The sequence below is a fragment of the Salvelinus namaycush genome, chromosome 20, assembly GCF_016432855.1.
Source record: "Salvelinus namaycush isolate Seneca chromosome 20, SaNama_1.0, whole genome shotgun sequence".
NCBI classification, from domain to species: Eukaryota; Metazoa; Chordata; class Actinopteri; order Salmoniformes; family Salmonidae; genus Salvelinus; species Salvelinus namaycush.
In genome coordinates this window covers 36,536,408-36,604,401 of record NC_052326.1, presented here as the reverse complement: position 1 = coordinate 36,604,401, position 67,994 = coordinate 36,536,408, and the positions used below count along the sequence as shown (strand labels likewise).

The 67,994-nt window shown below is 41.5% G+C and overlaps 1 protein-coding gene across 1 annotated transcript; it reads left to right on the top strand.

Annotated features, from left to right (window-relative positions):
* The first annotated feature begins 25,440 nt into the window (after positions 1-25,440).
* Positions 25,441-52,263, top strand: LOC120064602 (sodium- and chloride-dependent GABA transporter 2-like). The gene is made up of 14 exons (XM_039015203.1): positions 25,441-25,579; positions 28,183-28,317; positions 43,504-43,644; positions 44,626-44,716; positions 44,937-45,069; positions 45,311-45,445; positions 45,706-45,809; positions 46,301-46,425; positions 46,848-46,960; positions 47,057-47,194; positions 49,596-49,698; positions 51,445-51,545; positions 51,698-51,868; positions 52,134-52,263. The coding sequence occupies exons 1-14, from the start codon at positions 25,441-25,443 to the stop codon at positions 52,251-52,253; spliced, it is 1,749 nt and encodes a 582-aa protein (XP_038871131.1). The 3' UTR covers positions 52,254-52,263.
* The last annotated feature ends 15,731 nt before the right edge of the window (positions 52,264-67,994 follow it).

The window sequence follows — 67,994 nt, the reverse complement described above, 5'->3', positions numbered from 1 at the left end:
GCAGGAATTGAGCATCCAAGGTAGTAGACTGTTTCTGGGCATCTGAAGGAAACATTGGCAGTATTCTCCTCAGATGTGTCAAGTCAGTATTTAACAGGACAGTCCTTCTGGTGGTAATTTTGCAGGAATTCACCAAAGGCATAAAAGCAGCATATCATCCCTCAAAGACAAGGTCTTATGGAACTCTATGTATGGAAATCCACATCTTATGGAACTCCAGAAGCACATTAAGTGAAGTTCAATTCCCTGCAGGACACAAATAAATTATCCAACCATTAGCACCTTGGATTTGACAGATAAAGATAATTGTCCGAATAACGCCCCAATTATTTAGTTAGTATATTAAATGACAGACATGATATGATGTGGAAAGGTGCGAAATTATGTCGTTTAACTGTCAATTGCAATTATCGTGAAACTGATCTGATTAAGGTATTTTGTAATACTCTTTTGTAACTCTGTTATGATGTAACAGTACTCTGCTTGCGTTGTGTACAATCAATCATCGACACGAACTCCAACTTTTGGCACCAGTCAAGGAGTTTTATTCTGATAGGAACAGCACAAAATTGCACGTCATGCAATGCACGGCTCACCATCCAACTTTGCACTCACGCACTGTACAAAATATACGAACCCCCCCACCAGACACAGTAAGTTGCTAGCTAGTATTAGCTGGAATTCTCTACAACAAAATGCACAACAAATATTCACCAAAAAACGCTGCATCTTATGTGTGATGTTCGAATAACATTTACAAACAAATTGATATAAATGATACATTTAAATCATCACTTGGGAGTATAAAAATCACTTTTGACGTACAGTGCTTTGCAACCAACAACTTACCGCTGGTTTGGTGCTTGTTCACTGGGACGATTCTAACTGAAACATCCTCCCTCGTAAGCAAGCTACGCAAACCAGCCAATAAGATGCCATGTAGAGTAGGTGAAGGCAAGACAAAACTAAAACCAAAAACCAATTGGCTTAACAATAAAGTGGCAAGGGGAATCACCAATATAACCCTGTTACAATGATACATTACAAAATTATTTTATAAAACAGTTTTATAACATTAGCCTTTGAATCAGTTATTTTCATTCTAAATATTGTTGATGATATCATCATTGACAATCGGCCTTTAAACTTTTAACAATTTTATAGTGCAGTAATAACAGCTTTCTCCATTATTTATGGCTGCACTCATCCTGACAGTGTGTCACAACTTACATGTTCACACATGAGTCCATATCAGACGATATTCTGGGTACATGCAAATTTGAGCAATTCTGGATGAACAAATGTTAGGCAAGGGAATCTTTTTTGTACTGGCTCAAGGTCTTTGTTTCAGTGTGTTATCACACCAGAGGCATAACAATAGTTGTATCTATGAATGCAATATCCTGAGATTTTCTAATATAATACAAAAGAAAACACATACGCTTTTCCCCTCAGGTTGCCATACTGATAATTTTTCACATCTGTTAAAGTTTCAAGTTTTAATGTCACATGCACAAGAACAGTGAAATGCCTTTCTTGCAAACTCAAAATACAACAATGCTATAATCAATAATAATGTAATACTAAAATAAAATAAAATATAAACGAGAAATGTGAATAACACAATAAGTAAGTAAGCATACTATATACAGGGTCAGTTCCAATACCATATTTACAAAGTGCACGGATACTGGAGTGATGGAGGTAGATATGTATAGGGGTAAGGTGACTAGGCATCAGGATATAAGATAAACAGAGTAGCAGCAGCTTGTATGTGAGTGGGTGTGCGTGTAATGGCTTTCCTCCTCTTCAGACGAGGAGTATGAAATATCGGACCAATGTGCAGCGTGGTACGTATCCATAATATTATTTAATCGAGAATGAATACAAAAGAACAAGAGAATAAATGAAAACCGAAACAGTACCGTATGGTGCAAACACGAACACAGGAAACAATCACCCACAAAACACAATAGAAAACAGGCTACCGAAATATGGCTCCCAATCAGAGACAACGACTGACACCTGCCTCTGATTGAGAACCATACTAGGCCAAACACATAGAAATATAACAACAGAACAAAACATAAAAAAACAACATAGAATGCCCACCCCAACTCACGCCCTGACCAACTAAAATAAAGACATAAAAAAGGAACTAAGGTCAGAACGTGACAGTACCCCCCCCCCCCCCCAAAGGTGCGGACTCCGGCCGCAAAACCTGAACCTATAGGGGAGGGTCTGGGTGGGCATTTCACCGCGGTGGCGGCTCTGGTGCGGGACGTGGACCCCACTCCACCATAGTCTTGGCCCACTTATGTGGCGCCTTTGGAGCGGCGACCCTCGCCGCCGACCTCGGACTGGGGACCCTTTCAGCGGACCCCGAATAGACGGGAGACTTCGGCGGCGCTGGACAGGCGGGAGACTCCGGCAGCACCGGAGTGAAAGGCGGCTCCGGCAGCGCCGGAGTGACGGGCAGCTCCTGACTGACGGGTGGCTCAGGCAGCTCCTGACTGACGGGCGACTCAGGCAGCTCCTGACTGACGGGCGACTCTGGCTGCTCCGGACAGGAGGGAGACTCTGGCTGCTCCGGACAGGAGGGAGACTCTGGCGGCTCCGGACAGGAGGGAGACTCTGGCTGCCTCGGACAGGAGGGAGACTCTGGCTGCTCCGGACAGGAGGGAGACTCTGGAGACTCCGGACTAGAGGGCGACGCTGGAGGCTCCGGACTAGAGGGCGACGCTGGAGGCTCCGGACTAGAGGGCAACGCTGGAGGCTCCGGACTAGAGGGCGTCGCTGGAGGCTCCGGACTAGAAGGCGTCGCTGGAGGCTCTGGACTGACGTCCTTCGTTGGAGGCCTCATGCCATGGATCCTCACCGGAGGCTTCGTGCCATGGATCCTCACCGGAGGCTTCGTGCCATGGATCCTCACCGGAGGCTTCGTGCCATGGATCCTCACCGGAGGCTTCGTGCCATGGATCCTCACCGGAGGCTTCGTGCCATGGATCATCACCGGAGGCTTCGTGCCATGGATCATCACTGGAGGCTTCTTGCCGTGGATCATCACTGGAGGCTTCGTGCCATGGATCATCACTGGAGGCTTCGTGCCATGGATTATCACTGGAGGCTTCGTGCCATGGATCATCACTGGAGGCTTCGTGCCATGGATTATCACTGGAGGCTTCTTGCCATGGATTATCACTGGAGGCTTCTTGCCATGGATCACCACTGGAGGCTTCGTGCCATGGATCATCACTGGAGGCTTCGTGCCATGGATCATCACTGGAGGCTTCGTGCCATGGATCACCACTGGAGTGGAGAGACACACAGGAGGCCTGGCTCTGGGAGAAGGCACAGGACTCACCAGGCTGGGGAGACATGCAGGAGGGTTAGTGCTTAGCACAGACACAGACCTCACCAGGCTAGGGAGACATGCAGGAGGCCTTGTCCTTGGCCGAGGCACCGGATGCACTGGACCGTGGAGGCGCACTGGCGGTCTCGAGCGCAGAGCTAGCACCACTCGTCCTGGCTGGATCCCCCCTGTAGCCCGGCAAGTGCGGGGAGTTGGAACAGGCCGCACTGGGCTGTGCTGGCGAACTGGAGACACCGTGCGTAGGGCTGGTGCAGTGTACCCCGGGCCGAGGAGACGCACTGGAGACCAGATGCGCTGAGCCGGCATCAACCCTCCTGGCTCGATGCCCACTCTAGCCCGGCCGATTCGAGGAGCTGTGATGTAGCGCACCGGGCTATGCGTGCACACTGGGGACACCTAGCACGGGGAGTTGGCTCAGGTCTCCTACCTGAGTCCGCCAATCTACCCGTGTGCCGCCCCCCCAAAAAATCTGGGGCTGCCTCTCGTGCCCGTTACCTCGCGCCAATTCCTCGTAGTGGTCGCCGCACCGCTCTAGCTGCCTCCAGCTCCTCTTTCGGACGGCGATACTCCCCCGGCTGTGCCCAGGGTCCTTTGCCGTCCAAAATTTCCTCCCAAGTCCAGAACCCTCTGCTCCTGGTTACCACGCTGCTTGGTCCTTTTTTGGTGGGTGATTCTGTAACGGCTTTCCTCCTCTTCAGACGAGGAGTATGAAATATCGGACCAATGTGCAGCGTGGTACGTATCCATAATATTATTTAATCGAGAATGAATACAAAATACAAAAGAACAAGAGAATAAATGAAAACCGAAACAGTACCGTATGGTGCAAACACGAACACAGGAAACAATCACCCACAAAACACAATAGAAAACAGGCTACCTAAATATGGCTCCCAATCAGAGACAACGACTGACACCTGCCTCTGATTGAGAACCATACTAGGCCAAACACATAGAAATATAACAACAGAACAAAACATAGAAAAACAACATAGAATGCCCACCCCAACTCACGCCCTGACCAACTAAAATAAAGACATAAAAAAAGGAACTAAGGTCAGAACGTGACAGTGCGTGTGTGTGCGTGTGCGTGTAGGGCCCTGTGAGTGTGCATACAGTACAAAAATCAAAAGGTAAATAAGGATGCAAGGTTAACTCAGATAGTCCATGTAGCTATTTTGTTAGTCATTTGTCTGTCTTATTGCTTGGGGATAGAAGCTGTTCAATAGCCAGTTGGTGCCAGACTTGATCCACCAGTACCGCTTGCCGTGCGGAAGCAGAGAGAATAGCCTATGGCTTGGGTGGTTGGAGTCTTTAACGATTGTCTGGGCCTTTTGGATATAGATGTCCTGGATGGCAGGGAGCTCGGCCCCATTGATGTACTGGGCTGTCCACACCACCCTCTGTAGCGCCATGCGATCGAAGTCTGCGCTATTTCCATAAGGCAGTGATGCAGCCAGTCAAAATGCTCTCAATGGTACAGCTGTAGAACCTTTTGAGGATTTGAGGGCTAATACCAAACTTTTTTAAGTTGTCGCAACTTCTTCGCGACTGTCCGCGTGTTTGGACCATTTTAAGTCTTTAGTGATTTGGACATCGAGGAAGTGTTAGTCATTGTTTCAGGCAGCCGCTGTAGTCCACAAGGTCATGTGTGTTCACACCTCTTACAGTACAGGACCTTAATACCATGTCATTCACAAGCACAGACATTGATTTGAAGCAAGGATTTATACATGACTTTAATCCAGCCAATCATTAAGTGAAAAACAACTAACTATGTGCATGCCATCCAGCCAATGTACTACCACTGCTCTTAAAACACACCTTTTTATCTTTGCTTTTCCTTAGGGTGCTTTTTAGTTGTTCAGTTTGTATTGTTATTCTTTAGTTTTTTATCCTCTCATGTTTGTTGTGTAGTAAATATTTCAGTTTTTATTTAAATAGTTTAAAAAAGTTTTTTCCTGTGAAGCACATTGTGTTGCATTCCATGTTTGAAATGTGCTGTATAGCTTTATTTGATTTGATTATACAATACAACCTTGTCCCCCCAAGCGTTAGGAAGCAGGGGCTTAGCAACACAGTTGCTTCAATCACTTTAGTCTGGCAGGCTTCAAGTACCCTGTGGGTCCAGTAAACATTATCTAAGCATTTCCAAGAACCATCATAAGAAGACATTAATGGAATGAGAGTCATGGCACTGTGGGAAAATAGTCTTTATGTATTTTTTCTGATGTCTAAGTTTCATAATGCCGTCTCATCTTGCTGTCGCCAGGATTTAATACCCAGATTGCATCCCAAATGGCACCTATTCACTATAGCATGCACTACTTTTGACCAGAGCCATCTGTGCCCTGGTCAAAAGTAGTGCACTAAATAGGAAATAGAGTGCTGTTAAGGACGTAACCCCAGTTACTTTGATGCAACATAAGCCGCTGGCTGCACAGTAGGGGTCCACGGTCCAACCAGTCATCTTGTGATGACAACCCTAAAAATGACGTGGCCAAAATGATTTGTGTTACTTAATTTATAATGCTATATGGGTCACTTTTGACAACTATATATGTTTTTTTGTATTATTTTATTTTCAATCGAACGTACATTTGAAATTGATGCCAAATTGAAATGTATCAGATGATCAATTATGGTCTAGTTTTTACTTTATAAAACTTCTTTGTCATGTTTGTGTGTGTGAGTATATATATGTGCATGTGTGTGTGTGTGTGTTCACCATGTCATATAGTATGAAAATGCATAGCATAGCCCACCTTCCTCAAGTGTAAAGACTCAATCATTCTGTAAATTGAAATTCAAGGTGGAGGAAAACATGTTTACTCCATCCAGGCTTTACATGCTGTACATACATGCCAGTATTTCAACACATTGATGCAATTACTACTACCATTCATTACTACCATTCATTGACTCCATCCACCAACCAACCAACACTTTCCCATTGCAGTGCCCTTGATTTACCTCAACACTTCAAGGTTTTGTAATAATAAACCTACAGCACTTAATTTATGAAATCTGTTTCTCTTTATTTGGATACTCCCCTATAGATGGTCTACAGATTCTTAAGCTATCAACAAACTATTAACTGCTACTTTTTTGATACAACAACTAGCTGGGTTACAGTTTGGGTTAGAGTAAGATTAGGGTAAGAGTTAAGGTTAGGGTTGCATTTAGGATAAGGGTTAGGGTAAGTGGATAGTTGGAAACCATCTATTTGGGTCTATCAAAGTAAAGTGTTACCATTTAGTCTATAGTATATGGTATAACCCTGGTATAACCCTGCTGCTGTTCAAGGTCTAATTAAACAAGGCAAGCAGCTCTCTTCAATCACACTGGTCACATTACATGATTCATTCAGATATTTAGGAAGACCGACATGAGGCAGGAAACAGTTGATGAATAAGTACTTCTATTTACAAACAAGCACAAATGATCTAGCTGGAATTTGTGAATTCTTAGGCATTTCTGCTGAAGCTGTATATAAAGTATGTAGAAGGCTCTCCTTCCAAGAAAACAAAAAAATGTAAGCCGTGTTCATGTTAGCATAAGGTTTTCAGAACTGGGCTCTGATCATTATTGTACCTTAGAGAGATTAAAGTAGATGTCACGCGTCAAAATTTTGATTGATGACCCTATGTGAACCTATGTGACCGCTATGTGAACCCTATGTCCTGATGACGTGTGCATGTCCCAAGGGCTGCCAGTCAGGCAAGCCTGGTGGTTAGGTGGGGGCTGGGTGGTTGAGTAAGGGTCCAGTTGTCAGGTCAACCGGTAATGATTTATGACCCAAGCCTGATTGGGGGCTGGGTGGTTGAGTAAGGGTCCAGTTGTCAGGTCAACCGGTAATGATTTATGACCCAAGCCTGATTTATGACCCTATGTAATGATTTATGACCCTATGTCCTGTAGAAGGGTGCATGCCAATATTTGGGTTTCAGGTCAGGACATCGTGGTGGTTAGGGGGGTAGGGTTGGGGGGTTGAGTAAGTGACCAGGTGTCAGGTCAACCTGTTACTGTTTCTCACGGTTTGGGGTGGTTAATGCCCCTTATAAAGCGCCTGAACAATACCTGTTTAAGACTGTACATGATAACCCCCCTGAATATTAAACAAAAATGACACCTATGCCAATTTTAGGGATGTTATGCTCGGCTTGTCATGAACCCAGTGACCAAAGCCTTGAAAAAGTTCTGTGTGAAGCTCCAGAATGTTTTAAAGGATTTTTGGGTACGAGTGAGGGCCACATGTCTTACATATTCCACCCGGAGGATTCTACGGTAAAGATATTCACAGACAGTGGACCCAAACCCCTTTATCCGGCAAAACCTGGGAGTTTTCCCCCGGCTCTGGGGATGAGAGAATGGCTAAACATCAGGCTGGCGCTTTGTAAAATTGAACAGGTCCTGAGTGGTACAAATGTGCCAGGATATGCGTTGGAAGAACAGGTCTGCGGCCGCAGTGATCTCAAGGCTCTAAGAATTGCTTCAATGGACTATAGCCCTGACAACAAAGTGACAATTTTAGCCTGTGACCTTTATGATAAGTCTAATGCTACAAAGTCTGTCAATTCTCCTGTAGCTTCCAGAGCACGCAAACATGTAAACTTTTTTATTCCTGTGTTTAGTTTTAAATGGGTGGATTATCCAATTTTCATAACCCTTATGAATAAGCTGGACATTCTCTTCCAAAATGGTGAACAGTTACAGCGCTGGGCGAGGCTTTCCTTGAGACAGAGTCAAGACCAAAAGGCCCGACGTCGGATCTACCCCTGGAGTGAAAACTTACCAAGTGTTGATGAACCTTGCAAGAGATCCCGGCATTTTGATGGCCAACTGGACACTGATAATGGGGGATGGTTGCATCAGATCCCTGGATCTGTAAGAAAGGCCGCGTAAAAGACCTTAATAATGTAAGGCTATAAAATGTATGTACTAAATATTTTGAATGAAATAAATGGTTTTAAAAGCAGAATCTCACCACGTCATGAACTCGTTAGTTTGTTCACTCTTAGCGCAGTCTGTCCCTGAGAAAAAAACTTGCGGAAAAAAGCCATGTGCGCGCGTATGTGCGTGAGGGAGTTTTCTGTAGTGGCTGTGTGTGTGTGTGTGTTTCAAAAACAGAAAAAGGGGGCGGGGTGTTTGTTAAAAAAATACCCTTGCATCTGCGCTCAAGGCTCTCTCTCTCTCTCTCTCTCTCTCTCTATGCCTGGTGGGTCGTTTGAAACCATGGTTTACACTATCCTGCAAAACAGATGCCTACCCCCTCAACAATAATATTGTGTCTTAAGCCTCCTAAACACAAAGTCCTTTCAAAAACTATTTTTTAGGTGGGCTAAAAAATCATTCATCCCAGCGATGTCGAGACCACCCCACCCCTGCATCTAGGTGCTAGCACCCCGGAGATTTTAGAATATCCAAAAGGATCCTAATGTTTAGACACCCCCAATACCATGTGTTTGAAATGTGTCAAATATATCTTGGGAGGGGTATAGCCCGAAAAAACGACAAACCCCAAATGCTCTGTAAAAAGCATTCAATGCTTTCTCTAGGTCGTGGGGTACAAAAGCTAGGCAAAACAGGTCCCCTGTTAGACCCGTTTTAGCGCCGCTACAAATTTACCCTACAGCATCCCCCAGGAATAGTTAACGGACTGAAGCGTTAAAAAGATAATCTGGGAAAACAGTCTAATGGATCTATCGGAAGGTGAGTTCTTGAAATAAATATATATTTATATTAGATTTGGTTGTTGTGGGGAATTGTTTGAAAAGCGTGGTATGTTATAGAAATATTAAACAATCATTAGGACCAGTATGCTTACCGTATAACAAGGCAATATTAGCTAAAGTGATTATAGCTTTAATATTGTCGAATGTTTTATAGATTCTGAAGCATTCACGCAGATACTCCGAGGTATAACTGAGCTCGAACCATCCATAGGGTCTCCGGAACAAATTGCAGACATCCAAACGCCGACCCTGAATTGTAAACGTAAGTAAGCTCCAAGAATTCCGTAAAAATATTTATACCTTAAAAACAAAAAGTGTCGGCATCTTATATTAAAAGTTATTTTATGTGTTTACAGCGGACATACAGCCTAGAAGGTTAAACGAGGCCCTATGGAGCCTGAACGGTTTCTGCGAAGCATATGACTACGAGACAATTCTGCCCTACTCCCAGGATGTATTTACACACAAGCCGCGAACAGAGACTTTAAACGGCAGGTCAACTCCCCAGGGCCAGGACCCCGGTGCGCCCCATATTTCTAAACACCAACGGACAATCAGTGCCCAGATCTACAGTTCCGCTTCACCCGAACAATTCTACTTGGCCAGTATTCACGAGACAGCGTTCCAAGGACAAGGTATGAATCAATTATATATTATTATTTATATCGATATATTATTATTTTAATATTTATATATTTTTTTATTTTTATGCCTGAATATGTTAAAACAAGGCCTTATATTGTTTTTTTTTTCAGGCTCACCATCTACCGAACCTGCAGATGCTGTAATACAGGTTGACCAAAGACATCAGCCCCTGGTTTCAGAGCTTCTTCAGAACAGCCCTCGTCAAAAAAGCTGAGGTATTTAATTAATGTATTGTTAATATATAGGCTTATATCTGAAATGTATTTGACATTTTTAGCTAACATATTTTAGGGTTAATAACCTATTTTTGTATGTATTATTTTTATTTCAGACTCCTCCCCGGCTTATAAAGACAACGAAGAAGCTACCCATAGAGAACCCGAGGAGGCGCCAAAGACACCAGTCAAGAAAACAGGGAAACCTGATGATTTCAAAGATTTAAATGAAATTTCTGAGGTAGACGATTTGATGTTCTGTGAAGCTGCCAACCTTCTTGAATCGGCCAATTCTGTGGGGGCAACAGCCGATTCTGAAATAGACCAAGCCCTTTTTTTCAAAGCTTTTACCCTGGGTTTAAAATCACGAAAGGCTCTACTACAGAGGCGCATGTGTATTCTACTAGAGCATCAATACAATCAGGATGTGTCATTCTGGCGTAGCGAGCTACCCCGTATGTTAAAAAACATTAGGGTTAAAACAAGCAAATACCGCCGTTAAAAAACACACATGTAAACACCCACACATCCTTAATTAGACAAATGGCGCCCCCTATAGACCTAAGCGAGACAATTGAAAGCCTCTTAGCCCTGATCCCTACAGAGCTCCAAGATATAATTAACCATATGAATGATTCGGGGGTAATTGACATAATGACTATAGATGAAAATCTATTATCACAGATTCCCGCCGAACTCATAGACCTTATTACCCGTATGAATGAGTCTGGGCCTTCCGATGAAAACATGTTATCACAGATTCCCGAAACAATCATATCTCTAATTACCCAGCTGAACGCGAACCCTAGGTTTAATTCGGCCCCACAGACACCTCTAAGACAGCCTTTAACACCCTTGTCCGAAGAGTCTGAAACCCAATACGATGTTTTTGAACAGTTGGACAATTGTCTAGCAAATCTGGAGGGGGAAGGTCTTGATCCAAGTGTACATGTTTTGCGCCAAAATAAATTCAACAATATTGAGGTTCGACAGTTTTTCAATTTCGCATGGGGGGGTCAGATTCGGGAATATGCTGTGTTTTACGTAATGCTTATGGACACTTTGAATGAACTGTTAGATAGGGTTAGAGATTATAGCGAACCTAGGGATCTCTTACAGTTGGAAATTTGTGGAGACAGTCTGCAGAGCCGTGTATCGCTTATTTTACAGAATGGTGAAGCAGATCTTGAACAATTTGTTAAACTGCTAGAACGCCTTGTTCAGTCAAATTTAAACGTGCTAGCAGATAGGACCCTCGAACTTGTAGTACAATTAGTACGTCAACCACAAGGGGGCGGTGGTCAGAGAAGGAAGCTCGATAGCCTAATGCAGTCAGAAATCATAAGCAATAAAAGGGCCTACCTCATAATCGTTCCCAATCCTGGTAATAAGCTATGCTTTGCCCTAGGGCTGGCCCACTTACTCAGCCCAGGATGTACAGATCTAGCCGCGTTACAAAAAGCTCGAGAGCTACAAACTGCTGTGGGTCTCGGTATACAGGATGCTGTGGCTTTCTCAGACATAGTCAAATTTGAAAACTTTCTGAACATCAAGATTGTGGTTTTGTACCACAGTAGGGCTAATGACGCTCTCTTAAAGTTCCAAAATATACACGAACCACACCCTAAGACTATGTATTTTTATGTGCAAAATGAGCATTACTATGCCGTAACTAACATCACAGCCTTTTTAGGCGCCCCATATGTCTGTCCAGCCTGTCATACCGGCTACACACGCATGGGGGGGCACTCGTGCCGTTACAACTGTTCAGTATGTCTGGATAAACATTGCCCTATGCAGCCGCTAAACTTGACCCCCTGTGCGGATTGTCACCGCACATGTCGTTCGGCCTACTGTTACGAAAAACACAAAACTGAAACATGGCACCCCAAGGCATGTAAATCTGTAAGCAGTTGTGACATTAACAAGAAATGTCCAAAATGTCATTGCAATTACAACCTTAAAATAGATAGCCCTAAACCTCATGTTTGTGGAATTCTACACTGCCCAATCTGTAAAGGGCCTTTGAAAAGCAGAGACGCGGAAGTGGTTCAAGAAGTACCACATGAGTGTTACATTCAGCCCTTGGCTGAAGATGAACATACAGAGAAATATGTGTTTTATGATTTTGAGACAAATCAGCAATCAGGGGTTCATTTGCCTATTTTTGTGTCAACCATGACTTTCAAGGGTGAAAAGTGGTCGGCCGAGGGACCCAATTGTGCACAGCTCTTTCTAAAACATTTTAGAAAAGCCCAGTACAGAAACTTCACGTTTATAGCTCACAATGCTAGAGCCTATGACTCCTATCTGCTTCTGAACCCTTTGATACAGCAAGGCGTGGCCCCCAGTGTCATAGCTCAAGGGAGTAAAATATTATGCTTTGTTGACCCCGCCTTCAAACAGAGATACATTGACAGCTTAAGCTTCTTACCCATGAGATTGGCTCAAATGCCAGAGGCCTTGGGTTTTGAAAACTCTGTCAAAGGCTATTTCCCTCATTTCTTCACAGCTGAGGAGAATCTACATTATATAGGATCTTATCCATCCCCCGAAATGTACGGGTGTGATCAAATGTCTCCCAAAGAGCGTGAGAGATTCATGACATGGTACGAGACCGTAAGACATGGCACTTTTGATTTCCATAAAGAGATGGAATCATACTGTGACAATGACGTTGTTATACTTCGTGAAGGATGCCTCAGATTCAGAGAAGAGGTAATCAAAGATGCGGGCATTGACCCCTGGAGCTGTACAACTATTGCATCAGCGTGCATGAAAACCTATCGTACACACTATCTAACTCCTGCATCTATAGCTATCCCATCGCCAGACAACTACCGACGCCAATTCAAGGCCTACTCTAGTGGTTCCATTCAATGGTTGGAGTACTTGGCCCAGGATAAAGATATTTTTATCCAACATGCTTTGAATCGGGGGGAGAAGGCGTTTGGGCCTTACCATGTAGATGGATACACACAGATTGACGGGGTTGAGACAGTGTATGAGTACAACGGTTGTTTCTTCCACGGTTGTAAATTATGCTTTGTCCCCCAGGCCATGTGTGTCCTAACCCAAAAGACTTTTGGGGAAATGTACCAAGAGTTTCAAGACAAACTGAATTCTTTAAAGGCTACTTACGGGTTAAAAGTTGTGGTTTTGTGGGAGCACGAATGGACAGCCCTCAAAAAGGCGGATCCTAGTGTTAAGGCCTTCCTTACCCATTATGACCCTCCAGAGCCCCTGGAACCGCGACAGGCCTTGTTTGGAGGCCGGACCAATGCTTTGACATTGCGTTATGTAGCTCAACCCGACGAGACAATAGGCTATGTAGATTTTACATCCCTATATCCTCATGTAATGAGTTCCTCATTCTATCCTATAGGGCATCCTGAAATTATTCACAGCGACTTTGACGAACCCCAAAATTATTTTGGTTTAATCAAAGCGACTGTCTACCCTCCTAGGGGGCTGTTTATACCTGTGTTGCCGTACAAGGGTCCTAAAGGAAAACTTTTCTTCCCCCTTTGTCGCACATGCTGTGAAAACAACAACCAGGAAAACCCATGTGATCACGCAGATCAACAAAGAGCCCTGACCGGTGTATGGGTCACCGTAGAATTCTCTAAGGCTTTAGAGAAGGGGTATCGTGTGGCCAAAATCTTTGAAGTGTGGAACTTTTCCAGGAAATCAGACACACTTTTTAAAGAGTACATCAAGACCTTCTTGAGATGCAAGCAGATGGCTTCAGGCTATCCTGCATCGGTCACAGATCAAGAAAGTAAAGACAAATACATTCAAGACTACCATGACAGAGAAGGCATACTTCTTGACCCTGACAGAATAGAGGTCAACAAAACCAAAAGAAATGTGTCGAAATTGTACTTGAACTCCCTTTGGGGGAAATTAGCGCAGAGATGCAATATGCTAACAACTTCGATCATTAAAGACCCCGAAGAATTTTTGGAATTTGTTTTTTCGGACCAATACGAAATTTCACATTTTTCCTTCTTGAGTCAAGACATTGCATTGGTGCAATGGAGGCGCCACCAAAAGTGGGTTCTACCCCCTGGTAATGTAAATGTGTTTCTTGCAGCATTTACCACAGCCTATGGCCGACTTGAACTGTACACCCTCATGGAACAGCTTCAGAGGCGGGTTCTTTACCACGACACAGACTCTGTGGTCTATGTAAGCAAACCGGGGGATTGGAACCCCCCACTTAGCAACTATCTTGGGGGTTTAACTAGTGAACTCGAAGAGGGTGACCATATTACAGAATGGTCCTCATGTGGTCCAAAAAGCTATGCTTTTAGGACTAAAGCCAATCACGTGGTGTTGAAAGCCAAAGGCGTGACTCAAAACTACGAAAATGCCCCGCGTGTAAACTTGGAATCAATCACGCGCTTGGTCGAGGGGTTCGTAAAGGACAGGAATAGTGACTTGGAGATTTTGAGCTCCTACAACAAAATAGTGAGGGATAAAAAGGGGTTCCATCTAAGAAACGCACCACTCACTAAAAGATTCAGGGTAGTCTATGACAAGAGACAGCTATTGCCTGACGGTACCACATTGCCCTTTGGCTACTGACTTATGCTACAAGCCCCCCCAGTGTGTCTTAAAGCTTAAGATATTATGACTGCTGTCGAGGGTTTTGACCCCCGTCTACAATTGCCTTTTTCAGCATTAATTGCAGGCCCTTCAAACAGTGGTAAAACTTTTTTTTGTAAAAAGTATTTTAGAGAATTCTGAACATGTGTTATCTCAAAAGCCTGACAATATTGTATGGTGTTATTCATGTTACCAACCTCTGTATGATGAATTATTGAAGACATTAAAAATCAAGTTTGTTGAAGGAATACCCGAATCTCTGTCTGATGATGAACTTCTCCCCCCACATAAATATAATCTGCTGGTTTTGGACGATATGCTATTTGCTGGTAGCGAACACCCCGAAATTGCACGAGCTTTTACCCAATATACTCATCATAGAAACCTGTCCGTGCTTTACTTGGTCCAGAATGTGTTTCACCAAGGTAAAAATAGTCGGACCATTAGCTTGAATGCCAACTACATGGTATTGTTTAAAAATCCTAGAGACAAACTGCAAATTAGCACTCTAGCTCAGCAGATGTACCCTGGACGGAAATCATACTTTATGGAGAGCTATGAGGACGCTACCAAAGAGCCATTTTCTTATTTAATCGTGGATTTAAAAGCAAATACTCCAGAACACCTTAGGCTACGTACAGGGCTGTTTCCGGGGGAGAGGCCTGCTGCATACCTTCCTAAAAAGTAAACGCTATGTCTCTGCGTTTAAAAAGAAACCTGCCCCTCTTGAGAAGGCTAGTTGGGTCTACAGCTAAAGAACGGAAGGCCATCTTGGGTCGTTGTTCTTCAGATCTCATATTAGCCCTATGTGAGATTGCTTTGAATCTTCTCAAAGGACGCATTCCACTCACCCTGAACCAATTGAAAAAATTAAAGAGACAAAAGACAGCGATCAAACTCTTTGCCAATAAAAGTCTTCAAAAGAAAAGACATAGTATACAACAGTCTGGGGGTTTTCTTCTACCTTTACTCAGTATAGCCGTGCCCTTCATCACCAGCCTTATTGCGGCCAGACGTGGGGGTTGAACACGTGGTGTGATGGCCACTAAAATGTACTTGGTGCCTCAACAAGAGTTGGATAGACTTAAAAAACAAATGCAGGGTCCTGAAGATATCAGACAAACAGCGGAAAATGATTTGGATACGGCCATGAAGGATGTTTTGAACCGAAAAGGATTGAACCCCTATGATAAGATTCAAAAATACACAAACCTAATGCAAAGGTATTTGACTCGGGTAAAGCAAGGGGAGAGAGAGACTAACCATTTAACCCTTTCCCTACCGGACCCTTTAACAGATGTCGAACCTAACGATAGACATGCCCCTGTAAGGCCTGTACCGGCGATCTTACCTAGTGGAGATAATATGTCTGGTGAAGCTCAAATGCCATTTGAAGATAAAGTTATGCATGACCTACTGACACATGTGCCTTTACGTAACAGGAAGAATGTTAAATACATTATGAACAAGATAAAAGACTCAAAGGGGATAGCTGCTTGGAACGACTCTGGAGAGTTTATCCTTCAGGGCTCTGTGGTCAGGGGGTCACATATGCTGGACTTGCTTAAAAGTACCACGGCTGCCCACAAGGTTGCTGATGACCGAAGGCCTCCCGGCAGGCGTCAGTTTCTTAAGGCCCTGGCAATCCTCAACATCCCCCTCTCCGGTGTACCCAACCATAAGCTTCGTCAACAGATTCAAGCTTTAAAACAAAAGCCTTCAACGAGATACAGCACCCCTAAAGATGCCCCAACGACACCTCCCCCCTATGAAAACGATGATGATAACTCATTTACTCCCATGAACGTCTCAGGACCTTTTCCTAATCCCGATCTCTCAGGGTGGTTAGCCTTTTGAAAATGACTTTTGAATGACTATGATTAAATTCAATAAATTTTTTATTTGAAAAATAAGCAAGTTAACATTTGTGGCATTCTTGAAACATATGACGTGAGCATACGCCTTGATTACGCGTTCTTAAAGGACACACATTTGAACACTTTTGATATTTTCTAACAAAACAAGATACAAGGTTATCATTACTTCTTAAATCATCCTTATAAAGAGACATAACATCTTCAAAAGAAACTCCCCGGGCTCTTTGGCACAGGTAAAATACACAGTGGTGACCGCATGTAGTGGAAAGGTTATCTTGCACTTGTTTGATGCTGTAGTAGATCTTTGTACCGTTTAGGGTCAAAAAATCTTTAATAGATTTAGGGAAATGTGAAAAACCGGGGGGAAAGCCATAGGAATCAAAAAAAGTTGAGATTTTTCGTCCACCTTCCTGTTCTAATGTCATAGCTAGCCAATGTTCACCAGGCATGTGTTTAGGATGGGTATTGACAATAAACATTGCAGGCCTCTCAGGCCATATCTCAATAGGTAATTCATCACAAGCCAACACTCCACAAAATTGTTTTCCAATCAAGCGGCTCATGAGCCCGTCCAACTCTTGGGTATTCATGTCTTTGCTCAAAGGTTCTTAATAATAATCCACTAAGACCTGTCTTCGGGCATTCACTTCCAAGATTGAATCAGAGCATGCGTAAACAATCATGCTAACTGTACAGGCTAAAGGTGTACGGAAACGCATTTCCAGCCTGAGGTTACCTTGGGACACCACAGACAGATTTCCTGAGGTGTCATCATCAGGGGATAAATTGAAAGCATACAACGTGTAACCCTCTGCAAAATCATTTCTGTCAATAGGTAAAGAGAGATCTTTTAGATGTCGCCCTGTAGCCAGGAATAGATTGTAAAATTCTCGCACAGATATGTTGTTATTAAATTGGGGTTGGAAAGCCTTCGCCGGAACCTGACGTCCGTCCTGACAGAGAGCTACATACTCTGCATTGAAGTGTTGAAAATTAAAGTTTTTTTTATCTAAACTCCACGTATTAGAGGCGTGATCAACCAGACCTATAACCACATATCTAGGTAAAGGGCCTAGAAATAGGTTTTCTTGACTGCAGATTCTACTGCCCACAGGTATGCTAAAGGTTTTCATGGTAATTCTTTGGAGAGGGTAAAGGGCATTTCCTTTCATCAAAGCATGTGAGTGACCCAGGCGTACGGCCGGAGATACAGACACTTTTTTAATAAAAAGGGTGGCCCCCAACACTTTCAAACTAAAATCCCCGTCTTGGGGAGACATAAGGCAAAAATCATCCTTGGCCCTGGTTAATTTTAATCTTAAATCAACCGAATTTAAGAGTAACCGTTCTTGAAAGAAAATGTCAGAGTGTATAGGGCCTAGCAAATGAAACTCTCGAGATTCGGCGCAGTAGCGAGCTCGTGCCGCTAGTCCTTTGTTTGCACCGGTGGAAGGGTCTGTCGATTCCATAGAGGCTCCTGCAGTATCCTTGCTAAACAGCCCGGCGCTAAATTGTGTTTTGAGAGTGTCTTCGGAGTAGTTTAGTAAACACTCCATGATGGCTCTATATGGGTATGTGGCGCTGCTTTGACTGATTAGGCGTTCACCCAAAGTCACATCAACTTGGGAGAAAATGGTGGCCAAGGGGTAATTAATGAGACTCACTTTGGCATCGCCTGCAATATTAGACCCATCTCTTTTGGTCACTTTTAGACGTAAATGCACCAAGGTGTTGTTGAGGTCCAGATAGTTGTCACCGTGGCCTGTATTGAAAAATTCGATAGGCCCGTTATCGGTAATAGCAGAGAGAGGGGCTATCTCCACATAACTGGATCTATCTATTGAATGCTGCGTTAACGGGGCCGTGAAAAGATCGAGTTCTGTCTTTATAGCTTCAGAGGACATTCGATGTAAAAGAGCCATGTCACTTATTCTTTTAGAAAATACTTCCTAGTATTCTTTTAGCCTGTTTTGGTTCAGACCTCCTCACTTTACCACGTCTTTGACTTACTGAGGTTCTTTTAACAGTTAACCGCCGCTTTTTAGGTGCCGGCCTGCGTCTTAAACCTGGGGGTCTCTTTTTTGGTCTTCGAGACAATATCATAAGCCCCGAGCCTTCTTGATGCTCCACATCTGGTGACGCCCTTCGGGTCATAGCATTGGCTACAACCTCACTTACTATATTTTTAGCCGCGGATTTTAAATGTGGTTTGGCTATGCTGAAGCCCCTCTTCATAAACGGTAAAACCATCCTAAAGAGGTTACGGAATATACCGCCTATCCCCGCACCATACATTGTCGGTGCTCCATGATATCCTGGTAGTCCATTACCAACTTGATCCACATAGTATGAAACATAACGGTTAGGGTCGAGCTGATGGTGCTCCATAACTCTTTTATTTGTATTATGTTTATAAATATAATACAGATATTATATATGTAGAGAGGTTTTGGTGGGTCTAAAGTGGAGTTTTACAATCGTTTTACCATAAGTAAATTCAATGTTTTCGTTCTGATCCGTTTTAAGCTCAACCAGAATGTTTTCAATATAGTTCTTGCTGACATGTACGTAGTGCGGCTTGTCATAATTGACAGTGACGATGTCCCCATCCTTTCCGTCTATATGAACTGTTCGCAGGAGGGGCACACAGGTGTCTCCGACCCTTTGATAGGTTATGATGTCGGTATACACAAATATGTTGTAAAATCCTGCATGTATATCCGCAGGGAATGGGAATAATTTATCGTTCACATACGTCCATTTATTGGGACCCATCCCCAACATGTAGGCTAAATTACCGCTGGTCTTTATACCTCCGTTAGCAGGCCCTGAGATTTGTATCCTTTTATGGATTGGATTGTAGAATAGGAATATTTCCATCTTGTTCAGGATTAGGTGTTCATTCAACTCTGAGACGATCCTGTCGACGGTTCTATAGAAACCTTTTTTAAGCTTAATAAGTTTTGCAGGTTCCGATAACCTTTTGCAATAAAAATCACAGTCCTTAGCTTTGATATTATACCAACTATGGGGGTATGTAATCTCGCTGAGACCTACTTCCCAAGCCTCTGATAACTCTATAGGCTTTGGAAAATTGGTTGTATAATTCGAACTCTGATTATTACGATATATCTGTGCCAACGCATTACTGGGGAGAGTCAGGTAGAAGCCGCTGTGTTCCATGATGCCCAACTGTGTACACGCGACTGATGCGCTAGTTATCATGACTAGGGGTTTAAATTAATCCCCGTTGCCTCCACCACATCATGCTCCAATACCCAACTGTTGAACTTTTGAGGCCAGTTTTTCCAGCGGACCAGCAACCATTTTTTACCCTTTTCTCTCTTCTGATCTAGAATCTCCTCCACGTGAAAGACTTTGTCTTTACCCAACTGGACCTTCTGTAATTCCTTTTCATAAAAAGATCCCTCTATAAGATCCCCGTCATAATCTTTTAATTTGTAGACCGGGGGAATGCGTGGCAGACATTCTGTAACGGTAAACAACTCCGAGCTAAAGCCTTGTTCGTATTTTTTGTCGAAAACACCCCTCAACTTTGATATACGCACCAAGTCACCCACTAGGAATTTAAAAGTCATTTTTTTCTTACGGCGAAGTGGGAACAAACCATACATATTTTTAAAGACTTGAAAAGAGTTTTCCGAAGAGACCTCAGAGGGCTTCATACGTATACTCTTATGGTAGCTGTGGTTGTACCCGTTTACTAAATCCTGAACTATGTCTGTATATCTGTGGGTGTTGTGAGCTGTAAAATATCGCCACATCCGCTCTTTCAAAGTCCTATTAAAGCGTTCCACAACCGAAGCTTTCAAATCAGAGCCTGTAGCAAAATGTACTATATTATACTTATTCATTAGCTTCTGAAATGTTTTATTAAAAAATTATTTTCCGCCATCCGTCTGCACTTTCTTGGGTGCGCCTCCTGCCTTCAAGATCGATTCAAAGGCCCTGGTCACCTCTGCCCCGCTCTTATTTTTTAACACCCTTACATAGGCTAATTTAGAGAAAATATCTATAACCGTTAGCATGTAGCGCTTTCCATCATTTTTATCGGCAAGGGACTGCATGTCACATAGATCCGCCTGAAATTGGGATAAGGGGTGCGTAGAAAAAACTCTATTTCTTGGAAATTGTTTTCTTACAGGTTTATGTAGAGTGTAGGCATCTTGCTCGGATAACCATTCATTCACTTTAGCATCGCTTAACAGACTACCTGTTTCTTCGACTATAGCTCTCTGTAAACGCTCTTTACCCCCATAAGACCCGGGGTTAGCGGGATTATAATATATGTTTTTCAACAGCTGCTCAGCCATCCTTCTTGCCTCTCTGAGGTACAATAACGTTAATGAGCCACTTTCATATAACGACAACATTTCAGTTTGTGAATTTTTATTTTAAGAATGCAACAAGTATTACGTATACAGACAATTCAGGATTTGTTGCAAGATACAAGTCCCAGTTTTCTCAACAATCACAGCATGCAACACCCTGTATATATGGTTTAGATTTACAGTTTTGTGTCGCTGAATTTTTAAAACACACACGTCTGATATATAAGTATATAAACAACAAATATGATACACATTCACATTAAAGGGTGGTTCAAACAAATAATGTAAAATCTTAGCCAAAGTTATTTCTAGTTCTTCAGAATCCTCAACAAGCCTTGATACCATATGTGTCCATTGTAAACTCTCGCCCGTATGTCGGACCTGTTTCATGATTTGCTCCATTTTCAGCAAACGCTCTACATTAGCCCAGGTATTGTGTGTCGTGTAGAACGATCCCTTGTTCACTTTATTTTCAATAATCTGATGCATAACATATGTAAGGTCTCTCAAAAGAAAAAAGGTATTTATTCGCTCAAACATCGTAGACACATAGTTACCCATAGCTCTAAATAACAAAATGTCACTCGGTCTCTTGGGATTTATTGAGCCAGAAAAGCATCACATCAGCCACCACAGCTTCCCGGTATTTGTTGTCGTCCACCAGGGTGTGTCGGATTTCTTTGAGTTTCTCGTGGATGAAGATGGCCTCCTTCAGTTCATGTAGGAAGGCTTCGGTTACCCCGTAAACTCTAGGGATAGACGGCACAAGACCCATAGACTCCAGGGCGAGGACCAGCGCTGGTATAAAACGGCAGGACCACAGTCTTTTCACCAGCTCCTCAAAATGATTGAAAAAGTAGTATCTAGGCGGGTCGTAGAGGCAAGGATGACGACGCTGGCTGGGATGATTGATCTCACAGCCGATGCATTTTTCTCGTATATATTCGCCAATCACCACGTCTAAAAGTGTAGCTACAGAGGCCTTGATGGTATCCACAAAAATAGTACTGGCCACCCCATCAAACACATCCTCAGGCTGTGTAAATGTCGGGGGTGTCACGGGTCTTGCCAGGGGTGCGTAGAGTGTAGGGCTTCGTGGCATAGAGTCCTTAGTGTCGGGCCCCCATGACGTAGATGCGTCCACGTAGATGGTCTGGAGATCCATGGTGTATGCTGAAATGAAGAACTGGCTGCTTCTTTCTTTTTATTGTAGAACAAGGCCATTGGGTATCTGGGGGGGCGTGGTTAAAGCATCCGCTTACTTAGTTTTCTTCTGACGCTGTATCTTCTTGAGGCTCTTTTGCATCGTAATCTTTACGATTCGTATATATTATGCACTTCTTTAAATGAACAAGGCTCTGCCGCTGTTGGCTCTGTACAAAGAGAGCATCCAACGGTTGCAACATTTTCAATTCCATTACATCCCAACTTTTAAAAGGAATAAGCAGACGCAGTCGGGTATCCCCAGTCAGGCCACCACCCCTAATGTTGTGGTTTCGGATTGCCTCGGTGCCGATATAGAACTCCACGCAGCCGCACGGTCGTCCATTCTGTCTTTGTATTTTCACCCTGTGAAATATTTGTCCTGAGGAGTCAGGGGTACCTTCCCAACGGGTCTCGTGGCCCGTGAACACACTATACCCCTTGGTGATAAGGCTCAGTTCAGGACACACAACCTTGCGAAAAACCGACCAGTCTTCAACACCATATTCCAAGCCTACAGTCTGGTCTGTATATTCTTTTCCTTCATCTACCGTATAGAGGGTCACTCTACAGGCCAGGTAATCAAACCGATACCCCCACTGCTGACCATTAGACATCAACACTTGATCTGTCAGAGCATTTGCTGGAGGTATTTGGGTTCTATACACATTTAAAAAACGTTTTTTTGGCGCATCATATATTGCGGGTTGATACTTTGCCCTTGCTCTATGGGCAACCCGAGGGCCTGCTTCAGTTGTTACAGTCATCACTTCTTTGTCACCGATCCCAAAATCCATGGTTATTCTTAAGATCTTGTGCACTCTTAAACAGGAATTGTTCTGGGGCTTTATAAGGGGCATTAACCACCCCCAAACCGTGAGAAACAGTAACAGGTTGACCTGACAACTGGACCCTTACTCACCCACCCAGCCCCCACCTAACCACCACGTTGTCCTGACCTGAAACCCAAATATTGGCATGCACCCTTCTACATGACATAGGGTCATAAATCATTACATAGGGTCATAAATCAGGCTTGGGTCATAAATCATTACCGGTTGACCTGACAACTGGACCCTTACTCACCCAACCAGCCCCCACCTAACCACCAGGCTGGCCTGACCGGCAGCCCTTGGGACATGCACACGTCATCAGGACATAGGGTTCACATAGCGGTCACATAGGTTCACATAGGGTCATCAATCAAAATTTTGACGCGTGACATCTACTTTAATCTCTCTTACCTTGTTTTGAGGAGATGACCCTAAAAAAAACATACTTATGGATTCACCTGCTGCTCATGATCATGTCATCTCCATCTTTTCATTCAGATTTCATGTATCATTATCATAATAATAATCATAAGCATTATCACCACCATTATCATCATCATCATCATCATCATCACAATGAAGCTTACTCAACCACTGAATAATTCAACAAATTCAAAACTTTCCGTAGTCTAGCCTGTCAAGATCCTTTTGCCACAGTTCACTTGTTGACCTGTTTGAAAGAACTCATGTACACTAAATTGAAAAGGAGGACAAGTACTTTTATTGACTGGGTGCTCATTCACTCTCTTCAGGCTCATTAGTTACTAATGGGGCCCTAGCTGAGGCTCCCTGTGCCGAGGTTAAAGGTGCAGCTAGGACTTATTGCTCCAAGGGTGAAAGTCTGTGATCTTAACCCTTCAGCACATCAGTAATACTGTACACACCCAAAGAACATGAGACAAACACGACACATGAGACAGACAGCACACGAAACAGGCACAGCACATGAGACACACAATAAAGACCCTGGTTCAACCAGACTTTGGTTCAAATACATGTGTACTTGAGTATCTAGTATTTAAAATACTTTTTCTGTGTATTTGAGTATTTTCAAATACACAGCCCAAAACAACTACTTTTATTTGAGTATGTATATGGTTATTTGTTTTTAAAAATGAATAGTCTGCCAAATTGTATTTGACAGTATATTCAAATACTTATTTCAAATACTATTTTCTACCCATCTCAACCCATCCTTCCAATGTTTTTTTCATCTGCATACTGTAAAAGAGTATCAATTTATTTCTGAGAACACTGTACTCTATGTAATACAAGGAATACAAAGGCTCCTGGTTAAGGCTCATTTAAGCCTGGTGCCCTAACCCCTGTCTGTCTTCTCTGTCTGCACCTAAGGTGGTCTCAATATCCAGCCTGCTACTCACAGAGCTGAGGTCAGCTGCAGTTTCACAGCCCACCCCTACATACATAAATACCAATGGTATTTCAGGCTGGCCTCCCCATGGTGCTGGTATCTGGAACCTCAAGATGTAGGCCCTTGATGAACTCAAACCCTAGAAGGCATTGGCATGATAATGGACTTGAGGCCCAACCAAGGTCAGGACTTCAGGAATTATGTGTTTTCAATTTTCAGTTCCATGTTTTCCCATCACTAGGACTGACATAGAGAAGTGGACTTCGCTCTATGTTTCGCTAGTTTCTAATGTAATGGGCCCCAGCTCCCCAGGGGGCCCCCACTGACTGATTCTGAATGCAAACGTGATGATTAAAAGCTTTATAGGGCATACACATTGCACAATTGCCTGAAATGAAATACATATGAAATTGGGGGGGGATGTCCCTTTTGAAGATAGAGGGACCTTATACAAAGAACTAATTATGTCTGCATGTGCATAAATATAAAACACATAGTCTTTGTGATGTCTACACGGGACTTTGTGATGTCTGCAGAGCACAGGACTTTGTACAGTAGTAGGATAAGCCCAATGCCTTGTTATTATAGTCTGGTTGTCCAAGGCTAAGATATAAGCACCCTCTTCTGAATGTACGCCAGACCAGAATCTGTTAAAATGATTCCTTCTATACAGAGAAGGAATATCAAAGACATATCTATATCTATATCAAAGACACTAACTGTAATACAAAATATCAGTATTATCTGTAATTCCTTTAATGTCACTGAGAGTTGTAAACCGTATAAATTAGGAAATTAACCTGTTTCAACAAGAATTGAAAGTCAGTTATCTTATATTGGAATTGTACAATGTGTTATTCTGTGTAGCTCTGCTGAAACATCACTCTCCCAACCCAGCTGAGAGGATCACAGTCCTGCAGGCATTCTTTTGGACACTAAAAGTGCAGCTCTCATTCAAATATCTGGATCTCGTGCTAGCTAATGAATGACTTGTCAGCCCTCATGTCTTTGCATCCCCCTTCAGGCAGAAGCAGCTGGAATCTTGACAGTGCTGTTATCCATAAAAGCTCCAGCAGCAGCAGACAATTGCACCAACCACTGACCTCCAGGCAGGAATTCAACAGACTCGACCAGCAGTACTCGCCTTCGGACCCTCTCTCTCTCACTCACTGCAGGATGGCAGGTCCTCTCTTGGCAGGCAGGCATGAGACTCTCCCCAGACCGATGCAGGATGCCCAACAGAGGGTCAATGAACGAGGCCAGTGGGAGAACAAATTTGAGTTTATTCTAACTGTGGCTGGCGCTATTGTTGGACTTGGAAATATATGGAGATTTCCCTATCTTTGTTACAAGAACGGTGGGGGTGAGTCAACATAGTCCTATTTTTGTCTTTTGGTTAAATACAGAGAGCTCCAAAAGTATTGGGACAATGGTTTGGCTCTGTACTCCAGAACTTTGGATTTGAAATGATACAATGACAATGAGGTTAAAGTGCAAACTGTCAGCTTTAATTTGAGAGTATTTCCATTCATATTGGGTAAACCGGTTAGAAATTATAGCACTTTTTGTTCATAGTCCCACCATTTTAGGGGACCAAATGTTACTTATATGTGAATTAAAGTAGTCAAAAGTGTAGTATTTTCCTAGCACGCAATGATTACGTCAAGCTTGTGACTCTACAAACTTATTGGATGCATTTTCTGTTTGTTTTGGTTTTGTTTCAGATTATTTTGTGCCCAATAGAAATTCATGGTAAATAATGTATTTGTATCATTTTGGAGTCATTTTTATTGTAAATAAGAATAGAACATGTTTCAAAACACTTCTATAGTAATGTGGATGCTACCATGATTACGGATAATACTGAATGGATCGTGAATAATGATGAATGAGAAAGTTACAGACGCACAAATATCATGCTCCCTCTCCCCCCGAAAGGTGCTAACCTCTCTTGTTATTGTAATGGTGAGAGGTTAGCATGTCTTGTGTATGATATTTGTGCATATGTAACTTTCTCACTCATCATTATTCATGATTAATTCAGGATCATCCGTAATCATGGTAGCATCCATATTAATGTAGAAGTGTTTAGTGTTTAGGGGGATAGGTCCCTTTAAAAATGTTCTTTAGAACTTCCAAAATGTTCTTTAGAACTTCCAAAATACTTCTCATAGTTATGGGTCAGTAATAAAAATAATAAGTAATAATATGAAATAGGTACAGTCTGTGAGGTATGTGGCTGTTGATCTAATGTCTCATAACAGCTATTCTTACATTGAGCCAGTTGGCTAGCTCGCGAGTTGGTTCTGGCTCGCGAGAATACTGTTATTAAGGTCACCAGCTCTGTCTTCATTTTAGATTCCCATGATTAAGCAATAGTTTTTTTTTTTTAATTCCTGCAAAATTTCTTGCCGTTTTGTACCTAAACACCATTCAGTGTTACATCAGAGAACATGAAATTAACCAAAAACATTTTTGATCTTATTTAATATTGTTCACTTATTTGCATCTTGCATATATTTTGTGTATATTATTACAGTTTACAATATACACTGAGTGTACAAAACAGGAACACCTGCTCTTTGCATGACAGACTGACAAGGTGAATTCAGGTGAAAGCTATGATTCCATCAATCAGTGTAGATGAGGGAGAGGAGAGAGGTTAAAGAAGGATTTTAAGCCTTGAGACAATTGAGACATGGATTGTGTATGTGTGCCATTCAGAGGGTGAATGAGCAAGACAAACGATTTAAGTGCCTTTGAACGGGGTATGGTAGTAGGTGGCACCGGGTTGAGTGTGTCAGGAACTGCAACGATGCTGGGTTTTTTACACTCAACAGTTTTCCGTGTGTATCAAGAATGGTCCACCACCCAAAGGACATCCAGCCAACTTAACACAACTGTGGGAATCATTGGAGTCAACATGGGCCAGCATCTCTGTGGAATGCTTTCGACACATTGTGTAGTCGATACCCCGATGAATTGATGCTGTTCTGAGGGCAAAAGGGAGGTGCAACTCAATATTAGGAAGGTGTTCCTAATGTTTTGTACACTCAGTGTATACTACATGCTTAACTTGTATGTGATTCTACAATAGATAATAGAACATATAATGTTGTATAACACACTTTCCACTCCTAATAACATTACATTGAAGTTTCCAAATTTGTTCTCTTTTAATAAAAAGTTTGGTTGTGAGAGCATATGATGAAATGATCCTATTATTTTATCCAAGTCTCTCTGTCTTGTTTACACATGCATGGTTGATTTGCTGCCTGGTCGGATGTGAGATCAGGCAAAAAGAGAAAAGAGAAGGATTGGTTTGTTGTTTAGCATAAAGCTCCTTTAAATGATACAAAGAAACAAAGCTGCATCCAAATACTGTAGTTGAACCCCCTGAAAACTCATACCGTCTGACCCCATGGTCATTGTGCTGGTTTCACATTCCCATTCCTTTGAGATAAGTAAGTATACATTAATTCACCTTGCATGGTAACAATTTAAAGATGATTTTTGGGGGGGATTTTCCACACTGCACTTTCAGGAGTGTGTTTGGTTTGCACAGTAGTGTGTCTCTCAGATGTAGGGAGATAGTTGACACTAGATTTAGATATCAGTAATGTGACCCGTTCAGTATTGATGATGGTTGAACACGGCTGAGAAGTCATCTGTCGCAGGCAACAGGAATTTGATTTCTAAAACTGAGTATATTGTGAGGGTGTGATCCATGAGACAAATTTAAATTTAAAGTGGCATGAAAAAAAATTGGTTTGTTCAGATGTATAATGATGAAAGATACAAAGACTTATGCATACTGTCAGTGTCAACTTAATCTCAGCACCCAGAACCAAATCAGCTTTCACAAGATATTGTCAACTGAAGGTTAAAGTTTAAAGTTTGAACATAGATTAACATCAAGCATTGTATATGGAGTCCTAATATGTGTGACTCCTTCCTGTACTGTAGGTGCGTTCTTCATCCCGTACATCCTGTACTTGGTGACCTGTGGCATCCCTCTGTTCATCCTGGAGACGGCTCTGGGACAGTACACCAGCCAGGGGGGCATCACCTGCTGGAGGAAAATCTGCCCGCTGTTTGAGGGTGAGTATTGCTGTACAGTTCTGTGCACTTAAAAGTGATGTTTTCAAATGCCTTTGCTGCAGCCCAAGTAGGCTACATTGTTTTCATTGTGACAAATTCTCTCATAGGATGAGCCTTTATTATGTGCTTTCCGCATTTCATAATGTAGATGTCTTGCATGGTCTTGCTACAGCACAGTAAAGTTGAAAGATTATGGTACATCATAATGTAAAGTAGAAACCATAATGAAGTAAACAAAATAAACCACTTTGCAATGAATAGTAGAGTGAGACTTAGAGTAGAATGAGTAGGTGTGGTTCCTTATTCGTGCTGAGACACGAAACAAATAATTGCTTTGTGATCTTCATTCATGAAGATTTTTGTGCAGTTACATAGGGCCCCCATTTATTACCGTTCAAAAGTTTTAGAACACCTACTCATTCAAGGGTTTTTCTTTATTTTGACTATTTTCTACATTGTAGAATAATAGTGAAGACATCAAAACTGTGAAATAACACATATGGAATCATGAAGTAACCAAAAAAGTGTTAAACAAATTAAAATATTATAAATGTGAGATTCCTCAACTAGCCACCCTTTGCCTTGATGACAGCTTTGCACACTCTTGGCATTCTCTCAACCAGCTTCACCTGGAATGCTTTTCCAACAGTCTTGAAGGAGTTACCACATATGCTGACCACTTGGTGACTGCTTTTCCTTCACTCTGCGGTCCGACTCATCCCAAACCATCTCAATTTGGTTGAGGTAGGGGGATTGTGGCGGCCAGGTGATCTGATGCAGCACTCTATCACTCTCCTTCTTGGTAAAATAGCTCTTACACAGCCTGGAGGTGTGTTGGGTCATTGTCCTGTTGAAAAACAAATGATAGTCCCACTGAGCCCAAACCAGATGGGATAGGGTATCGCTGCAGAATACTGTGGTAGCCACGCTGGTTAAGTGTGCCTTGAATTCAAAGTAAATCACAGACAGTGTACCAGCAAAGCATCCCCACACCGTAACACCTCCTCCCCCATGCTTTATGGAGGGAAATACACATGCAGAGATCATCCGTTCACGCACACCGCGTCTCACAAAGACACAGCGGTTGGAACCAAAAATCTCCAATTTGGACTCCAGACCAAAGGACACATTTCCACCGGTCTAATATTCATTGCTCGTGTTTCTTGGCCCAAGCAAGTCTATTCTTCTTATTGGTGTCCCTAAGTAGTGGTTTCTTTGCAGCAATTTGACCATGAAGGCCTGATTCACACAGTCTCCTCTGAACAGTTGATGTTGAGATGTGTCTGTTACTTGTCTCTCTGAAGCATTTATTTGGGCTGCAATTTCTGAGGCTGGTAACTCTAATGAACTTATCCTCTGCAGCAGAGGTACCTCTGGGTCTTCCATTCCTGTGGCGGTCCTCATGAGAGCCAGTTTCATCATAGCGCTTGATGGTTTTTACGACTGTACTTGAAGAAACGTTCAAAAGTTTTTGAAATTTTCCGTATTGACTGACCTTCATGTCTTAAAGTAAAAGTAATGATAGACTGTCGTTTCTCTTTGGTTATTTGAGTTGTTTTTGCCATAATATGGACTTGGTCTTTTACCAAATAGGGCTATCTTCTGTATACCCCCCTACCTTGTCACAACACAACTGATTGGCTCAAACGCATTAAGAAGGAAAGAAATTCCACAAATGAACTTTTAAGAAGGCACACCTGTTAATTGAAATGCATTCCTGGTGACTACCTCAGGAAGCTGGTTGAAAGAATGCCAAGAGTGTACAAAGCTGTCATCAAGGCAAAGGGTAGCTATTTGAAGAATCTCAAATATAAAATATATTTTCATTTGTTTAACACTTTTTTGGTTACTACATGATTCCATTTGTGCTATTTCATAGTTTTGATGTATTCACTATTATTCTACAATGTAGAAAATAGTAAAAATAAAGAAAAACCCTTGAATGTTCTAAAACCTTTGACCGGTAGTGTATATCCAACTAATATTACAACAGCGTCCCTTTCTGAAGACCGTGTCTGAATTAAATGTTCACTTTTTTAAATTAATAGTAATATATGCCATTTAGCTGATCCTTTTAGCTAAAGTGTCTAACTGCACAGAGATAGCATACATCTTAGCAGCAGGAAATTAACCCTTCATGACCCTGGTGTTGCTACTAGAGCCATGCTTTTACCAACTGAGTCCCACATTAATTGATGTCATGATCGCACAGCTGAAGCAAGCACACACACACACAAATAAAAAATTTGTTTAAAAATCAGACAGATAGTCTTCGGAAGGGCTACTTGAAACATAAATTGATTTGGATCTTAGACATACAGTATTTTCAGAATGAATGTGGCCCTGTGGTAACCTTAATCTGACTAAATCTATCATGGAAGCCCAAAGGCCAGCAGATGGCGATATTGAGTCGTGTCATTTTACCGTCCAAATGTATTGTATGCAGCCGGCAATAGTTTTGTATCCCTCATGGACCAATTTATACCTAAAACATTCTCCATTCAGGCTGCATAGGCTGCATTTTCCTCCTTAAATATATTTAATTGTGCGAAAATTAGAGAAAAAAAACTGGGAAAATATGCTTACTTTCATTATGAAAAACCATTTTCCACCACCAGTGACTAAATGCTAATCCAAGATGTTGTGTATTGCGTTCAGCCAATCAGGTTGCATCAGTCCGTTTTCTCACCCCTAACCTAACACAGCGCTGTATTACATCAAATCTAATTTTATTGGTCACATACACATATTTAGTAGATGTTATTGCGGGTGTAGTTAAATGATTGTGTTCCTAGCTCCACCAGTGCAGTAATATCTAATAATTCACAATAATACACACAAATCTAAAGTAAAATAATGGAGTTAAGCAATATATAAATATTAGGACGAGCAATGTCGGAGTGGCATTGACTAAAATACAGTAGAATAGAATACAGTATTTACATATGAAATGAGTAAAGCAGTAATTAAACACTATTAAAGTGACCAGTGATTCCATGTCTATGTATAAAGGGCAGCAGCCTCTAAGGTGCAGGGTTGAGTAACGGGTGGTAGCCGGCTAGTGATGGCTATTTAACAGTCTGATGGCCTTGAGATAGAAGCTGTTTTTCAGTCTCTCGGTCCCAGTTTTTTTGCACCTGTACTGACCTTGCCTTCTGGATAGTAGCAGGGTGAACAGGCAGTGGCTTGGGTGGTTGATGTCCTTGATGATCTTTTTGGCCTTCTTGTGACATTGGGTGCTGTAGGTGTCCTGGAGGGCAGGCATTGGGCAGACTGCACCACCCTCTGGAGAGCCCTGTGGTTGCGGGCAGTGCAGTTGCCTTACCAGGCGGTGATACAGCCTGACAGGATTCTCTCAATTGTGCATCTGTAAAAGTTTGTGAGTGTCTTAGGGGCCAAGCCAAATTTCTTCAGCCTCCTGAGGTTGAAGAGATGCTTCAAGAGATGCTTGAAGAGATGCTTTCCTCCTTCACCACACTATCTGTGTGGGTGGACCATTTCAGATCGTTGGTGATGTATACGCCAAGGAACTTGAAGCTTTTCACCTCCACTGCGGTCCCGTCGATGTGGATAGGGGTGTGCTCTCTCTGCTGTTTCCTGAAGTCCACGATCAGCTCCTTCATTTTGTTGAAGTTGAGAGAGAGGTTATTCTCCTGACACCACTCCGCCAGGGCCCTCACCTCCTCCCTGTAGGCTGTCTCGTCATTGTTGGTAATCAGGCTTACAACTGTTGTGTCGTCTGCAAACTTGATGATTGAGTTGGAGGCATGCTTGGCCACGCACCCCTGTGTTCAGCGAAGTAAAGGTGTTGTTTCTTACCTTCACCACCTGGGGGCAGCCCGTCAGGAAGTCCAGGACCCAGTTGCACAGGACGGGGTTCAGACCCAGGGCCCGAGCTTAATGATGAGCTTGGAGGGTACTATGCTGTTGTAGGCTAAACTATAGTCAATGAACAGCATTCTTACACAGGTATTCCTCTTGTCCAGATGGGATAGGGCTGTGTGCAGTGCGATGGCAATTACATTGTCTGAGGTTCTATTGGGGCGGTATGCAAATTGAAGTGGGTCTAAGGTGTCAGGTAAGGTGGAGGTGATGTGATCCTTAACTAGCCTCAAAGTTCAGTTATCTTTGCTTTCTTGGTTACAGGAACAATGGTGGACATCTTGAAGCAAGTGGGGACAGCAGGCTGGGATAGTGAGAGATTGAATATGTCCGTATCGTTTGGAAACCAATGGCGCTTTCAGGTGCTTGTCGGAACTAGGAAACTTGGAAATGTCCGTCTTGCTAATTGAGGCATAGACCCTACATGCTGCGTTCAACCAGTTAGCAAGTTCTGAACGAATGAGCTCGCATATTCCCTTATAAGACCTTTGCTTGAAAAATGAGAAACCGTTTTTTTTTGCTCTCCTGGGCTGAGGGTCAGAATTGCGATGACATGAAAGCATAAGAATGGCGCTGTTAACTTCTTATGGCTGCAGCCCGACGTCGGTACACTTATGACAACAGCCAGCTCAAAGTGCAGGGCGCGAAATTCAAAATATATTTTTTTTAAATATTTAACTTTCACACATTAACAAGTCCAATACAGCATATGAAAGGTACACATCTTGTGAATCCAGCCAACATGTCCGATTTTTAAAATGTTTTACAGGGAAGACACAATATGTAAATCTATTAGCTAACCACGTTAGCAAAAGACACCACTTTTTTTACTCCAACAGTTTTTTACTCCATCAGTAGCTATCACAAATTCGACCAAATAAAGATATAAATAGCCACTAACCAAGAAACAACTTCATCAGATGACAGTCTGATAACATATTTATTGTATAGCATATGTTTTGTTAGAAAAATGTGCATATTTCAGGTATAAATCATAGTTTACATTGCAGCTACAATCAGAAATTGCACCGAAAGCAGCCATAATATTTACAGACACCAACGTCAAATACCTAATTACTCATCATAAAACATTTCTGAAAAATACATAGTGTACAGCAATTGAAAGACAGGCATCTTGTGATTCCAGACAATATTTCCGATTTATCAAGTGTTTTACAGCGAAAACACAATAGAGCGTTATATTAGCGTACCACAATAGCCAAAAACACAAGCAATTTCCCATTAGCAAAAGTTAGCGATCGTAACAAACAAGCAAAAGATATATAATTTTTGACTAACCTTGATGTTCTTCATCAGATGACAGTCCTATAACATCAGGTTATACATACACTTATGTTTTGTTCGAAAATGTGCATATTTAGAGCTGAAATCAGTGGTTACACATTGTGCTAACGTAGCATCTTTTTCCCACAACGTCTAAACAGCAACGATATTTTTCTGACACGTTTTCTGACACACATATTCTGACCAAATAGCTATTCATAAACATAAGTAAAAAATACATGTTGTATAGGAAATGATAGATCCATTAGTTCTTAATGAAATCGCAGTGTTAGAATTCTAAAAAATAACTTCATTACGACATCCAGCTTCGGTATAGCTGAGTACCCCAAAGTTGGGCGCCCACGACTAATTCACATGCACGACAGATATATGAATTAGCATCATAAAATGTTTCTTACTTTTGGTGATCTTCCGTCAGAATGTTGGACAAGGTGCCCTTTGTCAAGAACAGTCGTTGTTTGGATTCAGAACGTTCATTTTCCCTCTCGATTTAGCACGCACACTTGCCAAGTGGCACAAAGCTCTCCAAGTCAACAAACGGAAGAGAACGGAACACGGCAAAACTCCCGAAAAATTTTCAATAATCTGATGAAACTATATTGAAAAAACATACTTTACGATGATATGGTCACATGTATCAAATAAAATCATAGCCGGAGATATTAGTCGTCCATAACGACAGCTAAACAGAAGGCAAATCCATGTCCCTTTCGCGCGCTCCAGAAAACAGAAAATGGACGGTCACGTCATACAAAGAGCTGTTATTCCACCTCAGACCAAGATAAACACGAAATTTCTTCTCTCACCGCCTCTTGACACCCAGGGGAAGGTGTATGAAGTGCACGTAGACTCTTACGTATCATGCCCATGTATAGGCAGGGAGTAGAAGAGAGCCTCGGTTTCAGACATTCCACTTCCTGGTCAGGAAGTGTGCTGCAGAATGACTTCTGTTTCACTCAGAGAAATAATTCAAACGGTTTTAGAAACTAGAGAGTGTTTTCTATCCAATAGTAATAATAATATGCATATTGTACGAGCAAGAATTGAGTACGAGGCCGTTTGAAATGGGCACATTTTATCTGGCTACTCAATACAGCCCAAACAGGTTAAGATCAGAGATTCATCTCCTGAGTATACACCTTAATTTGAGTTGTACATACCTATGTCTCCTGATTGCAAACCAAGTAATCTTACTTATGTCTTCATACTCTTGAGAACCTTGATAGTCTCAAAATTTAGTTAGTCGGTAGTGGTGAGCACTCTGAAGTCGAGCCAGTCCAGGATGTAGTGGGCCTACCTGCGGTGACAGGTCTGGTCTTCCAATGTTTTCCCTGAGAGTCCTACCAGAGATGATTTTGGACTGGTAGGAGTGAGATTTTTGGAAAGAGTGAATTCCTGCTTTTTGGCCGACCCATACATTGTGCTAAGCTGGGTAAAGGACAAACTGGGTATGGTTACATCTGTTTTGAGAAGTGGAATTGTTTAGATTTTTTGTGTATCTGCCTCCCAGAGGAAGCGGGTGCTTCGAATCATGCGGATCAAATGAAAAGGAATATTCCTATTGCTTGTGATGCTCTACATTTGGTTAGACATAGACCCACTGGCGAGACTGAGAACATCCTGTCTGTCTTGTTGAGCTTTGATACAGAGTTTCTACCTGATAAAGTCAGGTTTGGGTATATTTGCTATTATGTGAGGGCTTATGTTTCCGAACCCGCGTCGGTGCTGTAGGTGCAAAGGATTCGGACATGTTGCAGCAGTGTGTAGAAGGGAGATCCCAAGACGTGAGAAATGTGCAGGAGGGCATAGTCAGAGATAGTGTACAGTTGGGATAGAGAAAGTACTGTGTGTCAACTGTGGTGGTGCCCATGCAGCTGGGTATCCAACGAACCCTGTGAGAGAGAGACAGGTTGAGATTTCCAGAGTGGATGCAAAAAGTTTCCTATGCTGAGGCAGTGAAGAAAGGCGAGGATAGCCCAAGGCTGAGTGTGTCGACTGGAAGGCCCCCAGTGAGTAGGCCTTAAGAAAGAGAGCCAGAGAGGATGAGTTTGACTTAGGTTAGATTTCATGCGTTTATAGCCATGGTGATCAACTGCACTAAACTGATGAAGCGGAAATCACAGAAGATAGATGTGGTAGTTACAGCAGCAGAGAAATATTTGGGAATGAGAGATTTTAGTGCAGAAGATCTACAGGAAGTTGAGAGATGGGGTTCCGGCCTCCCAAGCCGATGGCCTGGTGTAGGATGGTTTAGGGCCAAAGTAGTGGGATGGAGTGATGGGTTTGGGGAGATAGTGTATAGAAGGTACTCTGGTCAGATGAGGCAAAAATGTAGCTTTTTGGCCATCAAGGAAAACGCTATGTCTGGTGCAAACCCAACACCTCTCACCACCCCGAGAACATCAATGAAAAACATGTTTTTCATTGGCAGGGACTGGGAAACTGGTCAGAATTGAAGGAATGCTGGATGGCGCTAAATACAGAGAAATTCTTGAGGGAAAGCTGTTTCAGTCTTCCAGAGATTTGAGACTGGGACGGAGGTTCACCTTTCAGCAGGACAATGACCCTAAGCATACTGCTAAAGCAACACTCGAGTGGTTTAAGGGGAAACATTTAAATGTCTTGGAATAGCCTAGTCAAAGCCCAGACCTCAATCCAATTGAGAATCTGTGGTATGACTTAAAGATTGCTGTACACCAGCGGAACCAATCCAACTTGAAGGAGCTGGAGCAGTTTTGCCTTGAAGAATGGGCAAAAATCCCAGTGGCTAGATGTGCCAAGCTTATAGAGACAGACCCCAAGAGATGGGTCTCTACAAAGTATTGACTTTGGGGGGGTGAATAGTTATGCACGCTCAAGTTTTGTCACGGATCGCTAGGAGTGGTGGGTGTGGAGTCAGTCATGCGCAGAGAGCAGTGCTTTCAATGAATACGTTTATTTCAGCTGGGTCCAGCCAACAACCAGGCAAAATGACCAATAAACCGAATAGTCCCTCAAGCAGGGAAAATAACAGACAGCCAACACATAAAAGCAAAAACAATAATACACCACTGACATAAAGGATAAGCTCGCACAACAGCAGGCGGGACCTGGGAGTTTAAATAGCCCCTAATTAACAACAAATAAGATACAGGTGAAAACAATCAAGACCAAACCAACAGAAAATAAAAAGGAATCGGTGGCAGCTAGTAGACCGGTGACGACGACCGCCGAGAGCGGCCCGAACAGGGAGAGGAGCCACCTTCGGTGGAAGTCGTGACAAGTTTTCTGGGTTTTTTGTCTTATTTCTTGTTTATTTCACAATAATAAATATTTTGCATTTTCAAAGTGGTAGGCATGTTGTGTAAATCAAATACAAACCCCCCAAAAATTAATTTTAATTCCAGGTTGTAAGGCAACTAAATAGGAAAACATTTTAGAAATTGCCTGGCTGGGCTGATGAGAGTGGATTGCGCAGTCAGATGGAACAGAGTAAATAGGCATATTGACATCATAGATTTAGCCAGTGGTATCTTGTGGAATAGACACAGGCTGGAATGCGGTTTTAACCAATCAGCATTCAGGATTAGACCCACCATTGAATAATTAAATGATAATGCCCGGGTAGCCGGTGTTTGGAGGATATATTGGCACGGGTGTTGTTGGGCTTGAGACAAAGTCGAGGGCCGGCAAACCGTGCCAATATATCCTCCAAACACTGGCTTCAAGTGCATTATCACTTTTATACAACGGGTTACCAACATATTCAAATAATGATTTACATATTTTCATTAGAAACATCATTTTGATGAATTTGTTGTTCGTTCTGTCGATTCAGTTGCTAGAGACGCAACCCAGTCGTTCAGTCTTTTTGTTCTGTATCTATAGACACGACCCAGTTGTTTGTTTTAAATGTTCCATTGCCATACTGCCTGGCAACGTTCTTATCCCTTGCTTGCTAGCTAGTCAACTACGGCTAATTTAGTCACGTCAAAAAGTGCAGCCAGAATAACAGCAAAGTAGCCGCATTTGGATTTGTTTAAGCTGTTTTCTGGTGACATTTACTTGGATACATCTATGAGCTAATGAGGCGGGATTTTGCCTGGCATAGAAAATGTGCTCACTCGTCAGGACACTGTTGTTCAGAGGAGCTATCCAACAACACAACTAACACAATCACTTCAAACTGAAGCTGGAAAGACTACAAACTCGCTGGACTTAATTTCATTTTACCTTTTTTCAATTGACATTTCTTTGTATGTATCCATAAAAATTATGCCAGCTGATTCATAATTTCGACTGGCTGAGAAAAGCTGCCTGACTGTCTGTCTCATCCCGACACCCGACACCCGACACGTTCATTACCAAGGTTGGGTAGGTTACTTTCTAAATGTAATTCGTTACAGTTACTAGTTGCCTGTCCAAAATTGTAATCAGTAACGTAACTTTTGGATTACCCCCAACTCAGTAACGTAATCAGATTACATTCAGTTGCTTTTAGATTACTTTCCCCTAAAGAGGCATTAGAAGAAGACACATGTATGTTACCAATTGAACGACATCTATTGCAGGATAAATCAATGTTAAAGTTTAAATAGCTGGCCATATATGGATGTTCAATTTTACTTTATTGGTTGGTGATGTAGGCTTCTTCTAACCCATCACTTTCTACCTCATACAATAATATGATTAAATTATATCTTTACATTAATATATATAATTTACAAGTCAAAAAATGGACGTAGCAACTATAGATTGACCCTTTGAGTCTATGAAATGTGTGCGAGTTTGAGCATGTGTCCATTAGGCCAATGGATTTTATTTTTTTATCTTCATGAATTAGCCCCACTTTTATTCCATAGGCTGGGATCCACACTATGCAGCTGTTGCAAGAGCGCATTTTTCACTGGCTATCCACTGGTTTCAAAAACAATGATTGATAGGACAGTTTTAACTTCTTGAATTAAAACTTCTTCTTGATAGGGGGCGCAATTGAAACATATGGCAAAATATGCGTACCCATTTTAAACTGCCTATTTCTCATCCCCCGAAACTAGAATATGCATATAATAGTCAGATTATGATAGAAAACACTCTGAAGTTTCCAAAACTGTAAGAATTTTGTCTGTGAGTTAAACAGAACTTTTATTGCAGGTGAAAACCTGAGAAAATTTCAAGCAGGAAGTGGCACTAATTTTGAGAGCTCTGTGTTCGAAAGCCTTCCTATTGCATATGTGAAGTCTCATCAATAAGACCTCTTTTTCTATGTCTTCCCTAAGGTGTCAACAGCTTTTAGACGTAGTTTCAGGCCTTTATTTTGAAGGATGAGCTTGTAAGAGCAAATTGAGCAAGTGGACAGGTGGGGGCTCTCCGGGTGAATCATGCGTAAATCTGAAAAGGTAGCCATTGTTTCTCTCGCTCTAGTGAGAAGCCAACTGTGCAGGTCGATTTAATATCGAATAGATTTGTGAAAACCACAATGAAGTTGGATCAGAAACAACGGTTGGCATGTTTATGTGGACATTATGGATATCATTTGGAATTTTTTTCGCCGTTGTCGCGAACGCTTTTTCCTGTGAATTCCTGGGTCATGACGCAACAAACAAACGGAGTTATTTGGATGTGAAACATATCTTTATGGAACAAAAGGAACATTTGCTGTCTAACTGGGAGTCTCGTGAGTGAAACCAACCGAAAATCAACTAAGGTAAATGATCCATTTGATTGCTTTGCTGGATGTTGTTACCGAGTTACCTGACGCTAGCTGTTCTTATTGTTTTGTCGAGCGATCGATACATTTACACAAATGCATGTATTGCTTTCGCTGTAAAGCATCATTTCAAAATCTGAGACGACAGATGGATTAAGGAAAGGCTAAGCTGTGTTTTGCAATACTCCACTTGTGATTTCATGAAATTATATTTTATGATTACCCTCTGGCGCTAGGCTAGGCTATGCTAGTCAGGGTTTTTAATGACAGAAAACCCGGATCCGGGATGGGTAGCAATGAAAGGTTTTAACTTCTCTAGGGTATGTGGGAAGGTAGCGTCCCACCTCGTCAACAGCCAGTGAAACTGTAGGGCGCCAAATTCAAAACAACAGAAATCCCATAATTTCAATTCCTCAAACATGCAAGTATTTTACAACATTTTAAAGCTACACTTGTTGTAAATCCAGCCAAAGTGTCCGATTTCAAAAAGGTTTTACGACAAAAGCACACCAAACGATTATGTTAGGTTAGAGCCAAGTCACAGAAAAAGACAGCCATTTTTCCTGCCAAAGAGAGGAGTAACAAAAAGTTAGAAATAGAGATAAAATGAATCACTAACCTTTGATGATCTTCATCAGATGACACTCATAGGACTTCATGTTAAAAAATACATGTATGTTTTGTTCGGTAAAGTTCATATTTATATCCAAAAATCTGAGTTTAGGCGGGACGCTACTGTCTCACTTGGCAAAAAGCCTGAGAAAATGCAGAGCGCCAAATTCAAATGAATTACTATGAAAATTACTATAAAAATCAAACTTTCATTAAATCACACATGAAAGATACCAAATTAAAGCTACACTGGTTGTGAATCCAGCCAACATGTCAGAATTCAAATAGGCTTTTCGGCGAAAGCAAACGATGCTATTATCTGAGGATAGCACAATAGTAAACAAAGACAGAGAAGCATATTTCAACCCTGCAGGCGCGACACAAAACGCAGAAATAAAAATATAATTCATGCCTTACCTTTGACGAGCTTCTGTTGTTGGCACTCCAATATGTCCCATAAACATCACAAATGGTCCTTTTGTTCGATTAATTCCGTCGATATATATCCAAAATGTCAATTTATTTGGCGCGTTTGATCCAGAAAAACACTGGTTCCAACTTGCTCAAACATGACTACAAAATATCTCAAAAGTTACCTGTAAACTTTGCCAAAAAATGTCAAACTACTTTTGTAATACAACTTTAGGTATTTTTTTACGTAAATAATCGATAAAATTGAAGACGGGATGATCTGTGTTCAATACAGGATTAAAACCAACTGTAGCTAGCTTTCTGGTCTCGCGCCTCTAACAAACAGGACACTTCAAGTGACCCTCCTTCAAGATGGCCGTACTTCTTCATTACACAAAGGAATAACCTCAACCAATTTCTAAAGACTGTTGACATCCAGTGGAAGCGGTAGGTACTGCAAGCAGGTCCCTTAGAAATCTGGTTTCCCAATGAAACCTCATTGAAAAGAGAGTGACCTAAAAAAAAAAAATCTGAATGGTTTGTCCTCGGGGTTTCGCCTGCTAAATAAGTTCTGTTATACTCACAGACATGATTCAAACAGTTTTAGAAACTTCAGAGTGTTTTCTATCCAAATCTACTAATAATATGAATATCATATCTTCTGGGGATGAGTAGCGCGCAGTTTAATTTGGGCATGCTTTTCATCCAAAATTCCGAATGCTGCCCCCTACCCTAGAGAAGTTAAACAGTTTCTGGGTTCAAATACACATTTAGATTTGTGAACAGCCATCCACAACAACCACAATCCATAAGGCTCAAATAGCTAAATGAGAGAGCAGCAGTGTGATTCACATCAATGCGCTATGTAGATATCAATAATAAGTGATATCCGTATTGCAGTAGACTTCACCACTGCTGTCATCCTTACTTCCAAGCGTTTACTCAAGTTGGATAATCTTTGGATGCCGACAGCAGTCGCACCATTGGAAGACATAGCTTGGACTGTAGCCTACAAAAGCCTATTCCTGCTCTTTTCCCACGATCCATCAAACACATTTGGTGTGTCATCATAGTGGTCAGACTCACTCAGGTGGAACAAACAAACGTGTGCCTTTTTTCACTGCTGATTTGAATGTCATTGAGAAAACAGAGAAGTGTCATATTTTTTTGCGCAAACATCCTTTCTGGATTTAAAAGTAATCCTCCAAGTAATCGTCTAGTTTTTCAAAAGTATCTGTAATCTGATTACAATATTTTTGCTGGTAACGTAATGGATTACAGTTACAGTTTCTTTTTGGTAATCCCTTACATGTAACTGATTACATGTAATCCGTTACACCCCAAGCCTGTTCATTACTATGGCCTGGGACATCTGGAGATCGAATTTGAATATTGAAACAATGCTGCAAATGTTGGCGACAGACAGCAAGGCTTATACACATTTCTGCTTTTGAAAACAAAATGTTAGTCTAAAATGAATGTGCAATAATGTCTAGATGCTTTTTATGGTGGAAATCAAGTTAATAAATTGCCTGGGTGGGCTGATGAGACAGTGGATTGTGTAGTCAAATGGAACAGAGTAAAAATGCATTTTAACATCATAGATTTAGCTGGTGGTAACATGTATTTGTATTTGTATTTATTATGGATCCGCATTAGCTGCTACCAATGCAGCAGCTACTCTTCCTGGGGACCAACAAAATTAAGGCAGTTTATACCATTTTAAAACATTACAATACATTCACAGATTTCGCAACACACTGTGTGCCCTCAGGCCCCTACTCCACCACTACCACATATCTACAGTACTAAATCTATGTGTATATATAGTGCGTATGTTATTGTGTGTGTGTGTGTATGTGTGTGTGTGTCCGCTGTTCCATAAGGTGTTTTTTTATCTGTTTTTTAAATCAAATTTTGCTGCTTGCGTCAGTTACTTGGTGCGAAATAGAGTTCCATGTCGTCATGGCTCTATGTAGTAATGTGTGCCTCCCGTAGTCTGTTCTGGACTTGGGGACTGTGAAGAGACCTCTTGTGGCATGTCTTGTGGGGTATGCATGGGTGTCCGAACTGTGTGCCAGTAGTTTAGACAGACACCTCAGTGCATTCAACATGTCAATACCTCTCATAAATAAAAGTAGTGATGAAGTCAATCTCTCCTCCACTTTCAGCCAGGAGAGCTTGACATGCATACTATTAATATTAGCGCTCTGTGTACATCCAAGGACCAGCCATGCTGCCCTGTTCTGAGCCAATTGCAATTTTCCTAAGTCCTTTTTTGTGGCACCTGACCACACGACTGAACAGTAGTTAAGGTGCGACAAAACTAGGGCCTGTAGGACCTGCCTTAGAGCATCGCTTTATTATAGACAAACTTCTCCCCATCTTAGCTACTACTGCATCAATATGTTTTGACCATGACAGTTTACAATCTATGGTTACTCCAAGCAGTTTAGTCATCTCAACTTGCTCAATTTCCACATGATTTATTACAAGATTTAGTTGAGATTTGGGTTTAGTGAGTGTTGTTCCAAATACAATGCTTTTAGTTTTAGAAATATTTTGTGCTAATTTATTCCTTGCCACCCACTCTGAAACTAACTGCAGCTCTTTGTTGAGTGTTCCAGTCATTTCAGTCGCTGTAGTAGCTGACGTGTATAGTGTTGAGTCATTCCGCATACATAGACACTCTGGCTTTACTCAAAGTCAGTGGCATGTTGTTAGTAAAAATTGAAAAAAAAGCAAGGGGCCTAAACAGCTACCCTGGGGAATTCCTGATTCTAACTGGATTACATTTGAGAGGCTTCCATTAAATAGACACCGGCTGGAATGCGGTTTTAGGATTAGACCCACCCGTTGTATAAAGCCAGATAACCAGTGACGATGCTTTGGCTTGCCTGGAGAGAAAAAATGTGTGCACGAACTGACGAAAATGCCCTGGCTGTAGGCCGCGTTCAAGTGCAAGTCGGAACTAGGAAACTCGGAAATATCCGATGTGCTAACTGATTGATCGCGGCACGCGTATAACTATAACCTGTTAGGAAGTACAAAATAAAGTTACAGAAATCGAAGCCTATGCCGCCTGATGTTTTAACCGGTCCACGAAGGATATGAACGTTTTCCCGGCTGCACACAATGCATTTGGACAGTAAGGTGACAAGACTCAATTATGTGCCGGACAGGCCTTTGGGGCTACTGTCATTGGGAATCAACTGCAGTGAAGGTAAATTGAAAAATCGTGTTAGTTTTTTATGAGCATGTTGCTATGTTTTGCTTGTCTTCATCAGGAATGGGCTATGCCGCCCAGGTGATCACTATATATGGATGTATGACCTACATAGTGATTCTGGTGTGGGCTTTCCTCTACCTGTTCTCATCCTTCACTGCTGACCTACCATGGGCTAACTGCAACAATGCTTGGAACACAGGTATTTACGATATTGTTGACTTGACTGAAATTTGGTGCAGAGGAGGACTGCTATGTTTCATATGTTTCAACTGAAACAGACCCCCAGCTGCCTGAGGGGTCCCCACTGGCGGATTTTTAACACAACTTTATATGGCCTATATCTATTTAATAATTTCTTGAAATTAAAAACAGAAATGTAACAGGTCCCCAAATGGTCAAATCCCCTGACTTGGTGGCAGTTTTATCAAACGGTGTATTTGAGGCTGCTGGGTTGCGATAATCTTTATAGGAGCAACTACCTCTGTAGCCTAGATATTTTTTTAAATTGAACCTTTACTTAACTAGGCAAGTCAGTTAAGAACAAATTATTATTTACAATGACGGCCTAGGAACAGTGGGTTAACTGCCTTGTTCAGGGGCAGAAAGACAGATTTTAACCTTGTCAGCTCGGGGATTCGATCTAGCAACTGGCCCAACGCTCTAACCACTAGGCTACCTGCCGCCACAATAATGAAGCACAGAGTGCTGCTAACAAGTAACATCCATCACTGAAATTCAACGACTCTTATCAACAACAAAAAATTCGAACTGCTTGCAGGCATGGTAGTTCAGTGAGGGGAGATCATGAGCAATCAGTGTGTTCACGTGAACATCTTCTGACAGTTTGGACAAATACTGAAGACAGTGAGAATAATGGGGGAGAGGAGCTGTCTGGTATCTTCTAACCCCCCCCCCCCCCCACACACACACACACACACACACACACACACACACACACACACACACACACACACACACACACACGCACATCAAAGTGTTTACCTTGTCATCGGACCTCTTTAAAACATTTTCTCAGAATGAAAGAAATAGCGTTTAACATTTTAAGGGTTCATATTGCTTTTGAGTCAATTACATTAAGAGAATCTGTCTATTAGGTTGCATATCCACTTAAAGCTGTCAACTTAATAACCTGTTTCAACTAGACTTGAATGTATTTCAGATGCTTGTGTGACATTTGGCACCAAGAATGCCAGCACCAATTGGACTGTTCCACTCCTGAATGTGTCATCTTCCGTTGTGGAGTTTTGGCAGTAAGTCTATAATAAATGCTGTGTTTTTAACCCCACTGCATCGTTCGTGATTAGATTCTTGACTCCTCAAATTAGAAATTAATCAGATACTATTGTCTTATTTCTTAAAAGGAACTATTGTAATTGTGAAATAATTCTTATAAGCATACAATAGACTACAATACATTTACATACAATATATTTTATTTTGGTGATCAAATGTATTGCTGTGTCCTTACAGCCGGCGAGTGCTGAGAATGTCAGATGGAATTGAGTCATTGGGAGGCATTAGATGGGAGCTGGCTCTGTGTCTTCTGCTGTCCTGGGCCATCTGCTACTTCTGTATCTGGAAAGGAGTTAGGTCTACAGGGAAGGTGATTTTGATTTCATATATTAGTCAGACAGTAGTTTCATAATTGTGCATCATTCCAATCTCAATCAATCTTGAATTCAGAGGTAACAAAACAAACATAAAATAAACAGAGGGACAGCTATTTGATGTAGCTTTAAAGTTACTTGGTGTAATGATGGGCCCATAGTTGGTATGGTGATACCAGTATGCTTGGCTATATTGTGTTTTCTGTATTCTACTAATCCTGTACTACTAATTTATAGGCAGCCTACTTCACGGCCACCTTCCCCTATGTAATGCTAGCGGTGCTATTTGTCCGAGGAGTGACCCTTCCAGGAGCTAAAGATGGCATATTCTACTACTTGTATCCCAATGTTACACGCCTAGCTGATCCACAGGTATTATCTGTAGTATGGGCAAATTTCCCAGACACAGATTAAGATTAGTCCTGGACAACAACAAAAAAACACTTCAAATTTAGTATTTCCATTGAACATCCTTAGTCCAGGAGTATGCTTAATTGGTGTCCAGGAAACCGGCCCTCTAAGTCCTTGTTTAGTCTCGCATCTTACTGATATACATTTCCCTTGTGCTACTTAAACATATTCAGTTTATGACTTCAGTTTAACTCTTCTTTGTCTGTTTGTTCGTCAATAAGGTTTGGATGGATGCAGGAACCCAGATATTCTATTCTTACGCCATATGCCTGGGCTACCTGACCTCTCTTGGAAGCTACAACAAATACAACAACAACTGCTACAAGTGAGGGTTCAACTAGTGTGTGGGTTTGATTAAAAATTGGAGGTAATAATTTGGCACATTGAAGATCTCACATAGTTTGCTTATTTAGCTGTACCAGGAGGATCTATGGTCACAAGATCTCTTCAGTCAGTCAGTCTGGAGACAGGAAAAAGCACATCTGGTTAGGTGAGGTGCAGGCTGGAGAAGTAGAACGCATAGAAAAGAAAAACCACACACTGTCATGGCTCTGACGCATTTCTTTTTATCACTTAATAACGTTTCAACAGCAAGCTGCCTTCAGGGTTTCATCTGGCAAACACTGCAGGTCAAGATCTCTTCAGAGCATATAATAACAGTTTGCTTATTCACCTATGCCAGGAGGTTTCATGACACATTACCTCAATCACCCTGAATGTTAATAACATGTATTTAAATCTTATTAGACCCTTGCCAACAGTGTATGTGAAAGAGGAAGGTGTATTTATACGTTAAACTTGTTTTGTGCCTTGCAGAGATTCCTTCTACCTGTGCTTGTTGAACAGTGGGACCAGCTTCGTGTCTGGTTTCGCCATTTTCTCCATACTGGGTTATATGGCTGGGGAACAGGGTGTGGACATCTCTGTGGTTGCTGAGTCAGGTGAGTCTTTAAAGGACATCAATCTACAATGGTATGACTCCCTATTATCCTACTGATCACCCCAAGTACTGTCTGACAACATAATTGCTAGGCATTGTGGATGGCTGAAAGAGCGGAATGCTGAGATAGAAAAATTATGTTCAAGACAAACAGTATCTGATATTCTATCTTGTCCTCAGTCTGCACTTTAATCATCAGAGAGAGCTGGCCCATCTTCTTTAGTTAGTGAGACCTGCGCCTACTTCACCTTTCATCTGAACTTCATTTTGTCTGCATCTATACCTTGTCTGGTAGAAGCACTGTCTCAGCTCATGAAATCTACTTTTTTGACATGCATAACTGAATGTCTCGTTAAATTAATTCAATCAGATTGCATTTGGGTACATATATTCTGTAACTTTTTCATTGTTGTGCTGCTGAAGGTCCTGGCCTGGTCTTCATAGTGTACCCTCAGGCAGTGTCCTTGCTCCCCTGCCCTCAGTTCTGGGCTGTCTGCTTCTTCACCATGATCATCCTGTTGGGAGTGGATAGCCAGGTTAGAGCTCAACACACCTGGGTGTCCTGTCCCTGTTGTGTCCCTCCCTTTACCTTTCCCGCCTATGTACCTTGCCTTCTCTCTCATTTTCCCCAGTTTGTCGCCCTTGAGAGCCTTATGACCTCGGTAACGGACTTCTACCCCAACCTCATCAGAAAGGGCTACCGGAGGGAGCTTCTGCTGCTGCTCATCTGCTGCTGCTGCTACCTGGTTGGACTTATCATGATCACAGAGGTGAGAGGTCTTCGCTGCACACCAGCTCTCAAACTGTTGTTGCTGTATGACCACAGGTAGAGGTGGTTCTCTAAAACTGAACACTTAATATCAGGAACATGAATTGTGAAGTGTTATAGTGAGGTAAGTGAAGTAACTTCAAAAGAATGGCAATGAAAGGTTGGATCTAAGCAGCACTTTTTCAAAAACTAAACCATAAAATATACTGAACAAAAATATAAACGCAACATGCAAAAATTTCAAAGATTTTACTAAGCTAGTTCATAGAAGAAAATCTGTCAATTTAAATGAATTCATTAGGCCCTTATCTATGGATTTCACATGACTGTGCAGGGGAACAGCCATGGGTGGGCCTGTGAGGGCATAGGCCCACCAACTTGGGAGCCAGGTCCACTCACTGGGGAACCAGGCCAGCCAATCAGAATGAGTTTTTCCCAACAAAAGGGCTTTATTACAGACATAAGTACTCATCAGCATCCCCCCTCCTCAGATGATCCCACATGTGAAGAAGCCAGATGTATAGGTCCTGGGCTGGCGTAGTTACACGTGGTTGTGTGGCCGGTTGGATGTACTGCCAAATTCTCTAAAACTAAGTTGGAGGCGGCTTATGGTAGACAAATGAAGATTAAATTCTCTGGCAACATTCCTGCATGCCAATTGCACACTCCCTCAGCTTGAGACATCTGTGGCATTGTGTTGTGTGAAAAAACTGCACATTTTAGTCGCCTTTTATTGTCCCCCAGCACAAGGTGTACCTGTGTAATGATCATGATGTTTAATGGATTATCTTGGCAAAGGAGAAATTCTCACTAACAGGGATGTAAACAAATTTGTGCACAACATTTGAGAGGAATAGTTAAATAAAAAATGTACTTTTTGTGCGAATGGAACATTTCTGGTATTTTATTCATATTTTATTTCAGCTCATGAAAAATGTGACCAACACTCAGTATAGTTGTTAATTAGTGGTCGCATGTATCAGCTCTGATCCTAGCTGAGTAAACTCCACTCTATCCATATATACATATCTACAGGTCCAAAACGACCCCACTGGGCACAGACGTCATTTCAATGTCTATTCAATGAAATTACGTGGAAATAACGTTGACTCAACCAGTGTGTGCCCAGTGGGATGGTAAAGAACGTAGGTCAGAACCCCCACCTTACTGTGTACCTGAGTTAAGCATGCACGCGTAATTGGAACATAATTCCCTGTATGCACTTTTCTCTCTGCGTAGTCGTGCTATTCATTCGGGGTGATCAAAGAAATGAAGGTGTGGCGGAGGTGTGTCCAGGGGCGCAACTTTGGTTTTGGAAGATGGGGGGACATACAGTGCATTTGGAAAGTATTCAGACCCCTTGATTTCTGGAAAATGTTTTCCTCGTCAATCTACACACAATAGCCCATAATGTCAAAGCAAAATCGTGTTTTTATACATTTTTGCAAATGTATTACAAATAAAAAACAGATAAGTATGCATCCTGTTTTCATTGATCATCCTTGAGATGTTTCTACAACTTGTTTGGAGGCCAACTGTGGTAAATTCAATTGATTGGACATGATTTGGAAAGGCACACACCTGTCAGTAAAAGGCATATGACAGCCTGCTTGGAGTTTGCCAAAAGGCACCCAAAGACTCTCAGACCATGAGAAACAAGATTCTCTGGTCTGATGAAACCAAGATTGAACTCTTTAGCCTGAATGCCAAGCGTGGAGGAAACCTGATAGCATCCCTACGGTGAAGCATGGTGGTGGCACTGTCAGCATGATGTTTTTCAGCGGCAGGGACTGGAAGACTAGTCAGGATCAAGGGAAAGATGAACGGAGCAAAGTACAGAGATATCCTTGATCAAAACCTACTCCAGAGTGCTCAGGACCTCAGACTGGGGCAAGAGTTCACCTTTCAACAGGACAACGACCCTAAGCACATTTCCAAGACCACGCAGGAGTGGCTTTGGGACAAGTCTCTGAATGTCCTTGAGTGGTCCAGCCAGAGCCCGTATTTGAACCTGATTGAACATCTCTGGAGGGACCTGAAAATAGCTGTAACGCTCCCCATCCAACCTGACAGAGCTTGAGAGGATCTGCAGAGAAGAATGGGAGAAACTCCAGAAGTACTAGTGTGCTAAGCTTATAGCGTCATACCGAGAAGTCTCAAGGCTGTAATTGCTGCCAAAGGTGCTTCAACAAGTAACATTTTTTAAATCAATTTTAGAATAAAGCTGTAACGTAACAAAATGTGGAAAAAGTCAAGGAGTCTGAATACTTTCCGAATGCACTGTATGGATGCAGTGTAGTTTACTCAGCTACTTTGATCCAAGTCATTTATGGTTGGTTATTACAATAACTAAATCTGTAAACATTGATTTGACTTTATATTAAAGTTGTATTTTCTCACAGGGTGGCCTCTACATCATCCAGCTGTTTGATCATTATGTGTGCAGTGGTGCCACTCTGCTACTCCTCTCCATATGCCAGTCACTCAGTATTGGATGGATATATGGTAAGAATAGACGTTACACTATGTAATCATGGGCAAACATACACTACTGTTCAAAAGTTTGGCGTCACTTAGAAATGTCATTGTTTTCCATGAAAACATATATGAAATGTGTTGCAAAATTAATAGGAAATATAGTGAAGGTGTTGACAAGGTTATAAATAATGATTTTTAATTGAAATAATAATTGTGTCCTTCAAACTTTGCTTTCATCAAAGAATCCTCAATTTGCAGCAATTATAGCCTTCAGATCTTTGGCATTCTAGTTGTCAATTTGTTGAGGTAATCTGAAGAGATTTCACCCCATGCTTCCTGAAGCACCTCCCACAAGTTGGATTGGCTTGATGGGCACTTCTTACGTACCATATGTTCAAGCTGCTCCCACAACAGCTCAATAGGGTTGAGATCCGGTGACTGTGCTGGCCACTCCATTATAGACAGAATACCAGCTGACTGCTTCTTCCCTAAATAGTTTGTGCATAGTTTGGAGCTGTGCTTTGGGTCGTTGTTCTGTTGTAGGAGGAAATTGGCTCCAATTTAAGTGCCGTCCACAGGTTATGGCATGGCGTTGCAAAATGGAGTGATAGCCTTCCTTTTTCAAGATCCCTTTTACTCTGTACAAATCTCCCACTTTACCACCACCACCAAAGCACCCCCAGACCATCACATTGCCTCCACCATGCTTGACAGATGGCGTCAAGCACTCCTATAGCATCTTTACATTTTTTCTGCATCTCACAAATGATCTTCTTTGTGTTCCGAACACCTCAAACTTAGATTCGTCTGTCCATAACACTTTTTTCCAATCTTCCTCTGTCCAGTGTTTGTGTTCTTTTGCCCATCTTAATCTTTTATTTCTATTGGCCAGTCTGACATATGGCTTTTTCTTTGCAACTCTGCCTAGAAGGCCAGCATCGCGGAGTCACGTCTTCACTGTTGACATTGAGACTGGTGTTTTGAGGACTTGTGAGGTGTCTGTTTCTCAAACTAGACACTCTAATGCACTTGTCCTCTTGCTCAGTTTTGCACCGGGGCTTCCCACTCTTCTTTCTATTCTGGTTAGAGACAGTTTGCGCTGTTCTGTGAAGGGAGTACTACACAGCGTTGTACGAGATCTTCACTTTCTTGGCAATTTCTAGCATGGAATAGCCTTTATTTCTCAGAACAAGAATAGACTGATGAGTTTCAAAAGAAAGTTATTTGTTTCTGGCCATTTTGAGCCTGTAATCAAACCACAAATGCTGATGCTCCAGATACTCAACTAGTCTAAAGAAGGCCAGTTTTATTGCTTCTTTAATCAGAACAACATTTTTCAGCTGTGCTAACATAATTGCAAAAGGGTTTTTGAATGATCAATTAGCCTTTTAAAATGATAAACTTAGATTAGCTAACACAACGTGCTATTGGAACACAGGAGTGACGGTTGCTGATAATGGGCCTCTGTACGCATATGTAGATATTCCATAAAAAATCTGCCGTTTCCAGCTACAATAGTCATTTACAACATTAATGTCTACACTGTATTTCTGATCAATTTGACGATATTTTAATAGACAAAAAGTGTGCTTTTCTTTCAAAAACAAGGAACAAGGAAATTGACCCGAAACTTTTGAATGGTAGTGTACATATGAAAAGCTAGCTTCCTCACTAGATTATATTTCTCACTGTAAAGATACAAAGTAATTGAAAGTCCTTAAAGGGACTGTTCATGAGTATTTTGTCACTGTCACATGCCTGTCTCTGTCCAAGGTGCTGAACGCTTCTTTGACAACATTGAGGATATGATTGGCTACAGGCCCTCCTCCCTGCTGAAGTACTGTTGGCTCTACATTACTCCAACTATTGGCACCGTGAGTTTAAGACCAGTGCATTATTATAATTCTTTCACTTTCATTTATTGATAACTGTAAGCAGTTATGCTTACAAAATTTTGTGCTGTCCATTTAAATACAGTGTCAAGAAATAATGAAACAACATTGCTGTAAAAAAAAATCTCTTCAAGGTAACCTTTGTATTCTCGCTGCTGAAGTACAGCCCTCTGAAGTTCAACAACACCTATGTGTACCCGTGGTGGGCCTATGGGCTAGGCTGGATCCTGGCTATGTCCTCTCTCTCTCTCATCCCCATCACCATGGTCTACAAATTGTACCAGGCCAAAGGGACGTTCTGGAAGGTCAGTGACATTATATGATGGAACGTTTTCCCTGGGACATTTAAAAGTGTGAATGATTGCATCAAGTAAGTTAAATTGAGGTACAAACAAAAGTTTTTAAATGAAAAAGGCTAAATAAAATAAAATTAATCTGGTCAGAAATGCTGGGACCTTTAATTTGGGCCTTTTAACTCTAGCATACAGTTTCTGAGCTATTCTGAGATTTTGAAGAATACTTTTGCAGCAAATTGATTATACTTATATTGAGACTTCTTTGCTTCCCCAGCGCCTCCAGACAGTCTGTCAGCCAGCAGATGACCTTCCTATGATGAAGAAGGAGATGGCAGGTCTCTATGCTCTGGACCGTGTTACTGAAGATGAGAAGACCTACAACAATAATCTATAGACTGACTGTTCTGCTATTACTTTTCGGGCCGGTTCCCCAGACCCAGATTAAGCCTAGTCCTGGACCAAATATTATTTACCATTCTTTTTAGTCCAGGAGTAGGCTTAATTTGTGTCTGGGAAACCATCCCTTTATATTCTATTATACTCTATTTGTGAAACTTCATTAGTAAGGGTTTTGGTTTTTGTGGGTTTTATATAGTTGTAGCTGGTCAGAGTTGTGCTTGCGGTATTGGTATTGTGTTTGGATTGCAGAATAGTTCATATTTTTTTTATTTTGTATTAACTGAACATTTGTAGCATAATGTGTAAAATCATCGCAAAATATTTTTCTTATATGATTCAAATAATTAGTTGTAGACCATTCATAAATAAGATACACCTAGATCACCTAAACATTTTTGACCAGTTTCCCAGACTAAGCCTAGTCCTATGCTAAAAATCACTTTCAATGGCGAATCTCCATTGAGCATGCTTTTTAGTCTAAGTCTAGGCCTAATCTGTATGTATACACTCTGTATACAATAGGTAATCAATCCAATCCAAGACATTGACATTTACCTTTTTATTTTACCGGGGAAATTAACATTACACCCTGTACTTTACTGACTTTATTGTCCCCATGGGGAAATTTTGTTGCAGTGTCATGTACACGTTTAATGAACTCTTTGTAATGAACTATTCTTATTTGAAGAACCAAAATGACCAGCCTCAGGATCGAATTATAAACAATAGTGTAATAAACCCCTGTACATAAGGTCACGAAAAGATAATGCATTGCAGTCTACTGGTAAACTCCAAAGCCATTTCTGATGTCTATATGGCCGTGTCTAGACTTGACAGTTCATGCAGCTTTAGCGTTCTGATCATGGAATTCTGAACGAGTCATGCGTCTACACCTACATTTTAATTGTCTACCGTGTCCACTGTGTGTCCGGATTCACTTTTCCCACGCTATATTCAAATGCCAGTATGCATTCTACAAATGGTGGAATAGGCAAAATATGTCAAGAATAACCAATGATGGCAGTAGCTAACTACTGTAGCTGACTAGCCAGCTAACATCTGTAGCTAGCAAGCAACGCTAAAGGGATTGAAAACAGGTTAGCATAACACTAGCCTAACAAAAAAAAGTTATTCAAAATATTAGCTAGCTGGCAAGCATTTGAGTCCAGCAAACACGTTCCTCATGCTAGGAATTTATTTCCTCCAACGTTATAATGAACAGGTGCCTCTTTCCCAAAACGCAAGTTTTATGGAGACTTGTGGGAGTAGTGCTGATGACATCGCCCACTGTATGTGCTTTCGGTAGCCTTATTGTGTCTAGACTGAGGAGAAATCCGCAAACAATGCATCCCTGACCACCTCCTAAAGTGGTCAGACACATCGGAACACAATCAGACCACAAAGCGACTTTTGTGCGTCTAGACCCGTCTTTTCCATGCTATCTTCGTATTCTGACAACCTATGTTGGTAAACTGTTGGTCTTGCGATAAAATACTCTGCTGTGGAAGATTTGTGTGTATTTTTAGAAAGTCAACAAGTACACCTTGGACATTGTGTATATACAGTGTACAAAACATTAGGAACACCTTCCTAATATTGAGTTGCACCCCTTTTAACAGGTGACATCACTGGCCTCGATTCACCTGGTCAGTCTGTCATGGAAAGAGCAGGTGTTCCTAATGTTTTGTACACTCAGTGTATGTCGTATCTACTATCAATGTGGAAATGTACTATTTTAACTAATACTGTTTTTTAAGATTTGTATTAACCTTTATGTAATAAAACACTTTAAAACAAAATACTGTTCATCGTTACTCCTTACTGGTGGTATGTAGGCCTATGTATCATATAGCCTACAATATGTGACACAGACCAGAGTTGGGGTCAATTCAAATTGAAGACTCTCAATTCACGATGTGATTTGAAAATTGAAAATCCCAAAATTGAAAAACGTTTGACATAAATAGCTTCTCCTTTTTAGCTTTTTAATTTCAGTTTGCTTCCTGAATTTTGGGCTCCCGAGTGGCGCAGCGGTCTAAGGCACTGCATCTCAGTGCTAGAGGCATCACTACAGACCCTGGTTTGATTCCAGGCTGTATCACAACTGTCCGTGATTGGGATTCCCATAGGGCGACGCACAATTGGCCCTGCGTCATTAGGGTTTGGCCTGGGTAGGCTGTCATACCCCAACCTTGATCCAGCCCTCTGCTTGAGGACAAAGGGAAATGCTTTATATTTTCTGGTCTGGTGGACTTAAACAAAAAAAATTAGTTGGCTCAACTGGATAGATGAAGACAACCCTTTTCTCAGCTGAGTGAGTTTGGTGTAAACAGTGCTGCACTGCTATATCTCTCAGAGAACAGCTAATGTCAGGGAGAACAGCTAAGGTTAGAGAAAACAGTAAGGTCAGGGAAAACCGTGAGGGGCCACAAATATGGAAGGATATGACGGTTATTTGACTGAGACATGGATTTGTGTTTAATGTTGAATCTGTGTAGTACAGCCCCATGAAAATGTTAAGTGATGTTTTTTGTGAAAGCTTTTCAGTTATGTTTCATTTCCTGGCCTGATTAAGTCATGTAAAATCGACTGAAGGCCGTAAAAAATAACATCCAACTTCTTCTTTCTACTCTGTCCCAAAGCCTGTCAACACTTCATTCAGTTATTTAAAGATTTTCTTGCTCACAGAGAAACTCTTCTTCAGATTCATCATGATTACTTACAATGTTACAGATATGGCAGTGGTCTTGTCTTGGATATTACTTCCTTATTGTAACCGATTCAAATGTGCTTACAAATTGGATGCTAAAAATGATAGTTGAAAAATAATGTGTTTGACCAAGTTGTGAACATGCAGCCTGCTCTCCTAGACTAGGCGTAACATAGTAAATGTAAATACTGGACACTGAAATTAGTATGATATATTACGTTTGGTATGGTTACATAAGACAGAAGGTTACATAAGGCAAAAACACAAACATCTAGCAACCCAAAGGTTGCATGTTCCCATCTCATCACAGACAACTTAAGCATTTTAGCAAATTAGCAACTTGCAACTACTTACTACTTTTAGCTATGTTGCAACTACTTAGCTTGTTAGCTGACCCTTCCCCTAACCCTAACCTTAACCCTGTAACCTAACTCTAACCTTAACCCTAACCTTAACCCCTAGCCTAGCTAACGTTAGTCACAACAAATTGGAATTTGTAACATATCAAACATTTTGCAAATTCGTAACATATTGTACGACTTGTAATTTGCAACATATCATGCGAAATGGATGATGGAAATCCACAAATTAATACATACCATACAAAACGTAACATATCAGACTACTTGGAGTGATCCGGATTTACGTTTACTATGTTTCGTCAACACCTGAGTCCAGGTTGGAACACGAGACTATGGAGAAATACAGGATCCATAAAATCCTCCTCAATTGGCAGATTTCAAAGTTTGTGTAAGCAACCTTTTAGACGTTACAAAACAGTTCTGTGAATTTGGCCCTTTGCCAAATTGGCATGCAAGTTTGGCACTTATGCAATGAACAGCGAGAGCCGGTGAGTAGTAGTTGAAGTTGTGATCCTGCTAACAGTTTCCACTAGTTACCACAGTCACAAAGTCTAAATTGGCTGTAGAATACAATAGTATGAGTCATAATACCTAGCGGTCAAGCATGGAAATGGTTCCAATAATTTTTACACCATTCATTTTTCACATAGTGGATATTACAAACACTTCAAATATAGGCTGTGTTTCGTGTAGGGTTACCCTGGTGTGACGTTTTGATAACTGTCTAAATCTCTCTCAGACAATGTGACTTTGATCAATATATTTGCCAGTATTTATCCCCCCCAAAATTAAATGCTAATTAGCTGCTCTCATGACTGTCCTGCTCGGCTCAGGTTACCAATGACCACAATACTGCAGAGAGATTTCATGCCCACCAGAGGAGAAGGGATCTCAAGGGATAGGAAGATGTGGGGGTTTTATGACCCCTCGCGCCCATGGTAAATCTTAGGCCAAAGACAAAATTCCTTTGTCCTCTCACTATGGAGAACCAGCCTCAGAACATCAAACATGAAATAAAGGGACTTTGGAACAATGGTTTCCGTCAGCCACAATGGTGGTCATGACGATAGATGGAATATGAAAATGTATGTCATTTTTGTTTTGTTATTAAAGGTTAATAGATGACGTTATTACGAAAACATTGGAACGTTAAGAGTTTTCCTAGTATATGTTTGATGTTTAACATTGTACGTTGTGTGGAAAATGTCCAAATCAAAGAGAATGTTTTGGTAAAGATGAAATGTGAAGTTAATTGTCTAAAATTGGATTTGAGTAAAGTCTAGACCTTGCCTCTTAACTTGGTACACCCAGAGAATTGCCCTAAAGGCGGTTACGCCCACTTCTGACCCGAGGGTATAAAACCTGTGAGTGAAGAATTAACATATCAGACTAAGTGACCCAAGCTGCAGCCAAGGTCTAAAAAGTAAACGAACCCAAAACCCAACACAAGTTTCAAGACAAAGAATCTTTTTTCTACCCAAGCTACGGATGAGTAGCTGTGTCTAAGCGGGTGAATTGAAGCAGGACCACCTAGCCTCCACTCTCCATCGACTCGTGGTATCTACACGGTTTCATTCCTATGCTGTGAGCTCTGAGCTACAGAGCTGTATGTCCTCAGAAGACCCCTTCCAGAGCAAGGGCGAGGAAACAGACCACTAAGCCAAAAGGACACTGACATCGTGAGGACAACCAGAGAGTTGCGCCGGAGAAGTGCGTCATTGAGCGGCCTAAACGGTCCACGCGGAGCTTCCCATCTGAGACCTCCCACACGTAATTACATCATTATATTCTGACCCATAAAAGCGGCAGTTTGGGGCAAGGCTAGGGTTGAAATAAGCATAGCTGACAAATTCACCCAAATGTATATTTCTCTCGTGTACTTTCTCTTTTTCTCTCTCTTTTTAATTCCCATTTTTTGGGTAACACGCGCCATAGTGTGTTGGCCCGTTATACTAAGTTCTAATCAATAGCCTAGAATGTGTTTTTGTGTATGTGTATCTTTTATCATCATTTTAGCTTTCTAGTAAATAAATACTCAACTAAGATTGGTGTGGTACGAACTCATTGGTGAGACCCGGGTCCGTGCAGATTCCCGGATTATGCGACGTTCAGAATGAGACTGTAGAGGAAACTGATTAATTAGTGACTGTTGTAAAATCGATATTCTGATATTCTTTGAGTTAATTTGGGAAATAGAAACTCAATAAAACTAATGGTGCCCCAGGTTAATGAGTTAATAATTGTTTGATTCAGTTAATCACGCAATTAGAAACCTTTAATCATTCGATGAGCAACAGTCGTCACATTAACTAATACAACGTCACGACACTGCTAATGTGGCTATCATACGGAACTACAAATGCCTGTCTCAAGCTTCACGTCACTCATCAGGGCCATGGTGATTTGGACGAGACTGCCGAATCAAGGCAAAGTTAAGAATCTCTGGATTAACCATCGAATGTTAGCTACAGTACATTTAGTAATGAATAAATTGGCTGAATTTGTTTAAATTGAAAATTCTGTGGACTGTCTTGGGCAAGTTTAAAATGTATACAATACCTGTTATTTAGCTAGTAACATTAGCCTGGCTACAGGGCTAAATTAGCAGTCTATTTGTCTATCCATTTAAATGCATGAGAAATTCATAAAACCGAGTTTAGCTTTCTTTGGCTTTTATACACCAACAGTCTAGCCTGCTAGTTAATTAGCTGGATAACTTAGATGGTGAAGCTAGGTGTTTTTGACTTCCTGCCACTTCCAGGGGGTGGGGGTAGGCAACAACACATCCGCAACGCTGACCCTCAACACATGGGCCCCTCAGGGGTTCGTGCTTAGTCCCCTCCTGTACTCCATGTTCACCCACAACTGTGTGGCTACGTGCGACTCCAACACCATCATTAAGTTTGCAGATGACACGACGATGGTAGGCCGATCACTGACGACGATGAGACGCTACAAGCTTGGCACACCTGTAATTGGGGGCGTTTCTCCCATTCTTCTCTGCAGATCCTCTTAAGCTCTGTCAGTTTGGATGGGGAGCGTCGCTGCACAGCTATTTTCAGGTCTCTCCAGAGATGTTCGATTAGGTTCAAATACGGGCTCTGGCTGGGCCACTCAATGACAGTCAGAGACTTGTCCTGAAGCTACACCTGGTTTGTCTTGGCTGTGTACTTAGGGTCGTTGTTTTGTTGAACCTTTGCCTCAGTCTGAGGTCCTGAGCGCTCTGGGGCAAGTTTTAACCAAGGATCTCTCTGTGCTATGCTCCGTTCATCTTTCTCTCAACCCTGAGTAGTCTAACAGTCCCTGCCGCTGAAAAACATCCCCACAGCATGATGCTGCCACCACCATGCTTCACCATAGGGATGGTGCCAGGTTTCCTCCAGACGTGACGCTTGGCATTCAGGCCAAAGAGTTCAGACCAGAGAATCTTGTTTGAGAGTCTTTAGATGCCATTTGGAAAGCTCCAAGCGGGCTGTCATGTGCCTTTTACTGAGGAGTGGCTTCCATCTGGCCTCTCTACCATAAAGGCCTGATTGGTGGAGTGCTGCAGAGAAGGTTGTCCTTCTGGAAGGTTCTCCCATCTCCACAGATGGTGATTATTGGGTTCTTGGTCACCTCCCTGAACAAGGCCCTTCTCCCCTGATTGCTCAGTTTGGCCGGGCAGCCAGTTCTAGGAATAGTCTTGGTGGTTCCAAACTTCTTCCATTTAAGAATGATGGAGGCCACTATGTTCTTTGGGACTTTTTTTTGGACACACCTACTAATTCCAGGGTTTTTCTTTATTTGTAATATTTTCTACATTGTCGAATAAAAGTGAAGACATCAAAACTATGAAATAACACATGGAATCCTGTAGTAACCAAAACAGTGTTATACAAATCCAAATATATTTTATATTTGAGATTCTTCAAAGTAGCCACCCTTTGCCTTGATGACAGCTTTGCAAACTGTGTGTAGATTGATGATAATAAATAAAAAAATCTATACATTTTATAATAAGGCTGTAACGTAACAAAATGTGGGAAAAGTCAAGGAGTCTGAATACATTCCGAATGCACTGTATCTACCTCAACGTTCTTGAGTCAACAGTGTGCTTACTTTACTGCAGGATGACATTGATCTGTTTGTTGTTACCCTCTGGACAGCAGATCATTTGTGTTCCAACTTGGCAAGGTTATGAAACCTTATTTAGTCCTACTTGCTAAGGTGGGTTTTAAATGAATTGGTATCCACACGTTTGTTTTCGAGGTAGAATAACTGTCATGTGTCATTTATGCCAAATTGAAAACCTTATTTGCACCTGCTCTATTCCAGAACCAATGGGTGTGCCTGAGTTATCACCTCTCATCTAGGTAAGCTGTTTCAACCTGGAACACTATTCTCCTGCTTTGGTCTGTTTGTAATTTCAGGAAATCCTGAAGAGCAGTAGTGGGTGAAGGGTTTTGTCCCAGCCCAGCTCTAACACCTGACTTAAATAATCAACATAACAAATCACAGGGATAGCCTATGATTTGTAATCAGGTATAAGCAATCCTGCCATTCAGATCTGGAGAAGTCCACCTTTTTAAGTCATTATTCTGTACTATGGGTACAATTGGAGGGGGATTCATTTCGATGGTATTGATATATAACGCATGCTCCACTCAAGTTGAAGTTGAAATTGTTGACTGATTCAAAGGCGATGTATGCTAAGAGCGGAACAGCTGCGGACCAGAAGACTACAGCCAAGACCACACCTGCCCTGTCTGTCGATTGAGTAGTATTGGTTTGTACTGTATGTGCCTTTAGGTTCCTCTCCATGTGTAGGCTATAACTGTACCTGTGTGGTACAGTCATCTATATGTGTAGTAGCTTGTTGTCTCGTATTGCTTAATAAAAACTAGAGATTGCCATCAAGATGGCCGACCTTTGTTTTCAACGTAATCTACTCACATTCGCATACTCAGTTTCGTTGTTTCTTACTGGGATTACTCCACTTGCGTACTAGCGCTGGACAGAAAGCAGTATCGTGCGAACAACTCTGTCAGAGCACGTGGACAGCTAAACAAGCCAACCGACACTTCCCCTGGCTAGCTGGGCTCATGACCTCAGAGCATGAGTATAAAATGTTAATATCTTTGGCTGTGAGTGATTTTAAGAAATCGTCATCGGAGACTAATTTAAATAAAATGTCTTATTAGGAATTTTCAAATAACATCAATTGGAATTGTCTTTCTCGGCTGTGATTCAGTTAAACCGCAGTACCAAAGCCATACTGTAGGTGCAGTCAAAAGCGTGCTTCCAGACGGAAAGTTGAGGCTGGTGGGAGGGGCTATAGGAGGACGGGCTCATTGCATTCCATTTATTCCATTCCAGCCATTACAATGAGCCCATCCTCCTATAGGTTTTCCCACCAGCCTCTTCTGGTGTCAACTTTGAATTCAACCTAAGCCACAGATTGTTAATTTCCTCCATTTTGTACTTGACCTTTATAGAGGCAGACCAGAAGACAGTCAAGAAGCACTTTGAAAGCAAAATCTTGCACTATGGTCATATTCATAGAATATGCATTGTAAGTAAAGTCACCAAAAGTGAAAACATTGTCATTGTAAGCAGTGCTGGTTGATGTACAGGCCTAAGTGACCACACACACACAAATGGACCTACAGCTGGGGTAAGATTATTATTATTATTTTTAATGTAACCTTTATTTAACTAGGCAAGTCAGTTAAGAACAAATTCTTATTTTTCCATCATTCACACAGTAGACATAGTGTAAACCACCATGTTGTCAACAAAATGCTGTCCTCGATGCTTAATTTGTATTGGGTATGGCTCAATTTGTGGAAATGCTGTTATTACTCATCGTCTTTAATGATGTGTTTCACAGACACACAATGACCACGATTTGAATGCTGCAACTGAGACGGAATGACATTGAGGGATACACTGAGACCCCTAGTATTACTGGATATTTGGGAAGATATTTGTAACAATGACCATAAAAAGGGGAGCAGACTTACACCAGCACCCCATTTTGTTAATTACATGGCCAACCATCCCTCTAGCTACCCCTTATTCCACACTATGTCTTTTATGCCCCATGGTTCCTCAACTTCGGACCCTTTGGAACTCTCCATCTTATCTCTATAAACCCACCCTACCTTCACCCATTTTCCCTATGCTGCTTCCTTCACTTGTTTTCCTCCTGATTTGTTAACATCTAGACTTAGTAACACCATTAAAAGGGTTTTGGTGTGTCTAGCCTGGTCCCAGACCTGTTAAATTGAGAAGAAGGGTGTTGATAAAGCTGAATTTAGGCATAGCTTCCTTGTTTTGAGTCTGTTAAGTGTGCTTTTCATTCTGCAGGATTTGACCTAGTATTTTATATGAAACCTACCTTACACATCCAGTTGTTTCAACATTTGTAACTCACCCACCAAAATCACAGTATGCTGTTTTACATTTTGGTTTATTTGTGCTGGTTTTATTCCTTAAATGGAAAAGCAGAAGAATCTGTGTGCTCTCTGATAGTAATAATAGTTCATATGGTGATCTTCGATGTCCCAGGTTTGTGGCATTGATGAATAAATCATTTAATCTTTACTTCAAGTCAGATGTGTATATGTTATGTATGAAAGACACATGTAGGCATTGTTAACTTTTTTGATTTATTTAAAACAATGTAATTGTTGGAATTCAGGTGTTGGATGTGATTGGTGGGTGACTAGGTGCATTCTTGTCAAATAAATGTGCTTATTCATTCATGATTATGGATACATTCTGAAATGAGTTAATCTGTCTTTGAATCTGCAACAGAACATGGCAATACGTTATATCTGAATAGCTTTAATACAGCAGTTTTTTGGGAATGTCACTTTTGCCACTGGGGGGGTCAGTAATACATAAGATGATGGGCCAGGACCATAGACTTGAATAGACATAACATCTCTGCATCTGTGCCATGATGACGTCTGTGAGGGCATGGGCTGCGCCATTGAGGCCATCTCTGTTCTGAAATAGTACATTTTCTTCTTCACGAATACAGTTCATTGGCTGATCCCTCCTGATGAACTAGCTGTCACAACTACGAACGGGTCATCAGATCATCCCAACCGGGTCATCAGGAGGGATCAGCCAATGAAGTTGGAAGTCCCGCCCCCAGTTGACTAAATCAAAATGGCAAAAGTCCTCAATGGCACTGCCCATGCTAACACAGGCTTTTGGCCAATAGGTTTGGTTAGGTTTCAATTATAAATCAATCCTAATGTGACTTGGATTAAATAATAAGTGCCTAGACTGGTGCAATAAATATACTATTTAAAAAAAACTCTGTTTACACTAATCCAATGCTTTTTTAAATGTCAGTAGTAGATGTAGGAAGAATCAAGTACCTTTACTTTTATCTGACAGAAAGAAAATGCAACAAATGAAGTCATGGCACATGTTTATGTAATATTACACATGTATCCCTGACTAGGGTTGCAAAGGGTTGGAAACTTTCCAGTAAATTTCCAGAATTTTTCTAGACATTTTCCATGGGAAGTTTTGGGACTTTTGCTTTAATTCATCAAAAAAGTTAGCTTATAACAATGAACCTTTTTTGTGGGATACACATAAGGCAATTCTAGGCAATTCTTGATCAAAACCTACTCCAGAGTGCTCAGGACCTCAGACTGGGGCAAGAGTTCACCTTTCAACAGGACAACGACCCTAAGCACATTTCCAAGACCACGCAGGAGTGGCTTTGGGACAAGTCTCTGAATGTCCTTGAGTGGTCCAGCCAGAGCCCGTATTTGAACCTGATTGAACATCTCTGGAGGGACCTGAAAATAGCTGTAACGCTCCCCATCCAACCTGACAGAGCTTGAGAGGATCTGCAGAGAAGAATGGGAGAAACTCCAGAAGTACTAGTGTGCTAAGCTTATAGCGTCATACCGAGAAGTCTCAAGGCTGTAATTGCTGCCAAAGGTGCTTCAACAAGTAACATTTTTTAAATCAATTTTAGAATAAAGCTGTAACGTAACAAAATGTGGAAAAAGTCAAGGAGTCTGAATACTTTCCGAATGCACTGTATGGATGCAGTGTAGTTTACTCAGCTACTTTGATCCAAGTCATTTATGGTTGGTTATTACAATAACTAAATCTGTAAACATTGATTTGACTTTATATTAAAGTTGTATTTTCTCACAGGGTGGCCTCTACATCATCCAGCTGTTTGATCATTATGTGTGCAGTGGTGCCACTCTGCTACTCCTCTCCATATGCCAGTCACTCAGTATTGGATGGATATATGGTAAGAATAGACGTTACACTATGTAATCATGGGCAAACATACACTACTGTTCAAAAGTTTGGCGTCACTTAGAAATGTCATTGTTTTCCATGAAAACATATATGAAATGTGTTGCAAAATTAATAGGAAATATAGTGAAGGTGTTGACAAGGTTATAAATAATGATTTTTAATTGAAATAATAATTGTGTCCTTCAAACTTTGCTTTCATCAAAGAATCCTCAATTTGCAGCAATTATAGCCTTCAGATCTTTGGCATTCTAGTTGTCAATTTGTTGAGGTAATCTGAAGAGATTTCACCCCATGCTTCCTGAAGCACCTCCCACAAGTTGGATTGGCTTGATGGGCACTTCTTACGTACCATATGTTCAAGCTGCTCCCACAACAGCTCAATAGGGTTGAGATCCGGTGACTGTGCTGGCCACTCCATTATAGACAGAATACCAGCTGACTGCTTCTTCCCTAAATAGTTTGTGCATAGTTTGGAGCTGTGCTTTGGGTCGTTGTTCTGTTGTAGGAGGAAATTGGCTCCAATTTAAGTGCCGTCCACAGGTTATGGCATGGCGTTGCAAAATGGAGTGATAGCCTTCCTTTTTCAAGATCCCTTTTACTCTGTACAAATCTCCCACTTTACCACCACCACCAAAGCACCCCCAGACCATCACATTGCCTCCACCATGCTTGACAGATGGCGTCAAGCACTCCTATAGCATCTTTACATTTTTTCTGCATCTCACAAATGATCTTCTTTGTGTTCCGAACACCTCAAACTTAGATTCGTCTGTCCATAACACTTTTTTCCAATCTTCCTCTGTCCAGTGTTTGTGTTCTTTTGCCCATCTTAATCTTTTATTTCTATTGGCCAGTCTGACATATGGCTTTTTCTTTGCAACTCTGCCTAGAAGGCCAGCATCGCGGAGTCACGTCTTCACTGTTGACATTGAGACTGGTGTTTTGAGGACTTGTGAGGTGTCTGTTTCTCAAACTAGACACTCTAATGCACTTGTCCTCTTGCTCAGTTTTGCACCGGGGCTTCCCACTCTTCTTTCTATTCTGGTTAGAGACAGTTTGCGCTGTTCTGTGAAGGGAGTACTACACAGCGTTGTACGAGATCTTCACTTTCTTGGCAATTTCTAGCATGGAATAGCCTTTATTTCTCAGAACAAGAATAGACTGATGAGTTTCAAAAGAAAGTTATTTGTTTCTGGCCATTTTGAGCCTGTAATCAAACCACAAATGCTGATGCTCCAGATACTCAACTAGTCTAAAGAAGGCCAGTTTTATTGCTTCTTTAATCAGAACAACATTTTTCAGCTGTGCTAACATAATTGCAAAAGGGTTTTTGAATGATCAATTAGCCTTTTAAAATGATAAACTTAGATTAGCTAACACAACGTGCTATTGGAACACAGGAGTGACGGTTGCTGATAATGGGCCTCTGTACGCATATGTAGATATTCCATAAAAAATCTGCCGTTTCCAGCTACAATAGTCATTTACAACATTAATGTCTACACTGTATTTCTGATCAATTTGACGATATTTTAATAGACAAAAAGTGTGCTTTTCTTTCAAAAACAAGGAACAAGGAAATTGACCCGAAACTTTTGAATGGTAGTGTACATATGAAAAGCTAGCTTCCTCACTAGATTATATTTCTCACTGTAAAGATACAAAGTAATTGAAAGTCCTTAAAGGGACTGTTCATGAGTATTTTGTCACTGTCACATGCCTGTCTCTGTCCAAGGTGCTGAACGCTTCTTTGACAACATTGAGGATATGATTGGCTACAGGCCCTCCTCCCTGCTGAAGTACTGTTGGCTCTACATTACTCCAACTATTGGCACCGTGAGTTTAAGACCAGTGCATTATTATAATTCTTTCACTTTCATTTATTGATAACTGTAAGCAGTTATGCTTACAAAATTTTGTGCTGTCCATTTAAATACAGTGTCAAGAAATAATGAAACAACATTGCTGTAAAAAAAAATCTCTTCAAGGTAACCTTTGTATTCTCGCTGCTGAAGTACAGCCCTCTGAAGTTCAACAACACCTATGTGTACCCGTGGTGGGCCTATGGGCTAGGCTGGATCCTGGCTATGTCCTCCCTCTCTCTCATCCCCATCACCATGGTCTACAAATTGTACCAGGCCAAAGGGACGTTCTGGAAGGTCAGTGACATTATATGATGGAACGTTTTCCCTGGGACATTTAAAAGTGTGAATGATTGCATCAAGTAAGTTAAATTGAGGTACAAACAAAAGTTTTTAAATGAAAAAGGCTAAATAAAATAAAATTAATCTGGTCAGAAATGCTGGGACCTTTAATTTGGGCCTTTTAACTCTAGCATACAGTTTCTGAGCTATTCTGAGATTTTGAAGAATACTTTTGCAGCAAATTGATTATACTTATATTGAGACTTCTTTGCTTCCCCAGCGCCTCCAGACAGTCTGTCAGCCAGCAGATGACCTTCCTATGATGAAGAAGGAGATGGCAGGTCTCTATGCTCTGGACCGTGTTACTGAAGATGAGAAGACCTACAACAATAATCTATAGACTGACTGTTCTGCTATTACTTTTCGGGCCGGTTCCCCAGACCCAGATTAAGCCTAGTCCTGGACCAAATATTATTTACCATTCTTTTTAGTCCAGGAGTAGGCTTAATTTGTGTCTGGGAAACCATCCCTTTATATTCTATTATACTCTATTTGTGAAACTTCATTAGTAAGGGTTTTGGTTTTTGTGGGTTTTATATAGTTGTAGCTGGTCAGAGTTGTGCTTGCGGTATTGGTATTGTGTTTGGATTGCAGAATAGTTCATATTTTTTTTATTTTGTATTAACTGAACATTTGTAGCATAATGTGTAAAATCATCGCAAAATATTTTTCTTATATGATTCAAATAATTAGTTGTAGACCATTCATAAATAAGATACACCTAGATCACCTAAACATTTTTGACCAGTTTCCCAGACTAAGCCTAGTCCTATGCTAAAAATCACTTTCAATGGCGAATCTCCATTGAGCATGCTTTTTAGTCTAAGTCTAGGCCTAATCTGTATGTATACACTCTGTATACAATAGGTAATCAATCCAATCCAAGACATTGACATTTACCTTTTTATTTTACCGGGGAAATTAACATTACACCCTGTACTTTACTGACTTTATTGTCCCCATGGGGAAATTTTGTTGCAGTGTCATGTACACGTTTAATGAACTCTTTGTAATGAACTATTCTTATTTGAAGAACCAAAATGACCAGCCTCAGGATCGAATTATAAACAATAGTGTAATAAACCCCTGTACATAAGGTCACGAAAAGATAATGCATTGCAGTCTACTGGTAAACTCCAAAGCCATTTCTGATGTCTATATGGCCGTGTCTAGACTTGACAGTTCATGCAGCTTTAGCGTTCTGATCATGGAATTCTGAACGAGTCATGCGTCTACACCTACATTTTAATTGTCTACCGTGTCCACTGTGTGTCCGGATTCACTTTTCCCACGCTATATTCAAATGCCAGTATGCATTCTACAAATGGTGGAATAGGCAAAATATGTCAAGAATAACCAATGATGGCAGTAGCTAACTACTGTAGCTGACTAGCCAGCTAACATCTGTAGCTAGCAAGCAACGCTAAAGGGATTGAAAACAGGTTAGCATAACACTAGCCTAACAAAAAAAAGTTATTCAAAATATTAGCTAGCTGGCAAGCATTTGAGTCCAGCAAACACGTTCCTCATGCTAGGAATTTATTTCCTCCAACGTTATAATGAACAGGTGCCTCTTTCCCAAAACGCAAGTTTTATGGAGACTTGTGGGAGTAGTGCTGATGACATCGCCCACTGTATGTGCTTTCGGTAGCCTTATTGTGTCTAGACTGAGGAGAAATCCGCAAACAATGCATCCCTGACCACCTCCTAAAGTGGTCAGACACATCGGAACACAATCAGACCACAAAGCGACTTTTGTGCGTCTAGACCCGTCTTTTCCATGCTATCTTCGTATTCTGACAACCTATGTTGGTAAACTGTTGGTCTTGCGATAAAATACTCTGCTGTGGAAGATTTGTGTGTATTTTTAGAAAGTCAACAAGTACACCTTGGACATTGTGTATATACAGTGTACAAAACATTAGGAACACCTTCCTAATATTGAGTTGCACCCCTTTTAACAGGTGACATCACTGGCCTCGATTCACCTGGTCAGTCTGTCATGGAAAGAGCAGGTGTTCCTAATGTTTTGTACACTCAGTGTATGTCGTATCTACTATCAATGTGGAAATGTACTATTTTAACTAATACTGTTTTTTAAGATTTGTATTAACCTTTATGTAATAAAACACTTTAAAACAAAATACTGTTCATCGTTACTCCTTACTGGTGGT

Excerpts from the sequence above, each read along its gene's own strand:
- LOC120064602 (XM_039015203.1), top strand. The coding sequence starts at position 25,441 with ATGCAGGATGCCCAACAGAGGGTCAATGAACGAGGCCAGTGGGAGAAC. Across the intron at positions 45,070-45,310 it reads GAGTTAGGTCTACAGGGAAG|GCAGCCTACTTCACGGCCAC; the intron begins GTGATTTTGATT and ends ACTAATTTATAG. Across the intron at positions 49,699-51,444 it reads CAGTATTGGATGGATATATG|GTGCTGAACGCTTCTTTGAC; the intron begins GTAAGAATAGAC and ends TCTCTGTCCAAG.